At 41.0% G+C, this 72089-nt stretch overlaps 1 protein-coding gene and 1 long non-coding RNA gene across 2 annotated transcripts; one reads left to right on the forward strand and one right to left on the reverse strand.

Moving 5' to 3' along the window:
* Positions 1-23111: 23111 nt before the first annotated feature.
* On the reverse strand, positions 23112-25236 carry LOC143413729 (uncharacterized). The gene is made up of 3 exons (XR_013094341.1): positions 24925-25236; positions 24565-24746; positions 23112-23260 (listed from the first exon to the last, which is right to left on the reverse strand). It is a non-coding gene; the product is annotated as an uncharacterized LOC143413729 (long non-coding RNA).
* A 460-nt stretch (positions 25237-25696) lies between these two features.
* On the forward strand, positions 25697-32258 carry slitrk4 (SLIT and NTRK-like family, member 4). The gene is made up of 2 exons (XM_004563616.3): positions 25697-27093; positions 27887-32258. The coding sequence occupies exon 2, from the start codon at positions 27929-27931 to the stop codon at positions 30464-30466; it is 2538 nt and encodes an 845-aa protein (XP_004563673.1). The 5' UTR covers positions 25697-27093; positions 27887-27928; the 3' UTR covers positions 30467-32258.
* The last annotated feature ends 39831 nt before the right edge of the window (positions 32259-72089 follow it).

A 72089-nucleotide genomic window follows, 5' to 3' on the forward strand; every position in this document is an offset into this window, starting at 1 on the left:
TAAAGTCATTTAAAGTAAATCTTTTCTTTTTCTTTTCAACTTTTTTCACTTTAGCACATAAAATATTTCTTGCATTTTCTAATAGTACAAAAACACTTTGAAGTATTGTTTACTTTTAATGATCTCTTTTAATTGTTATAGTTAGTGTTGTAGCTGATTTTCAGCATGATTTGGTGCACCAGCCTATTGTAGGGACAACACATATAATCTAACATGCATGTGTTTGGGTCTTGTCAGGTGGTTGGAGTACCCAGAGTGCAGCGAGAACATACAGAATACACAAAGAAAGGCCAACACTAACCAGGGAGCTTAGTGCTGCAAGGCCACAGTGCTGCGAGGCAACAGTGCTGCTTGTATGTGCAGCCTGAAAGAACACATTGCATCGCTTTTTGTTTTTTACCTCCAAATTTTGCACATCTACTCTAACGGGGAAAAAATAAATCTCTTTCAGAATCTCATTCAACTTGTGAACATCTTAAATTTCTTTAATATGCAACACTTGAATGTCGTCGTAACATTGTAACAGACGCTAAAACATCTCCACCCATCTTTGAGCTCTTTAAGATCAGTGATTCATCACCGGCTCACCCTAATGGGCCCAGACACTGATTACAAGTCCCGCCTTAAAGAGAAAGCAACAACCCGTCCGACTCAATTTCCTCGCTCACGCTGTCAACTGCAAAAGGGCTCGTGCTCTTATTAGAGATGGACCGATCCGATATTACGTATCGGTATCGGTCCGATACTGACCTAAATTACTGGATCGGATATCGGAGAAAAATAAAAAATGTAATCCGATCCATTAAATATCACGAAAGCACCTCACAAAACTTGCAACACCCCGTAACTCACCTCAGAACGTTAGCACGTTGGAGCAGTATGCATCACGTGATAGAGCGGCTGTGGCATGCGGGACCTGTCGGTGGTCTGGATAGCATGTGGAGCTTCGCTAGCAACCCGGCATTTCATCTCCGATAAAGTTATCCCGAGAGAAGTAAAGCAAGTGTGTAAGTCCATCTCTGAATGTTTGTAAAGCATTCCTGCGTTAAGCTTAACAAACGACTGCCTCTTCTTGCTGCTACTTCAATCATGAAACTGCTTAACGATCAGCTGATCGGCTTTTCTGTCGCGAGTCCGTGACTCTAGTTTGCTTTTGGCCCACTTTGCACCAGAAAGAGGAAACCAGCGGCTGAACAACAGCAGCACGTTTAAGCTTGATCAGCTATTGTTAGAATGTATTTAATATTACTTTCTACTCCAGGATCTTTTTCTACGTAGCTGACGCTGGTAACTGTGCAGGGGCGGATCTAGCAAAGTTTAGCCAGGGGGGCCGATAGGGCATGAACAGGGAAAGGGGGCACAAAGACATACTTTTCTTTCTTATTCTCATTTAAAATGTCTAGCTTTTAATAAATAATTATCTGACACCCAAATTACTGTATATAGTAACTATTAAGTCTAATATATATACCCTAGTAAGCTATAGTACTTTTTCCTTTGGGAAGGTACCATCTGTGCAGTCTGCAATTTTGTTGAAGAAAGATGTTGAATCTATTTAATATTTCTTGAAAAATAATTGATTTCTGTGCATTTTTTTTTCACACTGCATCAAATTAAGGTTGATTACGTCGATTAAGCATCATGAGGTGGAGCGTGAGGGGTGGTTCCCTATTTTTTATTTATTTATTTTTATTGTTGCTGGGAGTTGGAACTCTATTAGTTAGGTTGCTTAATATTTATGCTAAGTACTCTTTAAAATACCAGAATAGGGAGGATGGTGTAGGTTTAAGTTTATTAGATTGATCAGTATTGCTGAACTATGAAATATTTTTTTTTGCATACAGGTATAACAGAATAGCTTTAGTGTAGTTGTTGTTTTAAACTTGAGTATGAACTTATACAAAATGCAGCAAGATATTTAAAAAACAGTTTTGTTGATTAAAAAACACTATATCGGATTCATATCGGTATCGGCAGATATCCAAATTTATGATATCGGTATCGGTATCGGACATAAAAAAGTGGTATCGTGCCATCTCTAGCTCTTATCCAGTGAATATTTTATTTAAATATCTGATGACATATTCTACATCTCAGAAATAAAACCTGCACTCTACAACTGCTTGAATCACTAGAAAAGTGTAAGCGATGATTAAGAAATGTGGTTAAAAATGGTGTTTAGAAGTGACATAAATTTGATTTACAATCAATGAATACATCAAAGAGAGGATGTAGAGTGAGGAGCAAAGCATGATTTTTTTAAAAAAGGGTATCAGTGCAGTTATATGAAAGGTCATAGCGGTAGGGTATATTTGATTTTAATACAACAGGGCTGGACAAAGGACTGACAGGAGGGCAGGGAGAAGAGAATGGTCGGCTAATTCATGTGACAGCTATACTTGACTTGGAAATATGGGTTATAAACACTTCAGCTTGGCTCCTCCTCTCATCACCATCCTACAGTGTCCTCAATACCTCGATAAAGAGTTGACTGTACTTAACAGAGACATTGAGGGCACTTTTTTAGTTTCAGAGCTAAAATGAATCATATTTCATTTTAAATGTCGAGACAGACCGAGGCATGAAACAGCTGTCAGACTGAGCTGACATTTCAAGTGTGACACTTTCTCCCAGTGGGAAATGGACCATAAAGCTAACTATAGTCTGACTTAAATACTGTTACCTTAGATGGAAGACAGGATGACAGACAGATGAGCACATGTGAGTGCTTAGAATTAGGACGATAGAGGGATCTGTGCTAGACTTGGATTCTTTAGGTTGGTAATTTTCATTACATTTTTTAGTTTTTTAGTAAAATTTGATGGAACAAGTATTTTTAGGTTATATTTAAGTTTGTTTTTTTCAGCTCTAACAATGATTTAGATCATTTCATTATGAATCATAATCTTATAAACAAAGTGCATAAACAATAATAGCTAATATATGTAAATAGTTTCATTACAGAAGAAGAACATTATAAAAAGTAAAAAGAAGAACGTTCGATAACGTGGCATCAGTGTGAAAAATAACCGTGAAACAGATTGAAGAGTTAATTGGTTAAATCTTCCAATCCAACTTTATTTATAGCACTTTAAAACAACAAAGTAGACCAGAGTGCTTTTCAATAATAAAACAGATAAAAGTTTAAAACCATACACGAAGCAGACAAAGAAATAAATATAAATTTAAATTAATACATAAATGAAAATGATAAAAATAAATCAGTATATATATATTAAATATTAAAACATGAGTAAGATAGACAATAAAATATGCAATAAATAACATTAACAAAATAAAAAAGATTAAGAGCAACAGCTGACTACAAACTGACTACAAACAGACTCTGGTGCTACTCCTAAAAAGCCTTTGAAAAAAAGTGCGTTTTTAAAAGTGATTTAAACATTTCAAGTGTTGGGTCAGCCTAATACGCAGGGGCAGTTTATTCCATAATTTGGGGGCCACAACAGCAAAAGCTCGATCCCTCCGGTGTTTCAGTCTCAACATGGGGACAGCAAGGAGCGACTGGTCAGTTGAGACCTTCGTGGAGTGTATCGGTGCAGAAGGTCTGACAGGTAAGAAGGAGCCATTTAAAACTTTAAAAGCAAATAATAAAATTTTGAAATGAATTCTAAATTCAGGCAACCAGTGTAAAGAGGCAAGAGCAGGGCTAACGTGCTCACGTTTGCGTGTCCCTATCAGCAGGCGAGCAGCAGCATTCTGGACCATTTGCAAGCGTCTTAAAGTTGTGAAACAGAAATTTGCAGTGAACAGAAATTATTATGTAATTGTTGCTTGACACAAACATAAGAAACACATTTGAAATAATAAATGTAAAAGTTCATCATCGTGTCCAGGACACACCTGCAGCATTGCATCCAGGATCCACACTCCAGTCTCACTTCCTCCCTTCTTGCTCAGGTCTGAAACTTATTTAAATGCTGTGCTTTGAATTTTCCTCTTTATTTACTCAGATTACTTCTCCACACTCTGGAGTTCAATCAGGCACGTGCATAGGGGGGGCTAGAGGGGCTTGAGCACCCGCCCCTTTCCTGATGGGTGCCCAAAGTGCCCTTTTGTTGAGGCAACTTTTTAGAAAAAAAAAATTATTATTATTTTTTAATGTGTGTGTGCGTGCGGAGTCCTGTCTGTGCCCCTCAACAATAATATTTAACTATTAATCACAGTTTTGCTAAATAAAAGGATTTGGCTTGCATCAGTCACATGATCACATTTAACCAATGATCGCCCTTGACGGCAGAACGCGCTGGTTACGAGCCGGGAACGAGCTCACAAAGAGCACGCGCATTTTTTGCGTTCTGGAGCTGTAGGAGAAACACAAGTTAACTCAGAGACACAGACTTACTATATTTCTTCCATACAGACTGATGCGACAAAACCAGTAAGTAGGTGTATACCTGGTAAGGACATGAGGAGGAAACAGTAGGAGCTGTGTGAGGCTACTAAAGGCAGGGCTATAACATTTTTCTGTCATCATTTTATTATAGATTAAGTGCAAGAGTTGTTAGGTGTGGATAATTAGATTATAGTTTATTGCAATAGCAAGTTGTGCCTTGTTCTCAGATAGACAGCAAGTGGAGAGTCCATCCATTCATCCATTCGCTACCGCTTATACTTTTCAGGGTCGCGGGGGGTGCTGGAGCCAATCCCAGCTGTCATAGGGCGAGAGGCGGGGTACACCCTGGACAGTTCGCCAGTCTGTCGCAGGGCTAACACACAAGGACAGACAACCATGCAAGTGGAGAGTGATATATGAAATGATGGGATGGAAGGAAGAAGAGAAGCAAAGAGTGATTCACAGGCAGAGCCTAATTTATTTCTCACAGTGTTTTGTTGCCTTATGGTTCCAAGTGCTGTCACCAATCTTTGCATTTTGTTATTATCTCATGACACTTGTTTAATCAGCTACCATCTCTCCTATGGACTTTTTAATGTCTACAGTCTCAGATCAACACAGCCCTGCCCTCCAGCACTATCCACAGCAACCCCTCAACAGCAACATTGTACCCATCAGGTAAAACATCGGCTACGTTTGCTTTGCCTTGTTGCCTATTAGATTCTTGATGAATGTGTGTTGTTGTTATTCAGCCTGGTTCAATGTGTCCCTTTTTTAACTTTGAGCACCCGCCCCTTTAAACCTCTCTGCACGGCCCTGAGTTCAATTCAGCTACGGCTCTCCTGCTGCTAAGAGCAGCCAGCAACTTGCCTCCACATGCTTAAAATCTCACAGCCCCACAGTAATTATGCATCTTTTGCTACAGTAACTTATATATTTATTTATTTATATATTTATTTATTTATTCATTTTTATTAATTTATTTAATTTTTATTTAATTTTTACTGCATATCTTTTTAATTTCTATGTAAACAAAATTATGCCCTTGGCGGTTCAAGTGGTACAAGAGGTCTTTTTTTTTTTTTACTTTGAATCACACAAAACTCAAAATTCTATATTTAATGAAAAAGCCAAATTTAAGGAAAGTCATGAAACATAATGTGATGGGTTTTGATTTAACAGAGTTACAGGGTTTGGGCCCCCTTGGAGGCTCTAGTTTATGGCAGTTCCACATCTTTCACATAGCAGCAAGCAGGGACTGCAGTGGTGGGATTATAAGGATTGTTGTAATTGAATTTAATTGAATTTAATTGAATTTAATTGAATTTAATTGAATTTAATTTAATTACTCACGGTCTCCGAAAAGATGACTAGAACATGTTCTTCAGGTGGCCAACTTAAACCAAGGTTTAATTAGCTTCTTTGAGAAAGTATATGACTAGGATAACCATTTAAATAATCTTTAAATGATGATATAATTTATTAATTTGAAAATCCCAACACCCAAATATCTGGCCTGCTTGTTTGAGACAGAAGCTGAACTTTTTGGAAGGTCTGTGTCCCGTTACATCTGGACGAAAGCCAACACAGCATTTTAGAAAAACAGCATTGGTAGTGGCAGAGGCAGTGTGATGGGTGATTTTCTGCTTCAGGAGCTTCATGGCTTAAATAATGGAACCGTGATTTTTGCTCTCTGCTAGGGAATCCTGAAGGAGAATGTCCAGCCTGAAGCTCAATCACAAGGACCTTCTACAGCACTGTCAGCTCTCTTAGAATAACTGCCTGTCTCCTCTTTGCTATTGAGATGGTGCTGAAGGAGCTGGACTATAAGTGCAACCTCTGTAAGGTTCAGATATCACCTCATGCTACCAGCTGTGACTGACTCCAGCCAAACACAAAACTAGTGAAAAAAACAGTCAGCACAGATGAAGAGGAAAAAGGCCTCAGTGGCCTCCACCTATAAAACTGTTTCTGTTTTGGTGGATTGCACTTATATATTGGCCACTAACATGCAGGCTATTAAAAACTTTGGGAGTGGAAATTATATTACTTCATATTAGTTGACAAAAGCCTAAAAACAATGTAAGTACGGTAAGAATAGTTTCAAATTATTTTCATGTTGCATTAATGTGTGCGTCTGTACATTACCAGTCAGCTAGTAAGCCTTTCCTGGGATCCATTGGTGGTGGCTCCATCCTTTGGTGCTCTCTCTTCACTGCATTAAATGACTGCATGAGTGAAGCAACTGGAAATTACTCTCGTGATTCTTTCTCCCCTATTTTCCGGAGTGCAACACTTACAGGCTTAAATTTAAGAGCTTCAGACTAACTCCTAATAAAAAACCCAAATTTCAGATTCACCTGACTGAACTGGCCACTGACATCATGTTGTGTCTCTGGGTCTACACAGATATAAAAGCTGAAATCTTCAAATAAGTTCAATCTGTAAACACGTCACATATCGACATCAGATAATCTTCTCAGACGATCGACCCCAGCCAAACCTCAGATCACCATTTTCCTTCCAAATGTCAGGATATAAAATGGCCTGATAATCTTATGGTGTGTCCCCAGCCTGAGAATAGATGAGCTGGCCTGTGGGTCAGTAAGACTGTTCTGTTACAGAAAGGTTTAAAGAAGTCCTCCTGCTGTGAGGACGCCTCTGCTAAAATGTGAGGATTTGAGATGTAAAGAAAGAGAAAATGTCAGTAAATCAACTCAAAAACAAACTTTGTGGAAAAGTCAACAACCTATATTACCCTATTTCCTGTTCATTTCATGGAATTGCAAAGCATTTCTGCACCAAAGCATTTCTGCACCAAAGCATTTTTGCACCAAAGCATTTTTGCAATGCATAGATTGAGAAATAATGATGAGACCAGGTTTGGCCTTTCACAGGAACAATTTGTCAAGAGATTCAAGTCAGCAGTACAAAAAATGTTTTTATGGTATACACTTAATATCACAGAGAAGAGATGAATATATATGATACATAAGATATCCCCACTTCTGATTTGAAGTTTTACTAATCTCACACAGTGCTTTATATTCCAAATCAAATTCAAATTTTATTTGTCACGTACACAGTCATACACAGTACGATATGTAGTGAAATGCTTGGACAACTGCTCGTGACCTAAAGAAAACAAAAAAGGAAAGGCTATGAATAAGATAGGAAATAAATATGAAAAATTAAAAAGGGTAAATTTAACTAGGAAGGAATAAAATATAAATTAAGGTTAAAAATGAAATAACTGTACAACACAAATTAGAATGAAGGGTAAATTTAACTGGGAAGAATAAGATAAAATATATAAATTAAAGTTGAAAATAAAATAACTGTACAACAAAATACACAATACACAATATAGAACTATATAAGAATGTATGAAGAAATCTAAATATAAATAAATATATACACAATAACAGCAGCTGTACAAGTATTAACTGGAAATGAAGAATATAGTGACCAGTGTTGTGCAAAAAAACAATGTCCAGAAAGTCCAGTGTGTGTGTAAGAACCATATGTGTGGGTCAGTACTGTGTGGTGGTGTGATTGAGAGACCGTATCGCCTGCGGGAAGAAGCTCCTCCTCAGTCTCTCTGTGTTGGTCTTCAGGGAGCGGAATCGCTTTCCTGACCTCAACAGAGAGAACAGTCTGTTGTTGGGATGGCTGAGGTCCTTCACGATCTTCCTGGCCTTGGTCCAGCACCGCCTGCTGTAGATTGAGTGCAGGTCAGGGAGCTCGGAGCGGATGGTGCGCTCAGCTGACCGCACAACCCTCTGTAGAGCTCGTCTGTCCTGCATGGTGCTGTTCCCGAACCAGGTTAAGATGTTTCCCGCCAGGATGCTCTCTATGGTGCACGAGTAAAAGTTCCTGAGCACCTTGGAGGGCAGTTGGAAGTCTCTCAAGCGTCTGAGGTGGTAGAGACGCTGTCGGGCCTTTTTCACCACGGTGTTGATGTGACAGGACCATGACAGGTCCTGCGTGATGTGAACTCCGAGGTATTTGAAGCTGTCCAATGTAAATTCACAAGATAAGGAAGCACAGCAAGTCTCTGCATTAACCCGCCACAGGAAAGAAACACGCCAGCGCACTTCTAGTGCCTGGATAAATGGGGAGGGTTGCATCAGGGCCCCCCCTGAAGATTTTCCACTGGATGCCCCCTGCATCCAGTGGAAAATCTTCAACAAATCAAACATGTGGCAAGGCAAAGAGTAAGTGATGGAAATTCAAAAAGGAAATAGGAGGAAATATAGGAAATGATAGGGAAGGGCTACTCTCCCAGATGAGTGGGTGCTGTCCTCTGGACAAGGAGACGTGGTGGTAGAATGAGAAAGTGCGCAAAAGCATTCAAAAGAAGAGCTTTGCACAGAACAACTGGGATAGTAGGGGACTTAGTAGATGGGAGTACTGGGAACCTCGGTGTATGGAAAAGAGAAAGAGGTGGCAAAGGTAAAGGAAAAGGCTTGTAGTTGTGACCAGACAGTTTAACACGATCTTGGAGAGCGAGAGGAAGTCTAAAAAATACTGTGTTATTACACTGGGATAAAGTCCATGAGTCACACCAGCTGTGAGAAAGAGGTTTTGAAACTATGTTACAGCCAAAGCATTCAAAAAGTATTCACAGCATCCACTTGTTTCATATTTTGTCATGAATGTTAAATTTTCAACACAAAATTCTGCACACAATAGCTCATAATGACAACGTGAACAAAGTTTGCTTGAAATTCTTGAACCGTTAATAAACTTAAAAAACAAAAACATAACATGTACATAAGTATTCACAGTGGTACCTGGTTTCCTCCAGACATGACACTTCAGGCCAAAGAATTCAATCTTTGATTCATCAGAGTGGAAAACTGGGCTGTCATGTGCCTTTTACTGAGGAGTGGCTTCTGTCTGACCAGTCTGCCATACAGGCCTGATGGGATGCTGCAAAAATGGTCGTCCTTTTGGAAGCTTCTCCTCTCTACACCTGTCAGAGTGACGATCGGGTTCTTGGTCAACCTCACCTGCTCAGATCGACCGTGCAGTCAGCTCCAGGAAGAGCCTTATTAAACATCTCAACTTTTGTTAATTCAAGTAATTTTCCACGCTCCATTGTGCCTGCGTTCATGGCCTTTATTCACAGTCCACACAGTCACAATATATGTCACACACTGTGACATATACTGTAGCTGAAAATGTGTAAATCTGTAGTACTCTAATGTAATTAAGTTCATATTGTTTAAAGGAGGAAAAAGTCCCGAGTACCTTACTTGTTAGCATTGTAGTGTGTTAGTCTGATCAGCAGATCTCGCCTTTACTTCTCTCTACACTTCGTTTGACGTTTGTAAATTAAGTCTCTTTATGTTTTGTTACACAGTGCGATCAATGTTATGTTGTATTCTTCCTAACATTAGCTAATGTTATAGGCTACAAAATAATTGTAATAATTTGAATAGAGAATCGGTGTGTGTATTTCTCTGTAATGTTTGGTTTGTCTTTAAAAATGTTCAGAGATGTAGGGAACAGAAAGCATGTGGCAGGGTCTGTAGTTTAAAATCACAACATTACTGCGTGTTATGTGTACAAAAACTGTGACGGTCGGGATCTTCATCAGAAAAGAAGATTGTTGAAGAGTCCCAGTTGAAGACAGTTAATCATCAGATGCTGGGTTAGCACCCAAAGACTGGGCTTGTGAGTCCCTGCATGATATTTGAGAGCAAATGTAAATTGGTGTTAATCAGAAAAACAGTCGTATTTAGTTTGAAGCTGCAGGCTGTTTAATGCTGCCCAAACACGTGATGCCCCTGCAGTGGAAGTTAAGAGAAAATGCTATAGACTAGGAGATTAGAAGCTCCCTCAAATGGCTCCTTTTTATTGCTTATTTAAACTGTCACTTTGTCTCCTCTACCCTCAACAATAGAAACAAAAAACCCACAAAATTACCTTTGAATTGTGCGTCTGCAGGCTGTAGTAGACATCTTAGGTCAAAACTTGCATCTCCTTTCAGTTGTAAAATCATTACATACTGCTTAAATCGTAACAGAAAATCCCATACAGTCATATCTTTCATGTGGCCTCATCTTCTTTTGTGAATTGCTTGGATTCAAAAATCAATAAAAGAGAAGAAAAGGACTTTTCCCTTCCAATGTGAATATTGCACTTGTACACAGTGGCTTGCTCTCTGTATTTTCTGCCATTCAGCATCACTTTGCTGTACCCTCAAGGGCAACACAACTAATAGTCACGATCATTTACTGCTTTTATTTCAATTACATTGTTTTTTATGGCTGAAGCTGTAGTTTGTCTAGACTTACACACTAAGCACACTGATACATGGCAAATGATTCTGTACTGCTTGTTCTTCTCGTCCAAAAATGAACTTTTCCCCCTTTCTTTCTCCAGCTCTGTTGGAGAACACACGTTTCATTACTTTCAGTTGCAAAAGGAATTTTTGAATTTCTGCTTCTTCTTTTTTTCTTGAGTAATGTCCGTGTCTAATAAGCTTTCCATTTACTGGTGCACAGGTTCCCCACTTCACTTCCCAGAGGCTATCTGTCAGTCAAAAAAATCCAGGAATATTTAAAATGACATAAAATGAGTATCCGTCAGAAACTGTTGAATTTGGGTTTTTTCCCCTCTCAGTTTCAGCGTGTTGAAATCATACAGGAGCAATGGCCTTAACCTTCACCAGGTGACCATTGGACTGTAGGTTTGTAGCTTAGAGCAGTTAGAGTAATGACGATGCTGCCAGCGTGAATGCATGTATTCAATAAGAGAGGAGGGTTACTTTGCTCATGTTGTTGTTTCCAGGTCTTGCATAACTTTAATATTTTTAACTTTTGTCTGCCAGAATGCACGTCGGCAGTAATGACACCCGGTTACGCCAATCGGAGGTCACTAAAATCAATATTGAATCGGTGTGTAACTTTGCCAAAACAATGTCGGACTCTGTAGTTTTCTCTGGTCCCCTCCCCAATCAGACCAGGAGTGACATGTTTAGCCGCATGTTCTCCTTAAATTGCTGGCTGTCTGAGTGGTGTCCCAGAAACGATGTGGGCTTCATAGATAATTGGCAAACCTTCTGGAGGAAACCTGGTCTTGTTTGGAGAGATGGCATCCATCCCACTTTGGATGGAGCAGCTCTCATTTCTAGAAATATGGACAAATTTATTAAACCCCCCAAAATATGACTATCCAGAGTTGGGACCAGGAAGCAGAGTTGCAGTCTTACACGCCGCTCTGCAGCTTCTCTCCTCCTGCTACCCCCCAAAAACCCATCTCCATAGAGACTGTGTCAGCTCCCAAACAGACAAAAAACAAACAAAAAACCAGCAACAAACAACTTAAACATAAACAATTACAAAGAAAGAACAATACAATTTCCACATCTGAACCAAAGAGTAAAACAGTGAAATGTGGATTATTAAATATTAGGTCTCTCTCCTCCAAGTCTCTGTTAGTACATGACTTAATAATTGATCAACAAATCGATTTACTCTGCCTTACAGAAACCTGGTTGCAGCAGGATGATTATGTTAGTTTAAATGAATCAACACCCCCGAGTCATTCAGAAATCTCGAAGCACAGGCCGAGGGGGCGGTGTGGCAGCAATTTTTCACACCAGCCTATTAGTTAATGAAAGACCAAGACAGACTTTTAATTTATTTGAAAGCCTGATGCTTAACATTGTCCACCCCAGCTGTGAAACTCAGAAACCAGTCTTACTTGTTATCATCTATCGTCCACCTGGGCCTTACACAGAGTTTCTGTCTGATTTCTCAGACTTTTTATCTGATTCAGTTCTGAGCTCAGATAAAATAATTATTGTGGGTGATTTTAACATCCATGTAGATGCTAAAAATGACAGCCTCAACATGGCATTTAATCTGTTATTAGACTCAATTGGCTTCTCTCAAAATGTACAAGAACCCACCCACCACTTTAATCACACTCTAGATCTTGTTTTAACATATGGCATAGAAACTGAACATTTAACAGTGTTTCCTGAAAACCCTCTCCTGTCTGATCATTTCCTGATAACATTTACATTTACAATAATTGATTACACAGCAGTGGAGAGTAGACTTTATCACAGTAGATGTCTTTCTGAAAGCGCTGTAACTAAGTTTAAGAATATAATCCACCCACCGTTATCATCTTCAATGCCCTGTACCAACATAGAGCAGAGCAGCTATCTGAACGCTACCCCAACAGAGGTCGATTATGTTGTTAACAATTTTACCTCCTCACTACGTACGACTCTGGATACTGTAGCTCCTGTGAAAACTAAGGTCTCTAATCAGAAGTACCTGACTCCGTGGTATAATTCTCAAACACGTACCCTAAAGCAGATGACTCGTAATCTGGAGAGGAAATGGCGTGTCACAAATTTAGTGGATCATCGTTTAGCCTGGAGAAATAGTTTGTTGCTTTATAAGAAAGCCCTCCGCAAAGCCAGAACATCTTACTATTCGTCACTGATTGAAGGAAATAAGAACAACCCCAGGTTTCTCTTCAGCACTGTAGCCAGGCTGACAAACAGTCAGAGCTCTATTGAGCCAACCATCCCTTTAACGTTAACTAGTAATGACTTCATGAACTTCTTTACAAATAAAATTTTAATCATTAGAGAAAAAATTACCAATAATCCTCCCACAGATGTAATATTATCTACAGCTACTCTTAGTACCATTGATGTTAAGTTAGACTCTTTTTCTCCAATTGATCTTTCTGAGTTAACTTCAATAATTACTTCCTCCAAACCATCAACGTGTCTTTTAGACCCATTTCCTACAAAACTGCTCAAAGAAGTCCTGCCATTAATTAATTCTTCGATCTTAGATATGATCAACCTATCTCTAATAATCGGCTATGTACCACAGGCCATCAAGCTAGCTGTAGTTAAACCTTTAATCAAAAAGCATCTCTAGACACAGCTGTCTTAGCTAATTATAGGTTAATCTCCAACCTTCCTTTCATATCAAAAATCCTTGAAAGAGTAGTTGTCAAACAGCTAACTGATCATCTGCAGAGGAATGACTTATTTGAAGAGTTTCAGTCAGGTTTCAGAGCTCATCACAGCACAGAAACAGCTTTAGTGAAGGTTACAAATGATCTTCTTATGGCCTCTGACAGTGGACTTATCTCTGTGCTTGTCCTGCTAGACCTTAGTGCAGCATTTGATACTGTCGACCATAATATCCTATTAGAGCGATTAGAACATGCTGGAGGTATTACAGGTACTGCACTGCAGTGGTTTGTATCATATCTATCTAATAGACTCCAATTTGTGCATGTAAATGGAGAGTCCTCTTCACACACTGAGGTTAATTATGGAGTTCCACAGGGTTCAGTGCTAGGACCAATTCTGTTTACATTATACATGCTTCCCTTAGGCAGCATCATTAGAAGACATAGCATACATTTTCACTGCTATGCTGATGACACCCAGCTCTATCTGTCCATGAAGCCAGATAACACACACCAATTAGTTAAACTGCAGGAATGTCTTAAAGACATAAAGACCTGGATGGCCGCTAACTTTCTGCTTCTTAATTCAGATCAAACTGAGGTTATTGTACTCGGCCCTGAAAATCTTAAAAATATGATATCTAACCAGATTCTTACCCTGGATGGCATTACCTTGGCCTCCAGTAACGCTGTGAGGAACCTTGGAGTCATTTTTGACCAGGACATGTCCTTCAACGCACATATTAAACAAATATGTAAGACTGCGTTCTTCCATTTGCGCAACATCTCTAAAATTAGAAATATCCTGTCTCAGAGTGACGCTGAAAAACTAGTTCATGCATTTATTACTTCCAGGCTGGACTACTGTAATTCATTATTATCAGGATGTCCAAAAAACTCACTGAAAAGCCTTCAGCTAATCCAAAATGCTGCAGCAAGAGTCCTGACAGGGACTAGAAAGAGAGAGCATATTTCTCCTGTTTTGGCTTCCCTTCATTGGCTTCCTGTTAAATCCAGAATTCAATTCAAAATCCTGCTCCTCACATACAAGGTCTTAAATAATCAGGCCCCATCTTATCTTAATGACCTTGTAGCACCACATCACCCTATTAGAGCACTTCGCTCTTGCATTGCAGGCTTACTTGTTGTTCCTAGAGTATTTAAAAGTAGAATGGGAGGGAGAGCCTTCAGTTTTCAGGCCCCTCTTCTGTGGAACCAGCTTCCAGTTTGGATTCGGGAGACAGACACTATCTCTACTTTCAAGATTAGGCTTCAAACTTTCCTTTTTGCTAAAGCATATAGTTAGGGCTGGACCAGATGACCCTGAATCCTCCCTTAGTTATGCTGCAATAGACGTAGGCTGCCGGGGGATTCCCATGATGCACTGAGTTTTTCCTTTCCAGTCACCTTTCTCACTCACTATGTGTTAATAGACCTCTCTGCATTGAATCATATCTGTTATTAATCTCTGTCTCTCTTCCACAGCATGTCTTTATCCTGTCTTCCTTCTCTCACCCCAACCGGTCGCAGCAGATGGCCCCGCCCCTCCCTGAGCCTGGTTCTGCCGGAGGTTTCTTCCTGTTAAGAGGGAGTTTTTCCTTCCCACTGTCGCCAAAGTGCTTGCTCATAGGGGGTCATATGATTGTTGGGTTTTTCTCTGTATCATGAAGCACCTTGAGGCAACTTTTGTTGTGATTTGGCGCTATATAAATAAAATTGAATTGAATTGAATAGAATCTTGCCAGGTGCCACTAAACGCTACAAAGAAATAATTTATGCAGATACAGTATTTATGCATTTGGGGCATCAGCAACATAAACATTTATGCCATACTGAATTTATTATAAACACAGAGCGTCACCATTCACGCCTCAGTCCCTGTGGAAGTTAAAGGGCAATGTGTGAAACTGTATAGGCTAAAGCATCATCATAAACTGGCGGCGTGTCAATAATAGTGCCAAATGCTGCAGTGACTGCAGAGATATTGACTGCAGTGACTGCAGAGATATTTCATGGAGCAATGGTCCAATTAAACTTAAACAGAAGATTAGCAGTGTGACCTGTACTGGACGCTATGATGTCATTTAAAGTAGCTTAAACGCTCATTAACAGTGCATGTCGGAGTAGCCGGTGCATGTTGTTTTTTCACCAGACACATGAAATTTGGGTTCAACAGACGGATCCATAAATGTGCAGCTTTATTAGGCAGAATACTTGTTAGTGGTCCGTAACACCAAACCAGTAAGAAGTACGTAAGGAGCTTAATTAGACTTAGCATTGCAGAAAAGGCTGAACCAGTTTCAGCAACTTTTTGTAGGAAGATATGATTTTGTTTTTGTCTGATGCTGTGTGTACCAGAAGCACATGTTTTGTTTTTCCAGCCTTTCCACTAGTCACACATTTCTTTTGCTTGTATTTTTTTATAGTTTCATAGAAATAAAAACTAATGGAAAGCTTTGAAACTACATTTAGACATTTCCCCCAAAATAAAAAAAAGGAAATGTAACAATTTAAATATGTTTGTTTGTTTGTTGTTGTTGTTTTTTGTAATTATACTCTGACCACCAAATCCAGCAGCACCATCAAACTTACTGGCCATGCTCATTGGCTCACAGCGTCAGTATGCAAAGGCTGCTTTCTTTCCTTCCCACCTTTACTCTGCCTGATATCATTACTGCTGTGTCCCCAGGAAAGATAATGATATGTACATCTATTCAACCTGGCTGACATGCCTCACAGGGAGCTCCCCCTCTCTGCTTCCTCAAACTCTCTCCTCTTTCTTTGTATCCCTCTCCTCCTCTCAGCAGACATGGAGCATTTGTTATTTGTCCCCTAACCTACTATGTTTCCTCTCACAATGATTTATAAATAGCGTGCTCCTTAGCATATCAAAAGACACTGAAGCAAAGAGGGAAGAGTGGCAGGAACGCAGGGAGGGAAGAGACAAAAAGATTTTAAAACAATTTATGAAGTCGAGTGTCGAACACTGTCACTCAGCCTGCTTGTGTAGGTAACATGGAAAGCTGCGCTTCGCTTTGAATCTTAATTCACAGCTTAAGTCTGTAATAGGTGCGTTTCAGTGCTGATTGATGGGCTGTTTTCTTTACAGCTGACATGTTGTGTACATTTGAGCATGCCTTGAAGTGGGCAGGAGACAGTGGTGTGGTGGCCAGCACTGTTACCTCACAGCATGGAGGTTTGAGGTGTTTCTGTGTGGACGTCGTGGGTTCTGCCGATGCAGTCCAAAGACATGCAGTTCAGGGTGTACCCTGCCTTGAGCGCTGTGACAGCTGGGATAGGCTTCAGCCTCCCCTGACCCTAAAATTGGATAAGCACAAGTGGATGGATGGAAGTGGCCACGCTTTATAACATTTATATAATAGAGACAGTGAGCGTTTCATTTCTGCATACAAGAGTTACTAGAGTCATCCTCGACTCCAGATGAAGGCTTTGAGATGTGGTTGAAAGTGTTTTGGAAGTTTTTCACGGTGAGGAAGGAGCTGTCAAGACTTTCAGGGCTTTGGATCAAAGAACGTCTTGAAGATCTACAACTAATTGACACCACAAGAGAACTAAAATCAAAAGCGCTGCAGTCCACTGACAACATTTACAAAGTGGACCTTTAAATCCAATTTTTTGTTAACCTAGCAAGTAAGACAAAATCTGTTAACTCCTGAATCCGTCTTTGTTAATATGAAATTGGATGTGTCAATAGGTGTGTTTTAATGTAGGTTTTCTTACGGGTATATGATGCTGTTTAATATAATCATTTTGAACAGCCACCGAGGCTTCTGACACTATGACTCATCATGCCTAACGATGCCTCATGGCTGTAAGCATCTTGCTGGGTGGTGTGTTTAAACAAGCGAGTACATAATAATCTCATGTTCCCTGCAGTTTACATCATATTCCTACAGCGTCTGCCTGTTTACCAACATACATCGCATAGCAATGCAAAAATTCAGATTATTAACCATTGCATGTGTCAATAACAGTGAGGTGGTTATGAAGCATAGAAAGAAGAGTTTTGCCATTGCAAGCTGGATTCAGGAGAGACTCCAACTGTGTTATTTCACTGTTAGATGTTTATTGCAATAGTTCGCAAAAAAGGAGAAAGTAGTAGAGTAGACTTTTATCATTTATGACAAAATCAAAACGCTCCTTTTAAACCAGTAACACTGTGACTCTGTAGCACTGGTTTTCTATCACTTGCTCGAGGTACTGATCTTAAACAGAGTGCAGAAACAATAATACAGGTTTAATCAGTAACCTGCGATCTTGTAACAGATGTTAGCATTTTTAAAATCCTCCACATGCAGATGGTACAAACCTGAACCCCCCTCCAGTCAGAAGGGCTATTTGCTGACTAGTCCAATAAAACTGTAGGTATGTATGAACCAGACTGTGACCCAGTATCAGTGCACATGTGAACAAAGCTTCTGTGTCTTCATGTGGAAACTGGGGCCTGGACTGATTGTTAGCTGAGCAGCAGGCCGAGCCTATCGGGACACGGAGGTGCATCTGAGCCCAATTAACCTCTGTCTGTTTCTTTGTGTCTCTGTGGATGCGGGAGATGAGCTTTGGACTGAATCACGACTGGCTCACATGCTGAGTGCAGAACCTTGAAGCCTAAAGAAAGTGTCATTTTTTTTTCCTTTTCAGTCATTTACGCTGGTTGGTTGTTACTGAGCACAGTTTCAGCAGCTCATTGCTCTGTGAAGCTCTCTGTGACACAAACAGTGGTGTACTTCATGTCACGATGCTTGTTGCTAAATGAAGGGCTATTAACACTAAAGATGTACATAGTCAGTTATTGTTGTTTGACACTCTGCTGCTGATAAAATCTTTCTAACTGCTTTTTAAATCAATCGTGATCTGAAAGTTCTCAAAATGCGTCTGAATGATTTTCATTTATAATGTATGAATCATGTAGTCTATAAACTTTATTCTGTGGCATAGAATTGCATATTGTTTTTCATCATTTCACTTCCTAGTTTGTTGTTTATAAGGACTAGAGTCCAAATATATTTCAAAGTAGATCTTTCAGCTCTGAAGGACAAAATAATCACCAGATATGATCGAGCTATATTCATTTTGCACAGAAGCCACATGCTTCAGAAGAAAGTCAACTTGAGTTGCAAATACACACGAGGTTTGTAGGATGTTCAACACAAATTGTCAACAATCCAATGGAAAAACAAATGTTAATATTGAATTAGAAATTCTAGTATTTGGTATTCGAGGTATTATAGCAACAACACTGTGCAGCACTGTCAACAGAGTCACTGACCAATGCAAGGACAACAGCACATGTATACAGAAATGAGAAAAGCAGCAACGTTCCCGTGGCTTAAATTATGAATGCTTTGACTTTGCCTTCTATCTGCTTTGACCAGGGCTACTTTAGCCAAAGACTAGACAGGCAGGAAGAGAAATGGAGGACAGTCGTGATGGAGCGACTCGTGGGCTTAAATCTGCTGTAACCCTTCTTACCCACCTCTCTGGCCTCGCTTCAAACCTCATAACAGATGTAACCAAACCTCTGAGCTATAAGAGGTATTTTGTAGCCCAAAAGAGCTGTGATGATATATATCACAGGGTGTCACTGGGTGGAGATCTGTGTTCATATGTGATGTACAAGACGTGATGTCCAGTGCAGGTCATGACCTCTATCTTTGGTACGTGGACTGTATGATGTCATATTTATTGGCTGATGGGAGTCTGCTGTACAAACACAAGGCTGTATCGCCTCATCCAGTCACATTTCCAGCTTACATCTTTTTTCTCCAGAACAGTTTTTCTTTTCTGTCACATAAACTTCAGCCTAAAATCACCCAGATAACTTTTTCATTTAATTATCAACATGTTATCCTACTGTTATTATGATGCTACTGAAATGTTTTTAGATGAAATGATAAAATAGGACATTACCTGCCATTCCAATTATAAATCTGCCTTCATAGCTAAACAGAAAAAAACAATCCTGTTTCTTAAACTCTGTAATGGATACAACAGGATCTATAAATAAGCTCACCAGCTGCAGGAGTTTTTATTTTGGGTTTTCATTTTTGGCAACTCGAAATAAAGCCTTCAGTTGGGCGAGCCGGGCATTCCCAGTGGCTGTATACAGTTTGTCCTCTATGATATTTATTATTATAATATTATATTTTATATATACAGTACAGATTGTGTTTTGGTTTTTTTTACTCATGCTTTAGGACTTTAGCTCAGTTTAGGAATAGGAATGTTTAGTAAAGGATGTTTTTTCTTTCACTGTTTTTGCCACATGCTGAATCTTTTCAGAAACTTGCAGAGTACAAATGATTCATCTTAAAAGCTTTCAGAACTTTCTGTAAAAAAGAAAAAAGAGGTGGATGTTACCATCTTCATCCACCAGGTCACTGGCACCCTGTCTGGTTCCTCACCACCTTCACCACCAACCCCACACTCCCCACACATCAGCAGAGGTGCATTTTAACTTTGGGTAGCAGCATTGTGACATGTTTAGCCTCGGATCAAACCGCGCTCAGTAATGGCCAATAATCAGAGGTGACTACTGAGGCATCAGTGTGAACATGCTCCTGTGATTAGTGCTGATTTTGAAGTGAGTATAAAGGCCCCTCCATTCTCATGACTCCCCATCCTGCTCTTTAACTTTCCAGCTTTTCAAATAGAGACTGATTTACATTTTCCGCAGCATGTGCTGAACGCTCTGGAAAGAAATCCAGCAGCACTAAGTGGTTGTGATATGTCAGGAAACAAATGCCTGACATGTCCATCATGCAGCTGGAAAAACTCATCAGATAAGTGTTCTGGTTAGTGATCTTAATCATTTTTAAATATTATTAATAATATGTTTTAAAAAACAACCTGCAGATTTTTAGCTTTTCCTCATGTGTAAACTCGTTTTCTGCCGTTTATATTGTTTTATCCCTTTGTTACTATTTCTCCTGACGTACACGTTTCCGTTGGGAAATCACGGCACTAAAGCCTGAAATGTCTGAAATTCCATAGTTATGCTATTTGCACTATTAAAATTAAATAAAATATATATGAAGAAACCCAAAAGAATAATAGCTGCAAAAAAATGAAAGCTTTTATTACTAATGTTTTTATTATTGTTTTGTTAAGATTTCCATATTTGAAGGAATGGTTGAGGCTCTTTTCATTTGTTAACAAGTAAAACATTTCATGTTTTTTTCTTTTAAACATACATCTGTAAAAATGAGTAAGGATCAGGCGATGACCCAAAAAACAAGATATGTAATAGATAAAAACACGTTACAGATGGAAACATTCAAAGACTTGTTTATTTTACAATCATTTCATTGCTTTAGTTTAATATAGTCTAAATTAAGGATATGGATAAGAATGCACATGCATAAAAATCACAACATGTATCTGATACAGTGATGTTCATGTTAATGCATCACTAATTATATGTCATTTTAATTGTAACAAAATATGTAATTATATATGGGTAGGGTGGCTGTAGCTCAGGTGGCAGAGCAGGTCAGCCACTAACCAGAAGATCGGTGGTTCGATCCCAGGCTGCCTCCTAGCGTATGCCAAATATCCTTTGGCAAGATACAAACCCTGTGTTTGCCTACTGGTGGTGGTCGGTAGCGCCAGTGTCCGGCAGCTTCGCCTCTGTCAGTGCGCCCCAGGGCAGCTGTGGCTACAATGTAGCTTGCCGTCACCAGTGTGTGAATGGGTGGATGACTGAATGTAGTGTAAAGCGCTTTGGGGTCCTTAGGGACTGAGTAAAGCGCTATACAAATGCAGGCCATTTACCATATATGGTCTGTTCTGCATAAAGGCCTTTTTTCAGTAATTTAATCTCATTTTAAACATAGTTTTGCGATATTACTTACAAAAATAAATCAAATGCAGACCTTTATTTCTAATGTGCTGATGCTTTACTTCTCACCTGCTTTTGTTCCTTTTCACCAGTTTCTGACATTTTTCTCATTGCTGAAGACCATAGAACAGCTTATGAACACCCAAAACACTACAAATAATCAGAAAAAACTGCAACTCACCGAAAACTTTTATTTTTGTGTGTGAAAATGAATTTTTGGTGGATCACCAAAGTAAAAAAAGGGTTCCTGTGTAATCCAGTGAACTTTGTATCTTCTACTGGTTTGGTACCACATGTTTCCAGTTACACTGAATATCTTTTTATATATCTTACTGATGTTGTATATCAAAGGAAAAACTCTTCAGATGCTCTACATTCTGTATTATTAGCAAAAGAAAAAGAAAGTAATGCACAGTGGTAAGATTTAAAAATGAGAAAGTACACAACACAGCAGAGGAAACACGTGGTCTACCAATGCTGAAAATTCACATACTGTAGAATAAAAACTGTCCTAACAGTGCAATCGCTGAATATCATCCTGATCAAGCTTTATCAACTAATCACAGACCAACTATTAACCTGCCTGATTATCAAAAGTTCATGAAAGAATAGCTGTCAAACAGTTTACTGATCATTTGATGAGAAACGATTTTGTAAAGTGTATCTGTCAAGACATAGAGTACATCATAGTACTTTGATAGTACTTTGATAGTACTCACTGCATTCCATAGTACAGTTGTACTTTCTGCAAACAATTTCCCACGTGTGGGACTAATAAAGGCTTATCTTAGTACAGAGGCAGCACTTCTGGATGATGCTCTTCTGGCCTCTGACAGTGGACTGTTACACCTGCTAACCACTATACTTTACTACAGAGGTCAGAACATACTGTGGGTGTTAAAGTAACCATGTTGGAGTCATATTTGTCTGCCAGAGTCCAATTTGTGCTCGTAAACAGGGAGTGCTCTCGAAACACAAACATTAGTCCCTGAGTTGGTTCTGTGATGGGACCAGAACTTTTTAAAGTAAACCTTTCTTTAGGCAATGTTATTAGAAAACACTGCATACGTGTGCATTGCCGTGTAGATATTACAGCTTTATTTATCCACGAAGACAGATGATAGAGTCATGTTGTGAACACATAAAGGCCTGGATGACCTGTCACAGTATTACTGTGTTTGGTCCTAAAATAATCTTTGACACATGATGTCTAACAAGATTCTTTAGACAGTGTTGGTTTGGTCTTCAGTAACACTGTGAGGACTCTTGGAGCATTTTTGATCAAGATATGTCCTTCAAAGCACACATTAAAGAAATATGCAGGACTGCAGACACATTCTCTACTTTTAAGATTAGATGTAAAAGTTTTCTTTTTGATAAAACGTATATTCAAGGCTGGATCAGATGACCCTGAATCCTGCTTTAGTTTTGGTACAATGAGACTAGAACATGCGATAATGTTTCTTCTTCATCCATCTCTTTTCACTCTGTGTGTTTATACACCACTACTGTATTTAATCATTAGCAAATGTCAAACTCTCTCTCTCTCCTACAGTTTGTCTCTCCCTCCTTTAGCCCCAGTGGGTTGTGGAGGATGGCCCCTCCCTCTGTGAGCCTGGTTCTGTCCTCCTGTTAAAAGGGAGTTTTTCCTTCCCACTGTTGCCAAGCGCTTGCTCGTATAGGGGTCATGTGATTGTTGGGGTTTGTTTGCTTTTTCTATTGTAGACCTTTACAATACAAAGCACCTTGAGGTGACTGTGAATTATGAATTTGCACTATATAAATATAAATGAAATGCTGTGAAACTCTCATGAGTCTAGTATGAGACAAAAGAGAGGAAATGTACTTTTTTCTCATATTAGATCTGCATCAAAATGAATTTTATGGCACACTAATCAGAGCGTGTGCCATCATTAATGCTCATTATTTCAATAAGGGAAAGTGAGCAGGCCTTACCTGAGCAGCATTACTGGACTGCTTCATGACTGGGGTGCAGTTACCTTTACGTCCAGATGAGGGCGACACATCAAAAAGTAAAAAAAAATAAGACCTGCAGCAGAGGAAAGCAGCAGCAGCAGTGGCTGTGAGAGACAAAAACAATAGCACATGTGAATCCTTTAAAAGACATATTAGGACGCTTTATGTTAATTCCTGAAATGGGATTAGAGCACAGCGGAGTCAGGGCTTCTCTGGTGTTTGGACACAGGAAGCAGCGTTTCGGCCCACATGGCCAGACTACCAACCGACAGCTGAGACGGAAGCAGGGGGTTTGCCAACTGTCTGGCTCATTTTCTAGTAGGCCTGCTTCCCTCAGGCCACTCACAGCCAGTGTAGGAACATGTCCAACACTGTCAAATATCAGCACACTCATACACACAGAGTAATGCGCACACACTGATGAGGGGTGCTTAATTTGCCTTTTGGGGATGCTTGTAAAAACTCCATCTTATATAGATTATTGTGGTTTATGTTGTTTGTTTGTTTTGTGTTTGCTCCGTATAAAAATGAGAAATGATGACTTCCGTTTGATCTATCAAAGGACTGAGACGGCTCAGCCATTACAGTTACCTCACTTTGCCTAATCTCTTTACCAGTAAGTGTTGTTCATCATCATATCTCTGTCAAGCATGAAATGGATGCAGTATTTTTTAAAATGCTTAAGAAAAATATGGATTACAAAATTAGATCGCCTTTTACCTTGCAACGTGTCAGGGTTAGAGTCTGGACAACAACCATGCTATTTTAAGGAAACTGCAATGCAGAAATACACGGGGGAAACTTTATGTAAAAAGATAACAGCTTCTAATTTCTGAAAATATGCTTACTTGACATGTTTAGGATGAAAGCCTGACCCTACACCGGTCGTCTTAGACCTGGTCGATGTTAAGAAGTTGACATACAGGTCGAACAAAAAATGATCTTTATATTTAATCAAAAAAAATCTCATACATATACAGTGGGGGTTAGTATATAACCTGCTGAGGCCTGTGTTCTCAGAATCTTTAACCCAAATCTACTGGGATATGTGATTACTGGCTTATTATATTATTATATATTATCTATATAATATTTTAATTTTTTCTAATTCTTCTTTGACAAAGCCTGACACAGTGACCCAGCATCTCTTTGGTGTTTGAAATATGATGCAATGATTTTGTTCTTGGCTTTGCTGTAGCGATTATTAATTATCCCAAATGCACGCAGGCTCATCCACCCAGTCAGTGTGGAGAGGATGAATGTAAGAGCTGGGCATTTCCAGCCATTGCAGATGTGACATTATAAAATGCACTTCAGTGCAAAATGACACAAACAAAGCAACAAAATAATACTAGAGTTGTTCAGTGTTATGGTGCTGTACAGTCAGACAGGAAGGAAATCTCTGTACCTGCCTGTGTGCATGGATGTGATAGTATAATGACTGCATGTTGAATTTACTGCTTCATCATCATCAACCTTAAATGTAAACTGTTGTTAGCCTCTGCTGCCGTGCAGACGGGCTCACATCCAGACTTCCCGGCTTCCCTTTCTTCGGCCTGCTTTTATTTGTGCGTCACCTGGCCTCGCCACCTGTTGCAAGAGGAAACCAGAGGTGAGGCTTCCGGTGAGCCCAAACGCTGTCAGGTTTCAGGTTGGACTCCCCCTCCAGTGTCAGCTGAGGAGCCAGGACTCATGATAAGATAGATAGAAGAAGAATAATAGCAAGAATGTATAAAAATGTATCTGTATAAGGAGGGGGCTAACTTACCTCCTCTTGTGTCCTCCTCTAATCTGCTTCATCGAGCTCCTTCTTCCATGTTCTCCCACAAACATGCACAATAAACTTGAGCTCCTGACTGACTGATTCTCCATCACCATCTCCGTTTTTGTCTCTCTTCCAGCCCGCCTGACTGCAGCGCTCCTGAATAATAACCCCATCTCCCTCTCTCGCTCGCTTTCTCTCCCTCCTGTTTAAAATGCTGCTCACAGGCGCGCTCCCGTGCCGGGTTTTAAGCACACACACATCCCCCTCTCTCTCTCTCTCTCTCTCTCCACACGGACCTCGGGGACGCGCTCGGTCCGTGTTGCGCAGGTCCGGCCCGCTGTGACTCTTTCGCAGTGCTGCTTTTATTTTCTTAACGGCGCCAAGTCCACCCGCATGCGCGCACACTCCCTTCCTCCGTCTCCATCAGCGCTTTGATCTTGACCCCCCCTCCCCCCCCCCACCCCACGAGCTCACACAGGGTAGGAAATAAAAACAGGTGAAGCCTCCTTTTATTACATTTAAGAATAGAAAAATAATAAAACAAAAAATCTGAATCTGCTCGTAAATATTGAGCAAATGCAGCTGTTGCAGTGTTCGCTCACCCTAATGGATCTGGTTCAAGGTCTGGAGTATCTTTTTTCTCTTTTCGGTCTATGTGAGCGAGCCCCCCTCCTCCTCCTCCTCCCTCCCTCCCTCCCTCCCTCCCTCTCTCTCTCTCTCCCTCTCCCTCCTCCCTCCCTCTCCATCTCTGCATTCTCCTCTTTTTAGTCGTGTGGGAAGCTCCGTGAATGCGGCTGCAGAAGGAGCCAGCATACTTATGCGCCTGACACGGATACTGTTCTGTCTTTACAGGAGGGAGAGAAACACAAGCTTGCTTTTCTCCGGTGTGACACCCCTCCCCCCTCCTCTGCCATTTATTCCACCTGGATATTTTTTGTGTTTTTCCCAAAGAGAGGATTACTTAAAAAATTATCAAGTCCATTTTGATTCTTTTTTTCTCCCTTCCCTTCTTTGGACCTATGAAAGAGCGAATGTGCGGACTTTCGAGCGCCTCACTTGCACCACAGCGGACTAAAGGCTGAATAACTGCATTATTCATTTTTACGCACCGGTTTCTCTTGTCCTCACTCGTCTCTCTGGTTTCTCTCCGTTTTTCTTTCTTCCTCCTTTTGTTCTCGGAAAGGAGCTTCAATATTCTTCTTCTTTATTACAGGGGGAAAGAAACAAACAAAAAAGCATAAGAACTGATTCCCTCCCACTTGGATGAGACTGAAATAATCTCTTCTCCATTCGACTGCAAACAAAGTGAAGAGAACCACCAACAGTTTTTTTGGGGGTGGAGGGATTAGCGCTGCACGGATGGAGAATAACCTCGTGACAAAAGCAACCTGATGGGGGCATTTTGGCCGCTTCTGCCCTCTGGAGCTTTATCCCCGTGCGCAACTTCGCTGGAAACAAACCAGTATTTATTCATTGGCCCTTCGGAGGGTTGCTCAGCCGAGCTGTAGCCAGACGCACAGTGCTGGCCATCATCATCATCATCCCCTCTCCCTCCCCATTTTCTACTCATTGCTACTCCTCTTTCTCTCGATCAGTTCCCCGCCTTTAAATAAAAACTCCAAGAATGATGGACTTATTCCACCGTACTGGTGTCCGCCTTGCGCCCCTTTTCACGCCTTGGAGTCGCCGGACGCGCCGTGAAGATCTCTGAAAGCTATCTGCCTCCCCCCACCCCCCACCCCCTCTTTCTATTTCCCCTCTTTCTACCTTCTTCTACCTTTCCCCCACTCCCTCTCTATCTCCCCTGCACCCAAATGAACGTTTTCCCATGGAGGTAGTACGGCCACTTTGGGGACCGAACGAGCAGCGGGGAGATTTTTCCAAGCAAGAGGAGCCCGTCAGTAAGAGGCGCATCGGGTGAAATCGGACCTCCCTCCTTCTTCGCCTCTCCTCCTCTCCCTCCTCTGTTTCTCCATCTCCGCCTCGCACCTCCACCTCTCCGGTTTGCTCGGCTCCCTACATGGGGCTATAGAGGACTGGGGGGAGACCTTGTTGCGCCCCTATAACTGTCGGCTTCTGCTGGGCAGACTGTTTGCACGGCTCCATCCATGTCTCACCAATGCTGCCCCGTGTCTCCAGAGGGAGCCGCATTCATCACCACCACAGCTTTGGGTAAGTCCAATTTATTTAAATTCAGTCCCATAAAAAAGATCTCTCAGATTTCGTCATGTGGAATTTCTTCTTGTGTCACAGCTGCTATAAATGGGTGCAGCTTAAACCCCTCTCAGTGTGTCAGTAATGGGCACAGTCCCAATTCTTTTTCTTCTCTTTGCTGTGTGCTATTCGCTGGTATTGGAGGTGCTGGCTCCAAATTAGACCTCCCCTAGAAAAGGGAACTGCAGCCATTTGACTTTGATTATGTTGAATCTGAGAGGCACAAAACAGAGTTGTGCTGATGTCTGCGTCTTGCTTTGGGTGTCAGAATAAGATGCATAGACGTGCAGTATTTCAGGGGTTTGGGTAAGTCCAGAGCATGTGCTACTTTTTCCTGCAGTACTGAATAACCTCCATCCAACATTTCAGGCTATCCAGGATTTGGAGGCATGACTGTGTGTCAGTAACAGAGATACGCAGTTCATAGATTCTGATGAAATAGTGGGATCATTGCAAATGTGCATTATTAGCATCGTGGCTAGAATTTATTTCATACAGTGAGAGTAATGTTTTCTTTTTTGTACTTTAAATATAAATTGAGTTAAATATTAAAATTGCAATGCAGTCAATCTCAAATATGAATTTTGATGGTGTGTGTGTGTGTGTGTGTGTGCGTGTGTGTGTGTGTGTGTGTGTGTGTGTGTGTGTGTGTGTGTGCGTGTGCATATCTGGTTTTGTGTGCATGTATGTACGCCTGCGTGTGTGGATGTTTGTGCATGCGCCTGTCTCTCTTTTCTTTTTCTTTCCAAAGGTTACTAAATGGTTTTCTGGGGGAGGATTTCTAACCGGCGAAATGCTGCTCGTACTCCTGCTGGCAGCCTTTTCTTCTTCTATCTCCGGCTCTCTCGCCTCCTCCCTCTCCTCCCCCTCAATGTCGAACGGACCCCCGATGGCAGACCCGTCCGCCCCGGACTTGCTGGCCGAGACCTGCGTCGCCTGCTCCTGCATGTCGGTGGAAAACGTGCTGTACGTCAACTGCGAGGAGATCACCGTCTATCGACCCACACAGCTCATCCCTCCGGCCTCGTCCCTCTACCACCTTAACTTCCAGAACAACTTTCTGATCATACTCTACCCAAACTCTTTCCTCAACTTCACCCACGCTGTCTCGCTGCACCTGGGGAACAATAAACTGCAGAACATTGAAGGTGGGGCCTTCATGGGGATGAGTGCGTTGAAACAGCTGCATCTGAACAGCAACGAGTTAAAGGTGCTGCGTGCGGACACTTTCTTAGGCATAGAAAACTTGGAATACCTTCAGGCTGACTACAACTTAATACAATACATTGAGAAGGGAGCCTTTAACAAACTGCACAAACTCAAAGTGCTGATCCTGAATGACAACCTCATACAGGCACTCCCCGACAACATATTTCGCTTTGCCTCACTCACACATCTGGATATAAGGGGCAACAGGATCCAGAAACTTCCCTATTTGGGTGTTCTGGAGCACATTGGACGCATTGTAGAGCTGCAGCTGGACGACAACCCCTGGAACTGTACCTGTGACCTAGCACCTCTCAAAGCGTGGCTTGAAAACATGCCCTATAATATTTTTATTGGCGAGGCCATATGTGAAACGCCAAGTGACTTGTACGGGAGGCTCCTGAAAGAAACCAACAAACAGGAGCTTTGTCCCATGGGAACAGGAAGTGAATTTGATGTTAGGATGCCACCTGCACAGCCCTCCAAAACGCCCCCAAGTACTGTGGCTCCCATAGCCACGAAAACGCCAAAAACCACAGACTCATCAAAGTTTTATGGCAATGGGATTGTGGCTGGAAGGAATAACCAGATTGTTTCCTTTCAGTTGTGTCCACAGCCCTGCAGCTGCAAAGCCCACCCTTCTGACTTTGGCATTAGCGTCAGCTGTCAGGAGAGGAATATTAAAAATCTAGCTGATCTCGTTCCCAAACCCCCAAATGCCAAGAAGCTTCACCTGAGTGGGAATTACATCCGTGACATCAATCCGAGTGATTTCCAAGGTTTTGAGGGCTTAGATCTGCTGCATCTTGGCAGCAATCAGATTGTCACAGTCCAGAAAGGTGTGTTTGCTAACCTCACTAACCTGAGGAGACTGTACTTAAACGGAAACATGCTTGAACAGTTGCACCCAGAGATGTTTTTGGGCCTCACAAACCTGCAGTACTTATATTTGGAATACAATGCCATAAAGGAAATCTTAGCAGGTACGTTTGATTCCATGCCAAACCTTCAACTCCTGTATCTCAACAACAACGTTCTGCGGAGTCTTCCTGCTTATGTGTTTGCGGGGATCCCATTAGCCAGACTCAATCTGAAAAACAACCACTTCATGACCCTGCCAGTGAGCGGTGTCTTGGACCAGCTGAGGTCACTGACCCAAATAGACCTGGAAGGGAACCCGTGGGAGTGCTCGTGCGATCTGGTTGCCCTCAAACTCTGGCTGCAGAAGCTGAGTGATGGAGTGGCTGCCAAAGAGGTGAAATGTGCCTCCCCTGTGCAGTTCGCCAACATTGAACTGCGCCTCTTAAAAAATGAGATCCTGTGTCCTCGGATGGCGAGGCCGCCCTTTATTCAGACTGGCGCCACCCCTGTTTTGACATCAGTGTCGCCTGCTGGAGTTGGCAAAGCACCACCGGGAGGGCCCGTGCCTCTTTCAATTATGATCCTTAGCATCCTCGTAGTGCTGATCCTGACTGTGTTTGTGGCCTTTTGCCTTTTAGTCTTTGTCCTGAGGCGGAATAAAAAACCGGTGGGCAGGCAGGAGGGGCTGGGGAACCAGGAGTGCGGCTCAATGTCTTTGCAGCTTCGCCGCCACAGCCACAAATCCGGCAAAAAAGGTTCTATCCCCGGCGATGACTTGGGAGGCGAGACCTTCATCCCTCAGACTATCGAGCACATCGGCAAGAGCCACACCTGTGGGATCGGTCGCTCCTCAGACTTGGATGCCGGCTTCAAATTTGCAGACTCGCAGAGGCAGAAGATCATCCTGCGGAACAGCGCAGACAAGGAGAAAGACATGCTTTCCACTCTGGAGCGCAACAAACGCCTCAGCACCATTGACGAACTCGAGGAGTTTCTCCCCAACCGAGAGCCAAGCATGTTCATCCACAACTTCCTGGACAGCAAAAGAGATTTCAACAGTATAGGGATGGGCGGATATGAAATCCGCTACCCAGAGAAAACGCTGGATAAAAAGATGAAGAAGTCGTCGCTGATAGGCGGGAACCACAGTAAGATCGTAGTGGAGCAGAGGAAAAGTGAGTATTACGAGCTGAAAGCCAAGCTCCAAGGAACACCTGATTACCTGCAGGTGCTCGAGGAGCAGACTGCACTGAGTAAAATGTAGGGACTGTTGTGTTTGATCTGTGCATTGATTACACACACTTCTACAATATGAAGTCAGCAACATGCAGGCAGACAGACAGCCGAACACATTTCTCTGGCTCTTTGTCCTCTCGAGACACACACACGTCATTCAAACCTTCAGATCTCTCACCCTCTGCCTTCATTTCCCTCTCTGCAGCCACACACACACACACACACACACACACACACACACACACACACACACACACACACACATACACATACACCTACACACATACACGCACACACACACACAGACACACACACACACAAAGCAAAAAAAGTGCCTTCTGGAAATCCTTAATGACCACTGCAGAGATGGACAAAATGGCTCCACACTACAAGGCTATTAGTAGAATAAGCGTGGATGTATTTCACAGTAAAAGACCTTCTGGATTATCAGCCACTCACACGTACGAATCCTGCAAACTTACCATAGGACACCCTTAAAAAAGCAACCAGACATAGTATCTTTTGCTGCTACTGAAATGGGTACTTATCTTCTTCGTATTTTTTTGTTGTTCTTGTTGTTGTTCTTTTTCTTTTACTGTATTTTTTTCCAACCAAATCAAAGGGTCTTGAAACAGTGCTTGAGAATATACCTCGCTGGCTTCAGCCCGTTTTTTAAAAAAAGAAAAAGAGGGAGCGCTGGTTGTTCTTTTTGCTCTGGAACGAATCATGTCTCCTTCTACTGGGATGAGATTAACAGAATCAGTGACTCAATGGATGCTACTTTGCTTTATTCTATTTTATTTTGTTTTTATTTGACCTTTTTTGTGTTGCTGGGATATCTATTTGATCTTGTGGATGCTCTCCGGAGTTGGCTGCAGACTCTCTGCCATCTTGTGTGGATTACACAGCAGTAGCAGTACACCTGCTCTTTGCCGGGAGGCTAAACAGCTCCCGTTTTCCATTCGTGGGAATTGGAGGCACCGCAAAACTCTTTTGGGGGAATGATTTCATGACTTGTTTTCTTTGTGTAAAGAGCCATGTTAAATATAGTGTCTTCTGAATGGAGTTGTGTTTCTCTTTAAAAATTCCTACTTACAGTAACTGTATGTTTTGGGTGAAATCTAATGGCACATACACTGTCAGAGGACGTTTCTGAAAAATGAAAAGAAAAAACAAAACAAAACCCAATGATTAAAAAAAGGAAAAAAAGAAAAAAAAAGAAATTACAAAGCTGCTTGCCATGTAAGCGTAACCTGGAATTTATTTTGTAAGTCTTACATTATTTGTATCTGTGGGACTGGTTTGTAAATTACAAAGAAAGACACACACACACTCATACTGTACGACGGAGCATCATCAACATCAAGAGACTTCATTGCCAGATTGTCCAACAAACCGCTAATATAATTCAATCGGTGACCCGCCTCCCTGTCAGCTCTCAATTCGTAGAAAAAGAATGAAAATTTAACAACATAGTTAATTTATTTTTCTATGCAGGGTTATTTAAAGAGTTATTGGTATTATTTAAGAAGAATAATACGCAAAGAATGGAAAGGACTTGATAGTGTGCTGCATCTGAGCTAATTCAGTCGATTCAAGGGTTTCTGTTTCTCTCGGTCTGCTGAGGAGCGCCTGCCGGATGAAAGGTTGTGAAATGTGATCTGTGATGTTTCCTTTTTCTTGTGTCGCACGATGAGCAAGAGGCCTGATAGAGTCTGTGACGTTTCCAGCAGTTTCCTTATTCTTATATCTCCCACAGTATCTTGTAAAAGGTTTCTTATTAACATTATGCAACCAAAATAAATGTGCATTAAACTCGATATGCTTCTGGAATTGTTGGACCTGGGAGGAAAAAGGGAGGGAAAGCGAGGGCAAACCGATCGAGGCTCTAAATTGTCAGATCTGGGCCGAACCGTATCGGAAAAACAACCATGTGCAATATTAGCTCAGTCTCCGTTTTGTTTTTAATTTATTTAGTTTGAGATGATATTGTCAGGACAAGTTCTATTTCAAAATTCTTTATTCAACTTAACTCTATCCGGTCCTTATTTAAAAAGTATTGTTAAGTTAAAATTATGAGTGTTTATTGACATTACAAATGAATAGAATGTATCTTGAAAAGTATAATAAATACAATTTTCTATCAGTCATAAATCTCCTGTATATTGGTTAATTTTCTCATGTATAATCATGTTGAAATCAAGGTATTAAAATCAGCACCTCTTTGCACCGTGTCCCCCCTATTTCTTTTAAGCTCGTACATCCTCGTCGTTCTTCGAGGCTGCTTAACTTTCAAGCTTCTGCAAACCCTGCCATTAGCATTTTTTCCTTTCACAGCACACGGTGCAGCGTCTGACAGCTCAGTGTTGGACAAACTAAAGCTGACAGAACGCTGTTCTTGTTTTGTTCGTGTACAAACACTGGCTGCCCTTCAAGCATAATATATAATTGTTTAGTTGCTTAGAAAACTGCCTCTGCAACTTGGGAAAGTCTTGTTTTTTACCCCGAAGGCCATGAACCAGTTCGTGCTTTTCAAGGGAACAGTTTAAGCAACTAAAACCAAGCCAAAATAAAGTCTCCAGCGTGGAAAACTTCATACAAATATGCACATGTGCTGGTTTTTCCTATTTAGATCGCAAAATATTTTGTCCCAAACATCCCCAACTTTTTCTGTCCTTTCAGCTTTTAAGGCAGGTTTCTGAGAGAACACCTGACTTTTTGGTTTTTTTGGCAGGTGTCAAAGTTCCCTCTGTTTATAGACACCCATCAAACATTTATGCCGATTTCATTTTAGGGTTAAAAATTCAGATTTCCTCTTTCTGTGTTAATCCAAGCTTTTGTGCTTTTGGGAAACCAAGTAGCAGAGAGTATGACTCATCCAGACGCCAGAGAATTGTCCTCATTAATTATTAATACCCATGGCAGTTATGAACTAAAAAAGGGATGTGGGGAGAGAGGTGAGAGATAGGAATGTGATATGTATAACCCTCCAAACTGTCTCCCCCATCCTTCCATCATTCTCCGTCTTTCTCATGTTTGTGATCACACTGCTCTGTAATAAAGCAGAAATATCATTTGGTGCTTAAAAAAAGGCACAAATTGGCTGGAGACGCAGCTTTTCAGTCCAAAACTTTACTGCAGTGACTTGGCTCTCGTGCAGGGTTCCTGGAAGGTCGGGTGGGGGGGTTCTCGAGGTGCCACAACACTAGAAAACGGTGAATTTCTATTGCTTTAATTTACCTCGCGAAAGATTAGCAGGACACAAATGCACGAAATCCTCACGAATGTTTATTTCTTTTTTCCTTTCTCTCCTTTCTGCTGTTATCATCCCACCTGCTGCAGAGACAGTTATGCAATTCTGTTCTGAATCCTAACTCTTAAAATCATCTCTGCTGTGCCTCACTGTGTATTTTTATCTGATGGGGTGGCTCTGCAAAAACTACGCCTTTCTGAGGGGAAGGATTTAAGGGGGAGACAGTTGGTAAAAACCCTGCTGGAAGACGTCTGTAGCATGCTTTAATATGGGGAATGGCCACAAGGGGCGCTCTAAGCTAAGAACACAGAAGTGAAATAGTGTGAGTGGACTTCAGGATCACTGATGTTTGAAGGCGTTTGGTTAAAAGAAACCACTGATGTTTTACTCTACTTGTACTCTTGCCTTATTATTATTTTTCTAAGATTTGAAGTGAACTGAGATTTCAGAGGCCCCACAACATGATGACTGTGCCTATTTATATGACCAGGAGTTAATAATAGGTGCAACCATCAGATAAATAATACTAATAAAAATGAGGAAGTAAAATAAAGTAATGCTTAAAAAAGCCCATATGTTCAGTGACTATTGATTATTCTGCATAATTATTATGCCACTGCATTCACAGTGATTTGCAGTCTGTGAGCAGCATCAAGATGATTAATCTCTTCACATCCACCACACAACACGCAGAGTGACAGATGTGAACCAGACACTAAGTCAAAACTAAGTGACCTGCTGGATGCTAAGAGGTTCACCCTCAGAGGTCCAAGGAGTCATTTTTCTATGTGCGTCAGAATATTTGTTATTTTTTTCCTGATTGAACAGAGTTGGAAAAACAGCTGCCTGAGCTTTAACTTGTGGTTGAAAAACAAACACCTCTAACTCTCACCGCAGTCTGAGTGTTTGTTTGTTTAAATCTTCAGCTGTTTCATTTCAAACTGTTTGGCTAACTACAGAGTCTCAAGCAAAAAGAGGACCTGTGTCACTATGCCTAAGAGCCACAACTACAAGTAGTGCACCAACAAAACCATATCAGCATCTTTTTGCCATTAAACATCTTAGAGTTTGTATGAGGATATAATTTATTCTGTGTCGACCAGAAAACTCTGAACCCTTTGTGCCGTTTAGCTAAAACTGCTAAACTGTGTTGCATTGTAAGGGCACAATTGGTGTTCTCCAACGGCGCGTTTTGGCAGAACTTGAACGCAGCCTGAAGGTTTTGTTAGGATGCAAATTGTCAATCATTAAAATTCAATTCAATTCAATTCAATTCAATTCAATTTTATTTATATAGCGCCAAATCACAACAAAAGTCGCCTCAAGGCGCTTCATAGATACAGAGAAAAACCCAACAATCATATGACCCCCTATGAGCAAGCACTTTGGCGACAGTGGGAAGGAAAAACTCCCTGTTAACAGGAAGAAACCTCCGGCAGAACCAGGCTCAGGGAGGGGCAGGGCCATCTGCTGCGACCGGTTGGGGTGAGAGAAGGAAGACAGGATAAAGACATGCTGTGGAAGAGAGACAGAGGTTAATAACAGATATGATTCAATGCAGAGAGGTCTGTTAACACATAGTGAGTGAGAAAGGTGACTGGAAAGGAAAAACTCAGTGCATCATGGGAATCCCCCGGCAGCCTACGTCTATTGCAGCATAACTAAGGGAGGATTCAGGGTCACCTGGTCCAGCCCTATCTGCTTTAGCAAAAAGGAAAGTTTTAAGCCTAATCTTGAAAGTAGAGATAGTGTCTGTCTCCCGAATCCAAACTGGAAGCTGGTTCCACAGAAGAGGGGCCTGAAAACTGAAGGCTCTGCCTCCCATTCTACTTTTAAATACTCTAGGAACAACAAGTAGGCCTGCAGAGCGAGAGCGAAGTGCTCTAATAGGGTGATATGGTGCTACAAGGTCATTAAGATAAGATGGGGCCTGATTATTTAAGACCTTGTATGTGAGGAGCAGGATTTTGAATTGAATTCTGGATTTAACAGGAAGCCAATGAAGGGAAGCCAAAACAGGAGAAATATGCTCTCTCTTTCTAGTCCCTGTCAGGACTCTTGCTGCAGCATTTTGGATTAGCTGAAGGCTTTTCAGTGAGTTTTTTGGACATCCTGATAATAATGAATTGCAGTTGTCCAGCCTGGAAGTAATAAATGCATGAACTAGTTTTTCAGCGTCACTCTGAGACAGGATATTTCTAATTTTAGAGATGTTGCGCAAATGGAAGAACGCAGTCTTACATATTTGTTTAATATGTGCATTGAAGGACATGTCCTGGTCAAAAATGACTCCAAGGCTCCTCACAGCATTACTGGAGGCCAAGGTAATGCCATCCAGGGTAAGAATCTGGTTAGATACCATATTTCTAAGCTTTTCAGGGCCGAGTACAATAACCTCAGTTTGATCTGAATTAAGAAGCAGAAAGTTAGCGGCCATCCAGGTCTTTATGTCTTTAAGACATTCCTGCAGTTTAACTAATTGGTGTGTGTTATCTGGCTTCATGGACAGATAGAGCTGGGTGTCATCTGCATAGCAGTGAAAATGTATGCTATGTCTTCTAATGATACTGCCTAAGGGAAGCATGTATAATGTAAACAGAATTGGTCCTAGCACTGAACCCTGTGGAACTCCATAAGGTTCCACAGGGTTCAGTGATCACCTGTCTTGGTTCCTTTTTTTTTAACAGCGTCTAACCAAATAAATACAGCCTTACAGGGGGGTTAATGTCTGAGACGGCTACGTGTTGGCTTCCGTTGTTGTCTGTGCCTAAAGTGTGCTCTCTCACGTCCCTGTGGGGTTTTTAGTTTGTCTATACATCACTGAGACATTGTGTTAATGTAAATGATCTGTTGTAGATCCGAATTTCATCGCCGAGTCTCATTACTTCACCTTTTTTCATTTTCTTCTTATTTAAAAATGAGCACGAACACACATTTCACATTAGTATATTAATAGCCCGTGTAGAAATCTATTTCCTGCAGTGTAAATTTGCATATCGTAAAACAAATGTCTGCCCTCCCTTTCTTATTTGTTCCAAGCTTTCCTTATGCATCTTGTGGCAACAGAAGAGAAGAATTAAGCTACATCAGTTTTTCACTGCACCAGTCGGCTTCTCATGGATCATTTTAAACAGAAGTGATGAACCAAATGCTTCTTGGTTTGGAAGCAATAAAACTTTTCTTGTTTACAAATTTGAGCTGCTAGTTTTGAACCACTTTAACCCGTCTTATTTAAATTCTTGAATAATTGTATTTTGTTCATATTGGGTGAAATATTTCAAGATCAAATGGAAATATTTGATTTTCCTTTATCATCTGATAACCATAATTCTTATAGGTTATAATGCTAATTATCATATTCTAAGGTTTTATACTTGGAGGATCACCAGTGTGGGTTTAAAACATCATTTTCCCTCACATGTACATCCTGTACTGTGCTTCCTTTTGCGTTTGGCTGACATGCATCTTTAATGATGTATGCTCGGGTTATTTTGTCAATGTGCTGTTTAATATTTTCACTCGTCATAATTAACTGTGTTCAAGTTGAGATATAATCTGGAACTGGAAATAATAACCCCGATGTAGTGATGTCATGTGGATCATCAGGGTTGGGGAAAGACTTTGAGGGATGGATTGTGAAACACACACCAGGGAACCCATCAGGTCTTCTCGTGGCGTAGCCTTCTCAGGGCAGCAGCCAGTTTTTAGGGCCTGCAGGTGTCATCAGCAGATATTCAGGGAAGAGATCGCTCACTGTCCTCTGATCATTATGAATTTAGACACATTTGCAAAGATCATGATTTGATTTTGAGATTGTGTTTTTACCAGATACAGCCCATTTTTGCTTTTATTGGCTATTTTTCTACATGCAATCTAAATATGCACCAACACAGGAAGCTGGTTGAAAGTGCGTATATAAACTAGGTTAGGTTTTGAGCTGTCAGTGGAGCCACTGAAAATGTATCCAAAAGATACATGACACAAAGAGTCCACTGCGTATAGCTCTATATATTTATAATCTGATGTCTGTTTGTAGAGATTACAAAGACTTATATTCACTTGACAATGCGGGTGTTGCAAAAATCATTATGGAGTTTGAGTGTGAGAGAGTCAGTATCTGTGTGTACTGATATTTCTTTGGCTGCTTGAATTCCATCAAAATGCAGTGCTAAATACTGCAGACTGATTTACATTAGCTTGTCCTACATTACATGTACGTAGTATTGCATCTGTATCTGTATCACAGTAATGAATGCAGACTTGACTTTTGTTAGGGAAAATATTCTAAAACACTTCTTCAGTAAAGACTCAGAGAAGAGAAACACACAGAACTTCTTGCTAGCAAGGGCAGCCTCCAGACTGAGACTCGCACTAAGAAACTGCCCCAATCTTTATTTATACTTCAGTAGGTGTGTGTGTGTGTGTGTGTGTGTGTGTGTGTGTGTGTGTGTGTGTGTGTGTGTGTGTGTCCTGCTGATCAAAGGGTCATGAGAGCACAAAAGGTACATCCTTGGTCAGGAAAGGGGGTAGTCTCCCCCACCCTAGATAACATGGTGAGGAAGTCCAGCAGTTCATCTATATGTAAAGAAGCACTTAAACTAAAACAGACATAGCTACGTTAATCCTGCCGTAAAACAATAAAACAAGGTATGAGCTCTCATGCTCCCAGACGTGGGGGTGCATTCCTGGGATGCACCCCAAGCCTGCAGCCTGTTAGAGATCACACACAATTAATTATATGCCTCTAAGTATACATGGTTGAATATTTTCTAATACAAATAACTAGATCTTATAACTTAGATCATCCAACCATAGGCTCCTAGCACAACCTAGGACTCGAATGAAGTCGAGAGGCGACCGGGCCTTTGCATCCGTGGCACCCAGACTCTGGAATAACCTCCCCGTTCATATTCGCACTGCCGAGTCTATCCAGTCTTTTAAATTACGTCTTAAAACTTATTTTTTTACTTTGGCTTTTGATTCTGTCTAGTTGGCTGTTTTAGCTTGTTGCGTTGTTACCTATTGTTTGTTGTCCTCTTCTATTGTTTGTTTTAACTGTCTCATGTTTTTATTGACTGTGAAGCACTATGGTCAACACTGTTGTTTTTAATATGTGCTATATAAATAAATTTTGATTTGATTTGATTTGAACTACATGCAGTATTCTACCATATGCAAACTTATATCACTAAAAGATTATACTGACTACTAAATACAATTTTCCATTGACATTCCCTCCTGTTGTCAGAAAAACTTTAAGTGAGATACCAGTTTGTCATTAATCACACAAAGTCTTCATGTTCCAACAGGTCGGGGTCATTATCATCATCATCACTTGTCATGGCTATTTATGCAGCAACAGTAGAAAATATTATGCGGTTAATCATGAGTTTTAGACATGGCAATATACACGTTACAAAGACACAAAATAAAAGTAAAAATATCCCAACTCCGATGAGTAGTCTTTTTAGCACCTGTAACCAGGAGCCAGTGTAAAGCCAAGAAAACCAGTCACTTGTATCACTTACATAGTCCTGATTTTTGGGCCTGCTGGATCTGTCTCACAGCATTCAGGGCGTCAGTCATGTTTGATGAATGTACATCGTCTGGTATGTAAGTGCAGCATGTGTTGTTGAAGAGGACACAAAGTCCCCTTTCTCTGCTAGTATCATAGAGTAATTCTTCCCTGGGAGTTAGTCCAGGAACATATATAGTGTGGGGTATGTTGCCATGCTGGGTAGATGGGAACAGACATAATAGTCTGTATTTGCCGATTCTGCTTTTGTTCTGTCGTGGATATAACGGTACCAGGCATTATTCATCCACGGAGGGATCTGGTCTTGCGTCATGTCTCTTAGGTGAGAGTTGTCGTGTGTCCATCTTCTCTGCCTTCCTCCTGGTTCAGCTGTTTCCGGCACCAGCTGGGGTCCTGTAAAAGTGAGCGTCGTAGTCAAGGTAACCAAGAGGGTCCACCTTCCCATGGTTGCACACAGGTCCGTCACGCCTCGCACTTGGTTGCCCTAGAGTTGATCAGAGGCTGGAGGTTGAAGTGCGAGCTTACCCTACGGGGGCTCAATCAGCACTCCCCCCTCACCACTGAAACAACCAAGTGTGAGATTTCTCTATTGTGCTGTCTTGAGGGTGCCGGGGTTTCCTGGGACCTCGACCTCTTTGCAGTGGCTCTGATAAATCCAGGAGGGTCTCTCCGCTATTTTGCAGGCAGTTGAAATGGTCAGAAACACTTGAATTGGCCTCTATCAACCCCCATCACCTCACTTCAGGCCTTCATCCTGCGGTAGGAATACTTATGACTCTTCTACTGTCCATCCTCTGCAGAAAAACCTCTTTGTAGAAAGGGTGCTGGGTCCAGTTATCTTACTGGCGTTATGATCCCAGCAGTCTTCAATGTGCCAGCGTATGCACAGTATAGTGACACAGCATTAGGTGATGTTCATAGGAAACTGCTGTCATCACCACCATGGCTTCTGGTTCCTGTGCTTTCACAGAATCATGATATCATCCTTAGATTCCTTCTGCGCTGTCGATGGAGCTTGGCACGCTCCCCTCATCCTTCAGGTGCCCATCTGTTGTCCACAATCTCCTCTGTTGGCCTCTGGAAAGCCCTTTTGGCACAGCTCTCATTCCAACGCAGTTTCATGGTCCTTGCTGTGGCTCCAAAATCTGATCTCATGATGGGCCCCAACCAGCTTGACCTTTGACCTCAACCACTGCCTGGGCTGTCAGTTATGCCTGGAATGGTTCTCGCTTCTCACTGGGCCTCTGAAGATTTCTCAGGAGATTACTGCTGCACCTGTATTTCATTGCTAGGAGGAAAAACTTCTATTTGGAGAGCATGTCAACAATCATCAAACCACATTCTTTAGTTCAGTGAACTTCACTTATAGGCCATCAAAGCCTCATCTGAACATGGATGCACCACTTGCATAGGTTTAATACCTGTAAATAAACGGTTAATCACACAAATCGCTGCAAAAATTATATAAAACAAAATTTAATGTTAATTCCAAAATTTAATGTTAATTCATTGTTTCATATTAATCCTGGATCCCCCATCTTGACACATGGACACTCCCATGAGTCAACTCATCAAAATCAGATTCCTGTCTCAAAGAAAAAGATTAGCTAGATCATATCCCAGGTAACATCAGGGCATCTCCTCCTCTGGAGCAGCACCACCCTGGACCTATAATCCTGCAATAAAAATGTTAGTGTGTTTTGCATAACACCTGGCTCTGCCAGGAGCCTGCATACACACCATCTAGATTGGATGGATGGAGATGCGTTTCCAGCCAGCTGCAACCTCACTGTATGTGAAGGACTTTTGAGAAGACTGTCTGAGTTTGACATTTGCCATGTTTGGAGTGAGATGGCAATGAAAGAGACAGTGGGACAAAGAGAGACACAGGACAAAGCTGGGAAAAAAAAAAAGCTGACTGCCATTGGACTGAAAAGTGGGAGAGAAGGAGAGGAGCAGAAGAGGGCTGAGGCTGCTGTTTTAGTGTGGGCAATCAAATTAGGTTAAGGAATTCGGGGAGACAAGCGACTGCCTGGAAGTGGAGGATTGACACAGTGTCCAGACCACCACAAAAGGAGGAAGAGGACAAGCACTGAGGCATGCAAGTGTACTGTTAGAAAATGGAAAGGTGACACCACACATGCAGCTAATATCCACCAGAGATAACACAAGACCATACACAAAGTGTTACTCATTAAAAGAGGGTATTTGTAGAAGGGGTTAACAACACACAGTGTGGTTGCCGATGGTAACCTGTTTCAGAAGAAAGGGGGAAGGTACATGAAAGGATACATAAAAACAGAACATATATTAACCCTACTAACAATTCCAAACACAAAATAGCTTATGAAGATTAGACAACATTTTAAGTGTGTGAGTCTGTTTATTATCTTGTCCAAGTCACCTCGTGTGATGTAAAGACCAGTGAAACTCCGGCTCGAAGGACCAAATAATGTTAGGGAAAATATTCTAAAACACTTCTTCAGTAAAGACTCAGAGAAGAGAAACACACAGAACTTCTTGCTAGCAAGGGCAGCCTCCAGACTGAGACTCGCACTAAGAAACTGCCCCAATCTTTATTTATACTTCAGTAGGTGTGTGTGTGTGTGTGTGTGTGTGTGTGTGTGTGTGTGTGTGTGTGTGTGTGTGTCCTGCTGATCAAAGGGTCATGAGAGCACAAAAGGTACATCCTTGGTCAGGAAAGGGGGTAGTCTCCCCCACCCTAGATAACATGGTGAGGAAGTCCAGCAGTTCATCTATATGTAAAGAAGCACTTAAACTAAAACAGACATAGCTACGTTAATCCTGCCGTAAAACAATAAAACAAGGTATGAGCTCTCATGCTCCCAGACGTGGGGGTGCATTCCTGGGATGCACCCCAAGCCTGCAGCCTGTTAGAGATCACACACAATTAATTATATGCCTCTAAGTATACATGGTTGAATATTTTCTAATACAAATAACTAGATCTTATAACTTAGATCATCCAACCATAGGCTCCTAGCACAACCTAGGACTCGAATGAAGTCGAGAGGCGACCGGGCCTTTGCATCCGTGGCACCCAGACTCTGGAATAACCTCCCCGTTCATATTCGCACTGCCGAGTCTATCCAGTCTTTTAAATTACGTCTTAAAACTTATTTTTTTACTTTGGCTTTTGATTCTGTCTAGTTGGCTGTTTTAGCTTGTTGCGTTGTTACCTATTGTTTGTTGTCCTCTTCTATTGTTTGTTTTAACTGTCTCATGTTTTTATTGACTGTGAAGCACTATGGTCAACACTGTTGTTTTTAATATGTGCTATATAAATAAATTTTGATTTGATTTGATTTGAACTACATGCAGTATTCTACCATATGCAAACTTATATCACTAAAAGATTATACTGACTACTAAATACAATTTTCCATTGACAACTTTGATTGGCTGATAGATTTTTAAATTAAAAGGACTTCGTGCCATTAGAGGTTTGGACAGGATATTTAATACACGCCTTCAAAATAAAAATATGTGCTTTCTTTTTCTACATCTGTGAAATTGTGCCAGTGGTTTGGTTATAAAGGACCAATTAAATTTTCCAAAAAAATAATTCTAAAATCCTATAAAATTATCTACATTTCAATCCAAACCCTCCCGTCACTACTGTAGTTTGCACTAAAGTGTATTTGCTGTAATTATTTTGTCTTTGACACGTTATTATGCTGTGGGGGCGCATTTGTAGCTGCGGTGGCTCATGTCTGCTGAATGCCAACAATGTTCTTAGGAATGGTACCCGGACATTTTTGGCATCCGCCACAGTCAGGCGGCCATTTGAGAAGGAATGAAAAGGGATGGTATCTCCCTGGTTACTGCAAATTACTCAACGCATCCCCTATGAGAGGAAAACAATGGCTGCCCTCCCCACCAGCTGCCTCATTAAACAGAGACAAATCCACCAGTGCTGCTCTGCTCTGGCTGCTTGGCTGCCATTTTCACACCACTTATTCACAGAAGCCAGTCACCTGTCTGTGGAGGCCATCGCAGGCAAAAGTGTGAAAAGCAAAGCTGGATTCGGAATATTTCGTGCGTGTGCCCTCCTGTTTTTACACAGAGGGATGTGAGTGTCTCATTGGCCCCTGGGGTCTCGAACCTAAAGCAACAAAGTGCAAACTTTCATCTCAGCCACAGCGCGTTTGCACTAAGCAGCGTGTGATATTTGTGCACCGTCGCACCCTTTTACTATATAACAGTGACAATTATAGCTTTAATTTAATGCATCCACGTATTAAAGAGCAGCGCTCTATTGGCTCTGCGGGGCCTATTTAGCCTCCACATCATTAAATTAATCCCATTTCTCATTTAAACTCATTTGGATACAACTTTTTTTTGCCAAGCTTTTGTCTAGAAAGGAGAATGAGTTCCTGACCAAACTGAGACGTCCACCTTGTGAAAAAGTGACACTCGCTCTCCAAAAATAATTGAGTCACCTAAAGCAAAACTCTCTTTAGTGATGCTATTACCACCTGTGTCTGAGGCTAACACATTTCTACTCTCATTTGCTGTTTGAGTGCTGAAGCTTTAAATGTCTTGAGGTCGTTTGGTTTACACACTGTGTGTATTCTCTTCTGTCAAACAGACACTACAGTGTCCACTTTTAATGCAGTGATGATGAGTTCCATTGATGAAGGGTTGTCATACATGAATAAGAAGTTGAAGCCCAATTTCAACTTGTGCATAAATTGTAATTGTGATGTAAAAGTGCCACTGCTATATGTATTGAGCCACAAGTCTGCCAAAAGTTTATTGACATGTGTGTAGTTTTTATTTCAAGCGAGTGTTCGATATTCCCAGAAATCCCAGGAAAGAGGAATAATTTGTAAGAAACACTGTTATTTTGGAGGAAGACGTCAGGCTGCAGGTAGACTTACACTGTGTGTCAGACTCATTCTACACAAAACATATACTGAGTTACTGAAAAAGAAACATAATCACTGGTGTTGGTAGTAAAGCGTCCCCAGCACTTCACTGCATCTGATTATTACATTAGATTTCCCACATTTAGTGTTTTAGTGGTGGTGGAGAGCACGTTGGTCCTCCAGGTTCATACAGGTTCAGATCTGGTGACCAGTTCACTCGATTCGCATAATTTTCATCTTCATCAATCTACTGAGTGACCCCTCATGCCCTCTGGATGAGGTATTATCATCCTGAAAGACACTGCTCCCATGAGGATAGATGTTTCTCCTCCAAGACAAAGGTGACCACTCAGAACAAATTGCTATTGATTTGTAGTGACCCTCTCCTCTCAGGGTACAAGTGGACCCAAGGCGTTGCCAGCAAAATGCCCCCAAACAGCATCACGCTGCCAGCAGCTCCCCTCACTGTACTGTCCAGGTTTTTCCTGTACGTCCATTCATCTGTACAAATAAGTGAAAGTCCTTTTAAAAATGATATAAAGGGTATGAAACCAAGAAATTCCAATGCATACACTAGTGCTGAAGTTAATGAAGGCAAACTGCAATAAAAGACACCTCTAAAGTATTTATCGTTTGCAGTACCTCCTGTTCTGTTTGTGCAAATGACCTAAATCAGGAGATCAGGCTGTGAGTTAAGTTTAACAAAAGACAAACTTTTGTTTGTCCTTTCAAGCAGCTGCTGAAGCTTTTTTCATCACCATTAACAATTTGTCAAAAAATCTGCTTTAGAGCTGTACTCATTTCCTTTGTGAATTCATCACTGCTTTGCTCTATTTTGTTTTACATCCGGTTGCACTTTGCAGAAACGAGATGCTGTCAGCAGTAAGAAACTTCGGCAGGCATCACAAATCAGCTTTAGCCTACTAAACTAATAATTCATGAAGTTACGAATATTGTATCTGCAAGTCCCTCGTCTTAGTTACATAGACTCTAAATACTTATATGATATAACATGATCTATAATGTAGCTTCACATGAATGAATCTGATAATTAAATAAAAGTTTTTCTTAGTAAGCGTAACAATGTAAGAAAATGTTGATTTAGCTTTTCGGAAATAATGAATTATTGAGTCTAAAGATGGGAGTTACACATCAGCTCATTTAAGCTTTGGGTGTCATTAAAGCTCCTGTAATTTGACAGATGAGCCCTCAAAGTCATTGTTAAACCAAGTCATGTTAGCAGGCGAACAACCCGCGTGCATCAGCTGTAAGCTGTGATTAATGTGCTGTTGTTTCCTCTGGGTACAAACCCACACCTGTCTCTATTTTATAACATTGATCTATGACAGATCAATGAAGGCAAGGGAACAATTGCAGGCAAGTAGAGGAGACATGCTTAGACGTCGGGACTGCCTCTCGAGGTTACACGCTGGTCTGTGAGTGTGTCGGACTTTTGTTTTCAGCTGACGTCCCAGGGGAGCACATCAGAGGCTTTCCTTTTCCTATTAAGCCTGTACGATCAATAGCTCATCTCATCACGTAGCCCGAGCCCCCACCAACATTCAGCAAAGAAATAATTAATGTTTGAAAAAAATGTGTGAAGTAAAAGATGTACCGTTTCTTTGCTTGTTATCACTGCTGGTCCAACAACATCTGACACCACAGCCATGTTTTCTATGAGTGTTTCTATTTGTTGTTGTTTATGTTGCTAATGCATCTGTTTTCTTAGTTTCTCTTTTTATTTCTGAAAAGCACAAACTACAGCAACATTTCTATTGACTGCAGCACCGAGCGTCTCCTGGGATGCCGCCTTAAACTGTGTGTAGTTATAGCCGCAATCATCCTTCTTCCTTTCCCCAAGCCTGCCCATCAGCCCTGTTTGCCTGGTTCTGTCCATCCATCGTCTCATCTGCCCGTCTTTTCTCTTTGCTGTACCTGAGCAGAATTATGATTCATAGCCTTCTCAGATACATTGTGATTGATTGGGCTTTCCAGCTAACTAATGAATTGGCCCCTCAAGGACATGTAGAGGGCCAGCTTTGGTAATAATGTGGACTCTGCTGAAGGCAGCTCACAGGCTCCTGACACCACAGGTTTAACGCTTACAGTGTTTATTTGGATTTGGCTTTTGCAGGGGCTTTGTTAGGCTTTCATTTTTAAATAGCTTCTAATAGCCTTTTGCATTTTGTCTTATAGTGGCATGCTGCTGTAAAATTATGCTGTGTGTGTGTGATTATATGGCAAACAACTTATTAAACAGGTGTCAGTTCAGTATTTCTATAATCCTTAAAATGCTGGGTTTTCCCTGTTAAATGTATGCTCACTGTGAAAGATGTAGGTGGTAGCTCACAGTGATGAACCTGCACCATGTTTTCACCCGACTTCAGTTCCCATCAGCTCTGCATCTTTGCTTTCTCATTGTTTAAGTTCTGAGGTCAATCATGTTGCCGTAAACCACCTACACGGCACCAAAGAGCTGACGTATATGGTGGTTAACCACAAGATAATCCAAAGGAGCTCAATAGATGTCAATAGTGGAGTCAAAAACCTAACTGCACATAACCTGCTTAGTAATGATGACAATGTGGTCACCTCAGCAGTTGTTGCCCTTGTGTGGTATGTTGGGTAGAGTAGTGGTGCAGTGGTTAGCTGTGTCAGCTTACAGCACCAGGGTTCTGGGTTTCAGATCAGGCCTGTCTGTGTGACTGAATGTTCTCCTTTTGCTGCAAAGTCCAAAGACACGTATGTTGAAAGTCTTGTTCAATATTTTGGGTTTTTTTTTCAGCTGATAGCAGTTTAATAACGATTTAGCTGTTAGGTACCTCGTTTTGTATTCCCTGACTGATTATAGATGATAGGTTTTTACCTACTGTTAACTTATGCTGTTCAAAATACCATCCAGTCACCAGGCATATCTGTCTTTCTCACATAATTGTTACACTTACCTTCCAGATCAAGCAAATGTTAATATGAGGCAAAGATAACCAAAGAAAATACAAAATGCAGCTTTTGAAAGAGGATTTTATTTATTGGGAGAGAAAAAGCTCCCCAACTCCATTAAGCCCTGTGTGAAAAGGTAACTGCCGGGGGGGGGGGGGGGGGGGGGGGGCAGTTACCTTAGTAACTTGTGAACTAACTGTGATTAACTGCATTTTTTACAAAGCTCACTATGAGTAGCTGCGCATGGAGCCGGTTACTGCTCAATCTGCTGAATTAAAAACAAAACAAACAAACAAAAAACAAAAAGTTACCTACCCCCCACTCCCCCACCCCCTCCCCAAAAGCAACACATTACACCGTGATCTAACGTAGCTAACAGGAAGAAAACTCATTGACAGCAATCAGTCCTGAAAGCATTTCAAAGTTTCTAAGGGGCTCAGGAAAGGAGTGAACAGTGTTGATCCTGCTCAAACCAAAATCAGGGTTTCAGTGATTCAAGTTCCAAACTGAAATCCAATTGAAATGCTTTACATGACCCTACGGAGACAGTAAAAATCCTCCAACGTTGTGAAAGTCTCTTTGACAGCAATCAGTTATTATAGGAGGCTTTTAACAAAATACATAGAGCAAGGTAGGCTTGGACTGCTTTTTCCCTTAACAAATGAAATAATAATAATTTAAAACCATATTGTGTATTACTGTTATCGATTTCTAATGTTATTTTTATTTAACCAATTTTTTTGACAATCAAAATAAGAAATCAGGAAGAGGCCAAACCTTTAAAACGCTTTAACAACAATAGATTTCTACACAGACGTAACGTAAAAGCTACAGTGTTGCCAACCTTTTGGTGTCCATCCATTACTGTGCTGAACATGTTACACAACAGTCACCTCTGGAAATCATCACAGTGTTTCATGCATTTATCATTTGGTTTGATGTGTTGAAATCACTTGTTGAGTGCAAACTGAAGCAGCACCTGCTGTGATGAGAGTGGGAATAAAAATACTGACTAAATGCATTTCAGCCATTTTAACAGTGCTTTCACTGTAAAGGCTGCAGACAGCCAAACACGCTCAGACAGCTGTGTAGAAACACTGATTCATCACATGCAAAAAGAGGAATTTAATAAGATTTTCTTTACTTTTTAGACGTCTTTCAACTTGAGAGTTATACATGATTTGTGTTAATTACAGTTCAGTATATTGTGTTACTGTATCTGTAAAGTCACCACCTATACCTGAACAAGTGTTTCTAAATGAAACTGAAAGGTCAGCAGGACCTTAAGACTCAAACACGTCTCCTTTGTCTCCACAGCAATAAAAGGAAGCAGACAACACAGAGACAAACAGAAAATACAAATATCTATTAGAAGATGCAAATATAACCCACGTGAAGTTTGTGCAGAGGTGAAAAGTTTGAGTTCTCAGGACAGAAAGAGACTGAACAGCTGGAGACAAAATGTTCTTTAACTTTGAGATATTGAAGCTTCTTTCTTTGAAATAAAACATGAAAACATTTCATCACGCTTCATGTTCAAATGTGCAGACCATAAACAACATGTTCATCATACTGAATTAATAACACAAGTAAATGTAGATGTTAGAAGTTCAGCTTTGCTCTGGTTAGTAGGTTCACGTCAGGTTAAACTGACTTATGCTCGCTAACTGACAACATACGAGGTTTAGAGTCAGCTTTAACCTGAGGAAGAGCGTCTTCAACATCCCGCAGACATTTTGCTGCATTATCAGCTTACCCTTTGTTTCATAACAACCTTATTTCCATTTTATTTTAAATGAAGACGGTTCAGTGTAAATAGGGCTGCGTCCTGAGTATGCACGGGACTGCGAGACCGAGTACAGCTCTGATGTCACCATTAAATCTGTGGATGAAATGACTGTGATGGACATGATTGTGGATGGTGACGGCTCTGCAGAGACCAGATCAGCCATCTGACACAATGGTGCCAGATCACAACTGTGCCCTCACTGTCAACATACCATGGAGCCGATTGTGGATTTCAGGCGGCCTCATTGACATCGACAGAGCCCCAGTTGAGCTGGTCAGCAATTTTAAGTTTCTTGGTGTGACCATCACAGAGGACCTCAGAGGTCCACACACACCAACAGCAAGGTTAGGAAGGCCCAGGTCTTTGAATGCTCCACTGACAGCATCCTGCTGTGCTGCGTCTGGTACAGAAGCTGCACCATAGATCAACCCAGTGAGGGAAGCAGAGAGTATCAGGGGAGGTGAGTTTCCCATCCTTCCAGCAGAAATGCGAGCTTGGATGCAGTGCCGAGTCCAACACATCAGACACTCAGCACCCAAACCACAACCTGTTCCAGGCCCGTGAGAACTCCCAGCCTGGGAAACACTATAAATATGTCCCCAGCAGGATCCAAGACAGTTATTTTCCACCTGCTCTCAGGTTGCTGAACAAATTATGACCTGTTTAATTATTTATTATTATTATTATTTTACCCACTTTTTGCTTTTGTAAAACTGTAAATCTGAATCTAAATCTATATCCAAAATAAAGTGCTCCATGGCTCCGACATGAGTGAATCTTTTTCTCTTTAAAAGGAGAGCCACTCTTCCTCCTTCAAAATAAGACTCTGGTCCTACACACATGTAACCTTCAGCTGGGTTGTGTTGCATAGTTGACACTTGTAAATGCCGTCTAAGGAATAGATGCAAAATACTGAACTAACAACTAGCAGCTGCTTAAACTGACCATTAATTACAACATGAAATAAGTGTCCCTATCAGCTGTAGGTGCATAAATGAGCAGCTACTTTGTTCATCGTTTTGTTGGAACAGTTCCTAAATATTTTATATATTATAATATAATACTTTATTTATTATAAATTGTCACTTAGAGTAATGCTCTCATTAAACATGTGAGCCTATTAATCATGACTTAATTCATTATATAAAAGCATTACTTCTCCTTAATGTGTCACTTCAAAACATGAATAGTTAAGTATTTGCTAATACTTTACTAATGCTTAACAGTGTGCAGTTCTCATAAAGTGTTAGTGAGTGTAAGCCATCAGTCCATACAAAATGGATGTTTCCTTTCTGTTTAAAGCCTTTTCATTTGGGTTTTTCAAGGACGTGACGATGCTATTAGAGGTCGACCTTAATGCTAACCCTAACCTATAGGTTAAAGAAGAGGGTGTGAAAATGAATCGCTGTGTTGCTCATCACTCTAGGTTTTGAGTCTTACATACGACATCATGACTTTATTTGTTATGGCATCATAGTTACAGTCACACCAAAGACCCACAGACTCAGTGGGATTTTTGGTGTGACTGATAGCATCTGTCTGAAATGAGATATTATATTTCCCAGCTTCTGAATTCTAATAAATGTCGAAGGAATTGAGTGAGTCAATCTGGGTTTAAAGTCTTTATCAGGACACCTCAGCAGGGAGCAAACCTGTGAACACTGTGCCACAGATCGCTGTGCTCTGAAGCCTGCAGCGCTGCACACTTCTGTTGTTTATTCAGCTCCAGCTTTGGGATGATGTTGAGTGCGGCTTTCATAACCCTCAGTTTGCCTTTTAAGTCACAAGATGTGTCTTGCATGGTGTAATGTGTCTCAGAAAACAGTCAAAACTAGTTTGACAGTGTAGCTACACAGAGTGTACAATTAGCCTGTGGCACCGCTGTTTGTTCAGTCTGATACATTCAAAACGCAGCCGATGGCTCGGATCTAACTGGGAGCTTTATTAGACATGTAAGCTGCTGGTTTGCATGGGATGATGGAATGTTCTCCCACTTTGTGTGTGTGTGTCCATACTTTGGGATTTAGCATGTATAGCTCAGTTGGCAACATCATTTCTGTTCTTTGTAGCATTGTGACCCAGAAAAAAAGTGTAATAAGACCAACATGTGTGTGTGTGTGTGCAACCACAGTGTTTCCTTACCTGCAGTGCTTTCATGTTCTCATATTACCAGTTCTCTATCTCTTATCTCTCTCTTCAACAGCTCTCTTTCTCTCCCCCCCCCCTCTTTCTCTCGCTCTTGCCAAGCCAGCCGGTGTTGACGAAGCACTAGCTGTTGAAAGAGAATGACTGTGTGTGTGTGTGCTGTTGACAGAGCTGAGAGATTTAATTGACACCCACAGAGAGAATTATACAAGCTTCCAAATGCTCTCTCTGTGTCTGTTTAATATTTTGCTGCATCTATGCGCATGAGTGTGTCCTAATTCCCACCCATGACCGCAGTGCACGGGGGCTCTGGGGTGAGTGGAGGCTCTTCCTTCCCTCTGTTTTATAGACAGGTCGCATTTGTGTTTCTTCTCTCCTCCTCTTCTCCAGCACTCCCATTTCTTTCGCTCTTTCCTTCCATCATTCATTCTCATTCATGCCTGATTCTCTTGTCTTCTTTCTCTGAGCAGTTCATCCTTTGTGACGTATAATAAACTTCTTTAATCTGTTGTCTTTTTTGTTGTTTACAACATGCTTCAGTCCAAATGTGGGGAATTACAACACATCCTGCAAGTTGTTATCTTCCTGTTTTCTGTCCTTTGTGATTTCATATGTGCGTGCATTCATTGTAAGAGTGTGTTACTATGGTTTGGAGTTACTTCCTTTGGCTTTGTATGTATCATATTTTATCAGGATGAGTATTTTTTTCCAGAAAAATAAATAAATATATTGTGCAATAAATGTTTAACCAATAAATTGCATAAAATGCTGTTTGTAGCAAAAATGACACAAATTATAACTCCAAGAAGCAAATTTATATTCAATTTAAAAATAAAATTAGTCAGAAGGTTCAATAAACACTCCAGTTTCAAAAAAATTATTATTATTATTTTTTTTTGCAGTTAATGGTTCCTACTTTAACGGTTTAAAGAGAAAAATGAAGGTTGGTGTAAAACAACTAATAAGACCGAATAAAACACTGAGTTACAAAACATAACATAAACATTTAAAATGCGTTGAAAGTTTGTTCAGCTAATCTAATCAATATTTGTATATCAACTTACAGAAATGCATGCGTGAGTGTGTTTCCTCAGATAAAGTCAAACACAGGGCCGTGCAGAGATGTTTAAAGGGGCGGGTGCTCAAAGTTAAAAAGGGGCACATTGAACCAGGCTGAATAACAACTAAACACATTCATCAAGAATCTAATATGGGATCGCATCATAGTATATCACTGTTGTGAGGTGGTGACAAGGCAAAGCAAACGTAACCTGTGTTTGACCTGATTGGTACAATGTTGCTGTTGGGGGGTTTCTGGTGCTGCTGCTGCTGAATGTGCTGGAGGGCAGGGCTGATCTGAGACTGTAGACATTAAAAAGTTCATAAGAGAGATGGGAGCTGATTAAACAAGTGTCATGAGATAATAACAAAATGCGCTTGGAACTACACTCAACAAAAATATAAACGCAACACCTTTGTTACTGCTCCCATTCCCCATGGGATGGACGTAGAGACCTAAAATTCATTCCAGATACACAATATAACCATCCCTCCCAAACAGTGGTCACAAATCAGTCCAAATGTGTGGTAGTGGGCACATCTGCTATATTGAGATAATCCATCCCACCTCACAGGTGTGCCACATCAGGATGCTGATCTGACATCATGAGTAGTGCACAGGTGTACCTCAGACTGCCCACAACAAAAGGCCACCCTGGAATGTGCAGTTTTGTCAGAGTGTATAAGGCAACAAAAAAACTGTGCGAAATAAACTCGGCTCTGCCTGTGAATCACTCTTTGCTTCTGTTCCTCCTTCATCCCCTCATCTCATCTATCACTCTCCCCTTGCTGTCCATCTGAGAACAAGGCACAAACTGCTATTGCAATAAACTATTATTTAGTTATCCACACTCAGCAACTGTTGCTCTTAACCTACAATAAAATGATGATAAAATGTTATAGAAGCAAAACATTCCTGGAATACCTCTCCAACATCTGGTACGTGTGTCATTACCTGCGCTCTTTGTAATCCAGCTGCTGAGGGATTTAGTAGCCTCACACAGCTCCGACTGTTTCCTCCTCGTGTCCTTACCAGGTATGTCTGGACAATGTTATATAATGAGTAATAATTTAAAACATCTATACACATAAAACACACACAAGCACGTACACACAGTGACATTTTAGACCTTCTTCAGAATACTGTATATACTATGGCCACAAGTTTCCATCATGTTGCTGATCCAGAATCCTTCCCTTATTATTTATTACTAGAGCTAAGATAATAGAGCAATGAGAAAAAAGTAATAAATATGAAATAATGTATTTATGATGATTCCATTTGTTTCACTATCCACTCTGTGCAGGCAGAAAGTTTATTAAATGTTTAAACTGCAGAGATACAAGAATTTTACTGCTGTAAAATCAGCATTTTGTCATATTTAGAATATAAGTCTAATATAATATATTTCTTAATTTATGTTCTTTAAAATACAGTGTGTGTTTTTAAAATATCACAATTTTAATAATCGATAATTATGTGGACATGCACATTACATCGTTTTTAGTGAAATATAATCCCCCCTGAAAGGCAGGAAAAGCCCGGTAATTTACTTTAAAACTAAAAATGTTCCCTATGACCAGCACTACTTGTGCAGTTAATAAAAGGACAGGTAATGTTTGTCGCGCCGTTACACACACAGCACGCTCATCAGTTGCCACATAATAAGCTAATACTCCTGTGTGCTATAGACTACAGTGTGCGCTGTACACCTGCTTACTGGTTGTGTCGCATCAGTCTGTGTCTCTGAGTTAATTTGTGTTTCTCCTACAGCTCCGGACCGCCCAGGCAGAAAAAATGTGCGTGTTCTTTGTGAGCTCGTTCCCGGCTCGTAATCAGCGCGTTCTGCCGTCAAAGGCGATGTTAACCATTCCTTGCCATCAGTCCCCTGACCGTGGTCGGGAGACGCGAGGGGAGATGCTTCCTCCAGGGCCAAAGTTTGTCCTCCTTCGGGGTTAACTCCCTTCACTTTTGTGGAGTAGTGAGGCAGACAGAAATCAGCTGAGGCACCGGAGAGTACTGAAGAGATGAGGCTTTAATAACAGTACTGCACACTTCGAAAACACACTGCATAGGCTGTAGCCCGTTAGAACGGTGCTCCTGGTCGCCCTCTCTACTCATGACACACTCTCTCCCTCTTTTTTTCCTCTTCCGCTCCCCGCATTTCCTTCACGCCCATGCTCACACACACATCACATACACTCCTTACTGCACCCAGTCACACACAAGACAGCAATTCTCGCAACAGCGATCATTGGTTAATGGTCATCATGTGACTGATGCAAGCCAGATCCTTTTAAAAATGTGATTAATAGTTAAATATTATTGCTGAGGGGCACAGACAGGACTCCGCACACAAACATAAAAAAATAAAAAATTAATAAAAAACAAAATTGCCTCATTAAAAGGGCATTTTAGGCACCCATCAGCCCCCCCCCCCCCCCCCCACATTGGTCGGATTGGTCGAGCCTCTTGTTTTTCAGTAAAAGCTGGGAATTACAAAATCTCTTGAGTTTCCCTATAATATGTCACCTGTCTGGAAACAAAACACAGAAATACAGAAAAATGAGCATCATGATGTTGTCATGACAAATCAATAAGTTCCCTCAAATAGTTCCCTCTAGAGGTGTGGAGACCAAAAACCAGGCTAAAAGGACATTTATTATTCGACTATAAACATGGTGGGAAATATGGAAATGTTTCTTTGTTTAACTGCTGTCATAGAGCAAGTGGAGCCTTTTAGTCCCTGTGAAAACCATCATCAAACAGGAAAACCATCCTGTTTTAGTAACCACCATGTTACTAAAACAGTGCTGGACAATAGACATGAGGTAGCCATGGACTTATACTGATGACATCAGATATCAGAAACCGCTAACATACACAACAGTTGAACAGATCTGTGATTTGAGAAGCTCTTCCTTCAGTTTCCACACTCCTGCTGTTTTTTATTGGGTGATAAGTTAGCAGCTGCTCTCACAAACATCAGCCTGGCTGGACTGTAGGGTGAGAAAGCTGTTCATTTTGCTCATAGATTAGTCTAATGTAAGATATACTGTTTTAAAACAGACCTTGTCCCCTAAGACAAGAATGTCTTTGGAACTGCTGAATTCTGATGAGGTGAACACAACCTCATCAGTCATCAGTCACTGATTTCTTCTTCTTTAAAAAACACTTTTGGCACGTTAGTCCTGCTTCAGAGTTAATGACTAAACTGCTTCATGTAACAGATTAGTTTGGGCATCTGTCTGAAGTCTGCTGAAGTCGTACATCAGGTTTGCACTAAAGTTATCGCTGGAGTTTATTGGATATATCTATTTGAATCAAAGAAAAGGCGTTAGTCATATAAAACAAAGATGTTAACATACTGTGCATGTGCATGGAATTACATATCAACAACAAGTGCATTCTGCTCAACCATAACCATGGATGGATTATGAACCTTGTGATACTAGCATTGACAGATATGGGGTCTGTTTTTATAATGATTTATGTTACAATGAATTTGAATCCAACATACTCATGCAGATATGCCCCGTAAAGGATGTTACATACTCTATATATAGTGTTGATAATGCGAACACCTGTCAGATATAACAATAATAATGGATTGCATTTATATAGCGCTTTTCGGGGCCCTCAAAGCGCTTTACAATGCTACTATTCATTCACACTCACATTCACACACTGGTGGAGGCAGCTACAGTTGTAGCCACAGATACCCTGGGGCAGACTGACAGACACGAGGCTGCCATATCACGCCATTGGGCCCTCTGGCCATCACCAGTAGGTAGCTGAAGTGTCTTGCCCAAGGACACAATGACCAAGACAGATAGAGCTGGGGATTGAACCGCCAACCTTCCGGTTACAAGATGAGCTTGCAAACTGGGCACGCTCCATTTTGCGTCACTATTTTTAAATCCCTGTAGAACCGGAACCACGTAAGCTAGCGCAATATTTTTTTTTTGCATATGAAACCGGAGGAGTTGTACTTACATCTTATGTCATCAGCTTGTCCTAGGTCACGGTTTCCTTCCACATACAGCTTTGTAAAAATTGCATAAAAACCACTTGCAGCAAAAAACCCCATAATATTCCAGAAACACGGTTTGCCGATCCGATCAGCTGTTTGTAAAACTTCCTAGGTTGGAATATCGCGAACTATCTTATGTCCGCCATTACCTGCCCAAAACCAGAAGTGACATCATTTTTCGCAGAAGATGTAGTTTTTACTTATAGGCCTGATAAGCCTATTCTGGTGTTTTTAAAAGTCACGTTTGACTTCATGCTTTTCTGAGTAGTTGCTGGGATGCTTAGAACTCAAATTGCACTGCTTTAAATAGTTTATTTTGATGCACATGCTGTTTTCTTTGCAAATTTGCATTATAATTTTTATTTTCATTATTCCTGCAGTATATAAAAATTGGTATATCTCAAAAATAAAACTATGAAGACACTCAAAATAAATTTCCTGTTGTTGTAAACTATTTTTTGCAACTTCTTTGTATTTAAAGTTTTGAGGGATAAACTTCTTAAATTTCTCTTAGTAGAAATATATGTCAAAAAACCCAAAATGATTTTTAATTTTTTTTGCAGTTCATTGCATGTTTTTGCAATTTATGTAATTACTATGGACTTAATGCATACATATTATTAAAGTTTGGGCTATAACAGTTGTATTGATGTATACCAACTTGAAATGCTCTGAAAAATGTCTCCACAGCATGTAAAAATATAAACTAGGCTCTGGCAGACTTGGTTCTATGGTAGGTCTTAAAGGGTTAATGTCATCCTGGTAAGTTGTACACTGTAATAATTCGATCTTCATCTAAAAATAACATATTTTCGTCTTATGTTTGCACACAGTACACCACTCTGTACACATAAATGAATCGCATACACACTTATTTATTCAGTTTATTACAAGGTTCTGAACTATTCACGAACATAAATCTGCATATTCATAACCCCACTTTGGGGTCTGTGCAGAATACACAGATCACACGGAGCACATGTTAAATCCTCCCTGTTTTATCTCTACACCACTGCCCCATCGCCTTTTGCAGCCCACAGAAACTTTTTCATGCATGATAAATTTTTACATCATAATCATTTTTATTTTCATCCTGAAAGATGCAGATGAGGTTGCGAAATCATTGAGAGCATGACATTAGCTAATCTTGTTGATGTGTGTTTGCTTATGTGCATAAGTCTATATGCAGGAACACAGGTTTGTGCAGTCATGTATGTGTGGGTCTTCCTATAATGCCGTGTGTAGCTCTCCCCAGAGTGTTGACTGTATTTATGTTCAATATGTGTGTGTGTATTTGTCATAGTCTTTTCATAAAAAGGAGGATGAATGAACACTGAAGAAGCGTTAGTCTGAGTCATGCACATGAGCCACCGCAAATCTGTAGTTTGTGTGTGTGTGTGTGTGTGTGTAATGATCATAGAACAACTGGACAAAAATACCGAAGGTCAAACGATGTGATCTATGTGACTTTCTCATAAACATTATTGAATCACTATATACATGCAGACAGATATGAATCACATGAAGTAGGAAATATTTGTGTGAGAGTCGGGATAAAGAGAATACTGTATGAATAGCTATCTAAATGACAAATTTCCATATAAATGAATGTTCTGCACTCAGCCTGAAAGCCATAGTGATTCATTGTCATGCATGTTAAAATGCAGTGTATTTGCTGTGACCTTAGCATTCTGTCTGTTTCACTATAATTAGGGTTAAAGGTCAGTGTGCTATTTAATGTATTAAGAAAACTTAGAAGAAGAAAGAATGTAACAGAAGCCACAAATTAGTTTTATTTCATCTGTGCTGCTTTTGTCCAACTAGTCAGGCATTGACAAACTACGCACTGCAGCAAACGCTGACTTCTGCTTACTACAAATGTTTGCATTATTTGGAAACTGGCACTTCCTGAAAGCTTACATTGTTAAATTCTTACAGAGTGTTTTACTGATGATTTGACATAAAGTTCTAGGAAGTGCTCAAGTAGCACAAAGAACATCATATATCACTACGAGGTAAATCAGGTATAGGTAACAGGTTTAGGATATATAAAGAGGCACATCTAATATTAACTCTTAATTCTCCAAAAGTGCTGAAACCAAAGGAGTTTTTTTTGTCTTTAGGTATAACAGCAGCATTACTCCATCGATCAGTCAGTGTCCTATTTTGGTCCAGGCATAAAAATGTACATATATTAGAGAAAGACGTTTGCTCTAAATATTGCAGTTTGTCAGTGGATCAGTCCTGTGGAATTTGCCTTTTTTCTCTTTACTCTCCATAATACATGAAATTGAGGCTGCGTATATCCACATTCTTAGAAGATAAACTGTAATATTATTGGTGCTAAATGTGTACAGATATAATTTTCTTCCAATCATTCTTTAGATATTTTATTTGCTTATGATCTGCAAAAATGTGCAGTATTTACTCCGATCATAGTTTTCTTTTCTTTTTTCCTGGTCCTCAGTGGTTTGGTCTTTACTTACGTGGTTTTTGTTCCCCCTCTGGCCAAACTATTCAATTACAAATTACACACTAATTACAAACTACTAAAAGAAGAGTCAAGGCTAAAACATTTCAGTTTGTTGTTTATTCTTATTTTAAGCAGTAAGAAGAAGCTACAAATCAAATATTGAAACTTAAACTAGTGTGACTAACTGGTAGTCTGGTTGCTGAAGGCCCCCGGTGTTTTTGTTTAAGGTGTTTCATCCCAATGATTTATACATGAACCAAGGTTACGAGTTGTTAATTAAAAGATGTCTCCACATGCCAAATACGTTGCTATGATTGCAGTAAGCGTTGAAGCACTCATTTCATTATTCATGGTCTGTGGAGGAGCTCCAAGATTCATCTATTTGACATCACTGCACTCTGTCTTTCCACAGTTCAGTTTAGAAAAATTTCTCGGATTCCTAAATTATATATGAACCAAAACAGTTTTGTCAATTTAATGTGCTGCTGAAATGCCCCTTACAGAAAGCATAGTTGTGGTTTTATTACAAATCACATTTAACAAAATCCTGTTCCAAGCTAATCTTTATTTTCTGCTAGAAGCGTCTCTTTCATCTGCCTCTCACTGGTACTCGAAGAGGCCTTTGGCTTTAGCACCTCGCTGCAGTGCTGCATCTAAAATTATAACTCTCAAAGTGGACCAAAGAGATTTTGATTTTTCTGCACTGATGTGTAGGTGCCCTGATGCAGAGTTAGAGAGGTCTTCATGATATGCTCCACATGCTGTGTAGCTGGTTAACTTTCACTGTTTACCATTTATAATCATCCTGGATGCAGTACCTAATGTTTGACGCTGTCTTTACCATCGCTGCCATCACGATCTTCATCATCTCAGGGGCAGAAAGAAATATAGCAACAGAAAAATAATCATTATGCTGCCAGAATGGGATTTGGGCTTCAAAACAGTCTAAAAATAAACATTGTTACAATAAACAGATCAAGAGCGATTGATTGTTTGATTTACAAAAAAGACTTTTTGGTTTTTAAACCAGGATACTCGGATACAAACGTGGATAAATGCTACGATATCAATGGTTCGTGCTGTTTTCACTCCCGTCTTGTCACACAGCATCAAAAAGCAGCAGCAAGGAAACATGTTGTTGCTTTAGAAACATTTCTATGCAACAGTGCGCTTCATGCCAACTTATGGTTGAGTTGTAGGGTACAATCACATATGTATGAAAGAAACTCTGAACGAGGACAGAAATGAAAGCTGGGAGTTATAATTGTTGTTTTTCAGTAAGCATCTACCACTGAATTTAATAAGTATAATTATGGGCCAAACCAAACAGCCAGCGGTGTTTCCAGGGCAATGATTGGCCACAGATTGCATCCCTCTTACTGTTATTAACACCAAGGATTTACTGTTGCCATCCAATAATGCAGTGGGAGTGGACTGAGTCAGATTATGGAAGTAATTGTACAAATTGGTGGAGCAGGAGCAGATATGTCATGACTTACTTCCTACTAGGTGCCTGAAAGCTTCAAAACCACTGAGTCTAAAATTGACCATAAATCAACCTGATAGTCTTTTATTAGAACGTCTTGCAGTGAGTTTGCAGCACAGCCTCACTCTGCCTCCCTGAAAGGCCAAGCTGATGACATCACTGGGGTCATGTTCTCAAGACTGACAAAGCACGCTCAGAGAACCACAACTCAGTTGCCCTCACAGTGTGAGTAGTGTTACAAGAAGTTTGGATCACCAGCTGTGCAAAGCAGGCAATCTCCATGGAAGTCGGAGCTGAAACTGAGCCAATCCATCAGAGGTAAGTTCAGTCAAATCCAGGGTTAAAGCTATCTCTCTCTCTCTCTCTCTCTCTCACACACACACACACACACACACACACACACACACACACACACAATATTGATGATCTACTGTTTTCAGAATTTTTAATTTCTTTCCTTTAGGTTTATAAATGATTTACAGTTTGTAAAGCAGAACAGATTTGTTTTCTGTGTTTTGATTTGTCCCCATATTCTCTTAAAATAAATCCCTGACAGCTTGACAATTGCTCACTAATGTTCACTGCTTTGCTTCATAGGTAAGATGGTAAAATTATAACTCAAGCATCCACCATCTAATTGATGTTAGCTAAACTCAAACCATGCTTTCCTTTCAAGCAATATTAATTCCTATCATGTCAGAAAATTTAGAACTTACTAACTGGGCATTTCTATCAACTGTCTTCTGAAAAGTGTCTGTGTTAATGTGTAAAACTGAGTGATAGAAACACAGCTGCTGTGGCTCCACATCAAAAGGGCCCAGTTAGGTTACCTAGGATCTCGCCTACCTCCACAGTGTCTCCAAACAGTGGCAGATCCTATGGGTGTTTATATCCTTGGTCTAACACTGGAAAGCATCATTGTCACCCAAGACGAGCTGGAAGCGGTGGCTCGAGATCTGCTATCACGACTAATAGAAAAACAAAAGTTTACATACTATCGACCTTTTATGTCTCACCTGATAAATGAATAAATGAACAATTGTTCTCGATAAATATCAATCATTTATTTTATGTAAAGGTGATTTGTGACCCAGAACTTGGAAAAGCAGTAAAAGTGTCTGACACATTAAAGGTCTGTCAGCCTCACAGAAAGAACACATAGTAATATTATTACAGCCAAAACACTGTGTTTTTAAGCCAACACAGGTAATAACTAGGGGTGCAACGATACACAAAATTCACGGTTCGGTTCGGTTTGATACTTTGGTGTGAATGTGTGTGTGAATGGGTGAATGACTGAATGTAGTGTGAAGCGCTTTGGGGTCCTTAGGGACTAGAAAAGCGCTATACAAATGGCCATTTACCATTTGGTGTCACGGTTCGATATTTTTTCGATACAAAAAAAATGTTCATTCCTTTTTAATTTTTCATTTATTAAAATTATAAATATATATTTTAACTCAAAAGTACAGTTTTTAAATTTAATGTTGCTGAAACAACAAAGTAATAAAAAAAATCTATCTGAATCACTCATCTTTGGAAAAGAGAGTTTATTACAGAGAAATGGCTCTTTCCAAAATAAAAGCTATACTATACGCTTCTTCTGCGCTATATTCTCAGCAGCATATTAAACATATCAGGTCCCCATAAGGAGAATCATGTGCTAACGGCTGTCTAAATGAAGTTTGTAGCATGTGTGCTTGTTGTTTTTGTCTGCTTCCACTTGTCTTTGCACTAGGATGATGTGCAGTCATGTTCGTTGTGTTCCCACTAGTGCTGTCAGCGTTAATCTCGTTGAAATGACGTTAACGCCACAACACGGCAAATCTCCGTTAACGAGCTACCGCAGATCGCCCCGTGCGTGGGGCTGGACGGCCAACACGTTAACGAGCTAACTGCGCTAACCACTAGTTTCCACCAATGTAATTGAGCATTGCGTGGCACATCCGACATACTGTTTTACTTTTGTCCATGACACGCTTACCTTCAGGGTCATACGTCACATGAAAACCAAAATAGTTCCATAAGCCAGATCTGAATGAGGGTGGGGGAGGTTCAATTTGCCATGTTGTAACCAGAGCTTAACTTCTGTCTCACTAGCTTGCCCTGCGCTCAGTAAATCTGCGTTCGACTACTCCGCCCAGGCTGCACTGTCGAGCGCAGATCCACTGAGCGCTCAACACAGACAGCATTGTCAGAAGAAAAGTTGATAAAATAAATGAAAAATGTTGTATTGTTCGATACATATGCGTACCGAACCGAAAGCACTGTATCGAACGGTTCAATATCGATACGAGTATCGTTGCACCCCTAGTAATAACCTAACAGTGTTTTCTGTAACATTGTTGATTAAGTGACAGGTTTCAGGGCTCAGATTGGACAGTCTTTTTAAGTCAGAGGGGACACCTGCTCGCATACCGACTTTCTGATTTGTTCCCATTGAACATTTTAATTTGACAATGACAAACGTGTTCAATTATATATTTTTTCACATTTGTAACAAATTGTATCTGTCTCAGAAAATCGCACAACCTTAGAGTCCATATCAATCACTGAACAAGATGTACAGCACATGATACCTGAGTATTTCTGCTGTTTTTGTTCTTACAGTTTCTCTACTCTAACTGTTCCATCCATTCATTTCCTTTACAGCTGATCCATTTCAGGCTCGTGGTGCAGGTGGAGGGGGAGAGCCTACCCACCTCCGCCTATATGAAAGGCAAGGTACAACAAGGAAAGGTTGCCAGTCTATGCCAGGGCTAACGTAACACACTATTAGCACTCACATTCACAGCTACTTTGAATCACAGATGTCTTTTGATTTGATTTGATTTTAGGAAATAAGGAAAGATTCTGACTTATGAAGAATCTTTGTAGATCCCATGATGTGACCTATGTAAGTGGCTGGCATCAATTATGTTTGTGCATTTTGTCTTAATTAGCTTATGCTTGTGTCTTGGTGTTACACGAGGTGCCAACTGATAGAATCCAATAAAATGCTCAGACTTTTTGTTGTTGTCAGTTTATTGTGAGGAGGCAGTTTTTCCACTTCTTTGTTCCTCCTTATATTTGTTCCTCCGAGTCCGTCCAGTCTTTTAAATTGCGTCTTAAAACTTATTGTTTTAGTCTGGCTTTTGATTCAAACTAATAAGCTATTTCATGGCTAGTTATGTGTTTTTTTTACCCATATTGTTCATATTGTTTCCTGCCCTCCTTTTAACTGTTTCTTTTATTCTATCTTGTGCTATTGCTCTGACCGACTGTGAAGCACTTTGGTCAACTGTGTTGTATTATTATGTGCTATAGAAATACATTTTGATTTGATTTTCATTCTGATAATCTCCCTCCCTCCCTCTAGGATTATGTTTTCTGAGTCTTTATATCGATTCTATAATTGTTTATCCTTATGTTGAGATGATGACTGTTATTCTCTCACTGATAAATTCAAAAACTGTGAACCAGAAATGCATAGCAGGAACGGTGCAGACCGAACACAGCACTTGTGGGCTGCATCGACTCAATGTGTAGTTACATTTCTAGGGAGGTTCAGGTCAACTTTCAGAGGGGTTTCAGAGGAGTCATGTGATGTAGCATAAACCCCAGAAAGAAGAAAAAGCACAGACATAGATGAACACTCAGGGAACTGTATACAAAAGGTGAATAACTGGGGCTGGGACACTGAGCCATGGCACAGAGCTGCAGAGTGGAGGCTGTATGGAGAACCAGGTGGGTTGCTGGCCGCACAGAGCAACAAGGGAACTGTAGCTGAACTGTGCAGGGTCCAGAGTATTAATCCGAGCAAGTAAAGGCTGAGTTCTAGAGCGGAGCCGCTGAATCAGATGAGTTTCAGGCCTGAGGAGCAGCACTGAACAAAGGCTGCAGACTGACCTGCGTCTGTGCAGCAGTGTGGGCGGTGGATGAGAGGGCAGCAGAGGTAGACAGTGTGATAAACTTTCAAACTTTCTGCCTTTCCCCGTATTTTTCAATGAAAATATGGTTCTTATTTTATGGCAAGAAAATGACCCATTCAGTCTGAAATAATATCACTCAATTGTAAAGATAATAAAACTACTAACATGTAATCTTAAATTCTCATATTGTCAAATTTTACTTATTAGAAAAATAATGTAAAATTGAACAACTGCTTCAAAACAGTGACTTGCTTTGGTTGCAGCTGTTTTTGCAGGACGAGGTCAAAATGAATATTTGGGTGATTATGAGTAAGAACATGCGGAATCATAAAATTATGAATATTTGAAGTCTGAGGTTCACAAAGAATGTGCTACATCTCACTCAGCCTTGAGAATGTTTGAGAAGTTCAGGGTCTCTCCAAAGATCCTCAGGATTTTCTATACAGGCGCTGTGGAGAGCATCCTCACACAGAACATGACATCGTGGTTTGGGAACAGCTGTGTGAAGGACCAAAAAGCTCTCCAGAGAGTGATCCGTACAGCAGAACGCTGCTGCAGGATTGCTCTCCCCCCGCTTCAGGACACCTACACCAGGAGATGCCGGACTAGAGCAGCGCAGATACTGAAGGACCCGTCCCATCCTGGCAACAAACTGTTCCAACTTCTGCATTCTGGTAGAAGGTTCCGCATCTTCCGGGCAAGGACAGAGAGACTCAAGAGGAGCTTCTATCCCCAAGCCATCCGTGCCCTAAACACACACACCCGCCCGCTCACATCATCTCACATCATCTATAATTGACTGAGACAGGACTCTCTTCCAGACACTAAACCAAGGAACAATGTACATTTCAAATTCCTTTAATTTTAAATATGTTTATATTGTCTATCCTGTAAAATAGTCAGATGTCTATTCTTATTAATATACAGAATTCACCTGCTTGCTGCTATTACTGCACATTCACCCAATGTATATACTATATATATATATATATATACACTCAACAAAAATATAAATGCAACACCTTTGTTACTGCTCCCATTCCCCATGGGATGGACGTAGAGACCTAAAATTCATTCCAGATACACAATATAACCATCCCTCCCAAACAGTGGTCACAAATCAGTCCAAATGTGTGGTAGTGGGCACATCTGCTATATTGAGATAATCCATCCCACCTCACAGGTGTGCCACATCAGGATGCTGATCTGACATCATGAGTAGTGCACAGGTGTACCTCAGACTGCCCACAACAAAAGGCCACCCTGGAATGTGCAGTTTTTTTGCGCTATTGGGGGTCTGGGGACCCAGAACCGGTCAGTATCTGGTGTGACCACCATTTGCCTCATGCAGTGCAACACATCATGCAGTGCAACACATCGTCGCATGGAGTCTATCAGATTGTCAATTGTGGCCTGTGGAATGTTGGTCCACTCCACTTCAATGGCTGTGCGAGGTTGTTGGATATTCGTGGGAACTGGTACACGCTGTCGTATACGCCGGTCAAGCACATCCCGAACATGCTCAATGGGTGACATGTCCGGTGAGTATGCTGGCCATGCAAGAACTGGGACATTCTCAGCTGCCATCTGCCCTGAACAATGTGAACCATGATTCATCCGTGAAGCGCACACCTCTCCAACGTGCCAGACGCCATCGAATGTGAGCATTTGCCCACACAAGTCTGTTACGGCGACGAGCTGGAGTCAGGTCAAGACCCCGATGAGGACGACGGGCATGCAGTTGAGCGTCCCTGAGACGGTTTCTGACAGTTTGTGCAGAAATTGTTTGGTTGTGCAAACCAATTGTTCCAGCAGCTGTCTGGGTGGCTGGTCTCAGACGATCTTGGAGGTGAACCTGCTGGATGTGGAGGTCCTGGGCTGGTGTGGTTACACGAGGTCTGCGGTTGTGAGGCCGGTTGGATGTGCTGCCATGTTCTCTGAAACGCCTGTGGAGACGGCTTATGGTTGAGAAATGAACATTCAATGCACGGGCGACAGATCTGGTTGACATTCCTACTGTCAGCATGCCAATTGCACGCTCCCTCATTGCTTGTGGCATCTGTGGCATTTTGCTGTGAGACAAAACTGCACATTCCAGGGTGGCCTTTTGTTGTGGGCAGTCTGAGGTACACCTGTGCACTACTCATGATGTCAGATCAGCATCCTGATGTGGCACACCTGTGAGGTGGGATGGATTATCTCAATATAGCAGATGTGCCCACTACCACACATTTGGACTGATTTGTGACCACTGTTTGGGAGGGATGGTTATATTGTGTATCTGGAATGAATTTTAGGTCTCTACGTCCATCCCATGGGGAATGGGAGCAGTAACAAAGGTGTTGCGTTTATATTTTTGTTGAGTGTATATAATGTTCTTCCTCTACAGCCCCCCCCCCAATTTTTTGCACATGTCGAGGAGCGTGTCAGGCTACATTTCACTGTGTGTTATACTTGTATAACTATGCATGTGATAAATAAAGAACCTTGAACCTTGAGAATGCTGTATATCATAAAATGGGTTTTTGCAAACCAGGTTTACATCCTGTGTCCCCACAAACAATAATAACGACTTTACGCAGCCCAATTTCAATGAGATTTATGAATTAGTCACTACAAAGTAATAATGTTTCCATGTTGACGAGCACAAATTGTTACAGTTTTTTGTGTTATTGAACACAATTTTGTGTGTGTGGGATGTATATTTGATGTCAGGAGATGTTTTTATGCAGAAAAAGCAGGGAGGTGTCACCATGGCAATGGGGAAAACCTTTAAAATAGGTGTTGTTGTTGTGTTTTAAACAAAACCATGCTAACACTAGCCAAGAACCTGTTAATGTGTAACCCAAACAACATATATGTAATGATGATGTATTTTAAAATAATGTGAAAAACTGTGACAGGTAGGGTTTAAACTTTGGTGCCATTAAAGCCTGCTGACTTAATCCTCCACCACCCTTCCAAAAGCCAATATGTGGACTTTCTCTTGCTTTTTAGTCAGGACCTATGACAGCAGATTGATGGGAAAAAGGTGCCCAAGGGCAAAAAATAATGTTTAGCAATTAGTTTTGAATCATGCATGTTGAAAATTCATGTCCAAGTCATAAAAATGCTCTTAACTACTGTTCAACTAGGCTGCTTCACATGTTGTACATAAAACAACAACACCTTTGTAATGTTAAGACACTTAATTTCATATTTTTTTCAAAATTGTAAACTCCTTATTTTTGCAAAGGTAATTAAAAATGTTTTTTTTAAATCTGATCCGATCATGCATTTCTTTATCCAACTGGTCGCAGCAGATGGCCCCGCCCCTCCCTGAGCCTGGTTCTGCTGGAGGTTTCTTCCTGTTAAATGGGAGTTTTTCCTTCCCACTGTCACCAAAGTGCTTGCTCATAGGTGGTCATATGATTGTTGGGTTTTTCTCTGTATGTATTATTGTAGGGTCTACCTTGCAATATAAAGCACCTTGAGGTGACTGTTATTGTGATTTGGCGCTATATAAATAAAACTGCATTGAATAAGTACATGAATAAATATACTGAAAACTGTATATTTAGTATTTATTAACTTTACTCTTTGCCAGATGGTGTAAGTATATTTTAAGAGTACATAGAATACTACTATGCCCGATGGCATCCCCGGGCGTGTTCTCAGAGCGTGTTCTGGGGAGCTTGCAGGAGTGCTCACAGACATATTCAATCTGTCCTTGGCCCATGCTGTGGTACTGGCCTGCTTCAAATCCACCTCCATCGTCCCGATACCCAAAAACTCCAACCCATCTTGCCTCAGTGACTACCGCCCAGTAGCACTCACCCCCATCATCACTAAGTGCTTAGAGCAGCTGGTCCTAGCACACTTCAAATCCTGTCTCCCCCCCACCCTGGACCCCAACCAATTTGCATACCGCCAGAACAGGAGCACAGAGGATGCAGTCTCCATCGCACTGCACTCTGTCCTCTCACACCTGGACAACAACAACACATACGCCAGAATGCTGTTTATAGACTTCAGTTCAGCATTCAATACAATCCACCCCTCACAACTCATCAGGAAACTGACAGACCTGGGCATCAGTTCCCTCATCTGCAAATGGTTACTGGACTTCCTGACCAACCGCCCCCAACATGTCCGGCTGGATAACCGCTGCTCATCTACAATCACAATGAACACCGGTGTACCACAAGGCTGTGTGATGAGCCCTTTCCTCTACTCCCTCTTCACCCACGACTGCAGACCGGCTTATGGTTCCAACACCATCATTAAGTTTGCAGATGACACCACGGTGATTGGCCTCATCAGTGACAACGATGAGGCCGCCTACAGGGAGGAGGTGGATCGTCTGGCTGAGTGGTGCGACAGAAACAACCTGCTGCTAAGGAGCTCATCGTGGTCTACAGGAGGAATGCTGACCCACATCCACCCATCCACATTAAGGGGACGGCTGTGGAGCGTGTGAGCAGCTTCAAGTTCCTGGGAGTCCACATCTCCGAGGATCTCACCTGGACGACCAACTGCTCCAAGCTGGTCAAGAAGGCTCACCAGCGCCTCTTCTTCTTGAGGACTCTGAGAAAGAACCACCTGTCCTCAGACATCCTGGTGAACTTCTATCGCTGCACCATCGAGAGCATCCTGACCAACTGTATAACAGTCTGGTACGGGAACTGCTCTGCCTCGGACCGGAAGGCGTTGCAGAGGGTCGAGAAAACTGCCCAGCGCATCGCCGGAGAACCACTTCCTGCCATAAAAGACATCTACAGGAAGCGGTGTCTGAAAAGGGCTGGGAAAATCATCAAAGACCCCAGTCACCGTTCACATGGACTCTTCACCCTCCTGCCCTCTGGGAGGCGCCACAGGAGCCTCCGGACTAAGACCACCAGGTACCGGAACAGCTTCTTCCCCACAGCTGTCAGACTCCTGAACTCTGCCTCCTGACATCTGACCCACGTTAAACACATGGACTGAACACACACACACCCACAATGGACAACTGTACCCTCAAACACACAATAATAACATGGACTGAACCACCACTCACAACCACTAGCACTTTATATAGCATCTGTAGAAATTATCCACACCCTCACTTATCTTAACTGCACTACTGTATAGCTCTGTGTAAATAATCATTCTGTACATTTGATAATTATTAATCCTACAACTGTTTACAACTTGCATAGTTCCCATTTCTGTATAGCTGTATATCTCAGATTCCTGTAAAGTTATTTATTTCATATTCTGTATAGTTTTTCATATTTATATCCTGTTCATATCCTGTACATAGCTTGTGCTCACTACAGCCTGTACATACTTATAGTTATAGAATATTCACAACATACTTCATACCATGTACATTATAACATACCACAATAGACCCATTTCTGTAATATACTTACATATCTATATTATTGCTAATATATATTGTAATATATCTATATCACTAAAGCACTTCTGGATGGATGCAAACTGCATTTCGTTGCCCTGTACCTGTGCATGTGCAATGACAATAAAGTTGAATTCTATTCTATTCTATTCTAATTCTACTTACCAGGTAAAACTGGTTACAGTTTTGTTAAAATTTGTGACTTTCTCAGTGGCTTCAGACCACAAGCATTTAATGAATGTGAGTTAGAAAAAATGAAAATTACACACAGGATTGTGGAAATAATCATTAGCAGAGAGTAAGTGAGAAGTGTCAGTAATGCTGTCACATTTCATAAATAAGCTCAATGTTCAGCTCACACTGATGAAAATGATCTAGTTCACATTCACATTCCCAAAAATAAACCAGCCTGGTTCACATTCATGTCTTTTTTTTTAAGTTAAAGAGCTGCTCTGAACTCTGCCACTAAAATCTCCTCCTACACTTTCATCCTCAGCATTCAGTCATTTCCTGACGTTCCTGCTATACCCTGGGTCACAATGACAAAACAACGTCACAGTTTTCCTGCTGACAAAAAGGCCACTGATCAAAGTGACCCGGAGTACTTCTCAGTGGAGCAGCTTTTGGTTTCCCATTCTACCCTGTGTTAATTATTCTGTTTGATCACAATCATTTATTGATATTATTTATCCATATTACATCATTCAGTCACAATGGACAAGTTATTTTATTTATTATTGGAACCTTCACTGACCTGCTTCACTCCTGCATGGATGTAACTGGCTGCTTATTATGACCGAAGGTTATAATTTATTCTTCAGGATCTCTGGCTACCATGTAGAACATCAGTTGTCACACATTTGACATATTTGTCATGTTCTGGCCTTTGTCTCGTGTTCCTATTGTCTCCTTTTCACTCCTCCCCTGTTTGTCTCTCTACATAAATCCCTCTTCTGCTCTCTAGTCTCTGCCAGATTTTGCAGTTTGTCAGAGCGATGGTAGCTCATCACCCATCTCCAGTTTCACACCGTTCTTGAACTGGAACTCTGTATAACTGCATACTTTTCTGTGCCTGAGGTCTGCTGCCTCCTCATGTTTGCTGCCTTTCCACTTTGCTCTGCTCAGTCTGTCACAGTCTCTCAGTCTAGTACTGCAGCCACATCGACTCAACTCATCATCACTTCCCATAAAGACTAGGCTGTCTCTCCATCATTCAACTCTGAATCACAGTAAAAGTGATTTTCTGCTGTTCAGGTCAAAAAATGATCAATTTCTTGTGTTTATTTTTTAACAAGCAAATCTTCATAGAGACTGTAGGAAATGTTGACAGTGTGCATAGGCAGGAGTTTGGGGTGTATGGATGCTACAACAAACATTGGACTTTTCAGTTTTAAGGCAATCGTTTTTATTTAAGTCATTGATTTGCATTATTAATTTTTATGGTCACCGTTAGAACAATTGTCCGTTAACCTTAAAGCAAATTTAACCAAATAAAAATCCTAAATCTAATCATACTGTTTTAGCTTCTTTAGGTAGCCAGACATTTAAAATTACAGCATCTTATCATAAAATGGTATCTTTGTGATAAACTCATTTCCAAACCCGGTTTACTCTGTGGGTCTAAAGTATCACAAACAGGAAGAATCTAGAAAAACTAAATGTCATGGAAACATGTAGTTACACCACGTCAAACACATATATGTACCACTGAAAAACACAATGACTGACTGGACAACTCTTCTACTTACTAAGCAGTCAGTATAGAGGAGACACAGAGATTAATCCACCAGAAGCGATAACTCTAACCCTATCAGTTAACCCTGTATGTTGGAAAAAGGCAAAATGAGCTTAATGTTATTAGTTTGCTGACTGCAAAGACATGGAGGAACAATTCAATAAACTCAAAGTGATTACTTAAGGTAATAACTAAGGTGATGGTTAATGACCTGCATCAAAAGAGAAAAGTTAGCATCTCCCCTAAACATGAGGAGATCTGAGGCTAGCTGTGAAGCTTTCCAGACTCTGCAGAAAAGCTACAATGAAAAGACTCTGGTCATTTTAATTACCTGCTGCACGCATGCATTCAGAGAAGTACAAACATTTGCTGGTTTGAAAAAGGTGGTGTTATGAGTGCTACTGTGATTCTTCAAATGAGATGTATCGAACTCGATACATTTGCTGCTTGGTTTGAAACCTTTGATTTCCTGACCTCATGCTCCTGCTGCTGTTACTGCCGTCAGGAAGAACGTGTCTTACGTGAACATGTTGACTTCAACGTAAAAGTAAAGGCCAAACATACAACACCATGACCTAAGTTGAAAAACCCTCCATTTTCCATAAAAACTGCCTCCGGCACGACCTCAGGCTTCGATGATTGACGCGACAGCATCGTCCTCTCGCTCACTGACAACAGCACAGCTCGAGAATGGAAAGATAAATGCCAGTCACGCTCTGTGCCCTGCACCGGCCACTCAGAGTAGTCGAGAAATCAAATAGTGTGTTGTTTTAAAGACATGACAGTGCCACTAAAACACCTGAGCTCAGCAAATGGGTTCACGGCCCCTTCCTTACCCTTCCTCTCGTCCTCCCCCCGCCCTCCTGCTCATCTCTCCATCATCTCCCCTCTTGACCTCCACTCACTCAGCCTCCATTTAGCACTTCTCTTCTTCCACACCTGCACCTTCTTCTCTGACTTCATCTGTACATCCTTTCTCTGTCTCTTCATCCCTTTGTCTCTCCTCAACATGTTT

The sequence above is a fragment of the Maylandia zebra genome, linkage group LG2 (genome assembly GCF_041146795.1).
Source record: "Maylandia zebra isolate NMK-2024a linkage group LG2, Mzebra_GT3a, whole genome shotgun sequence".
Lineage (NCBI taxonomy): Eukaryota > Metazoa > Chordata > Actinopteri > Cichliformes > Cichlidae > Maylandia > Maylandia zebra.

Excerpts from the sequence above, each read along its gene's own strand:
- slitrk4 (XM_004563616.3), top strand. The coding sequence starts at position 27,929 with ATGCTGCTCGTACTCCTGCTGGCAGCCTTTTCTTCTTCTATCTCCGGC.